Here is a 72089-nt window from a genome sequence, read left to right as displayed (position 1 = left end):
TCAGCAGAAGCTAAAAATCCATCAAGAATAAGACCTACACTTCTCTGATTGATACTGAATATTGGGGTTTTCTTGAGGGAGCAGATTAAACAAATTTTTTGGGGCTTCATTGTGGTAAACTCTAATAAACTCATATTCTTGGTTAATATTTCTATTTGAACACTATATTCTGAAATCTTGAAGAATTTTAGTTAAGCATGTTAAATCTGAATTTTTGGTTTCATTGAGGCATATTATGTTTAATTCAGATTTTCTTGTGGTTCTGTATTAGAAGATTAATTCTGGATTTTATGTGAAATTTTGAGAAAAATTCTGAATATGATTTTTTCATTTACATTGTGATATTTTCTGTTTAAATCAGATTTCTTGGTACTCATTGATTAGAAAATTAATTGTGTAATATCCAAGCTCCTTGGTGCATTAATTTTAGAGATTTTGATACATATGCCATTGATTTAATTTTCTGCATATGGCATAAATTAGTGGAGCTTAGTTTGATATTACTGCGATATATTTGGTGTGATAGGATACTATATTTTTGAGTTATTTCACTTGTTACAGTTCTGAAAAATTCTGTATTGGTTGTTAAAGTGGAGTAGTTGCGTGCTGTAAATCTGTCCTAGGTGTGTGGGTTCAACCGTGTGGGTTGGCGACCTTGTGCTTGGCTTGAGAGTGTGTCTCAAGGCCTGGAGCCTCAAGAATACACTAGGGAGAGTGGAGGTCTTGTGTCAGAGGAGTTGGTGAACTCCGTAGGTTCGGCTTGAGAGTATTCTTAGAGCTTGGAACAGTGTAGGCACTAGGAAGATTTTTGATATCTTGTTTGATTGCATGTGTGACGCGTGTTTGTAAAACAGATACACTTGTGATAAATAAAATATCTGCAACGACTTCAGTGTGGACGTAGCACCCTACTTAGGCATAGTGGGTGTGAACCAGGATATATCGTGTGTCTTTGTCTCTCTGATTTAATTTCTGAATATTTTGTTTAGAGACTGACAGTTACACTGATTCTGGTTTGAAAGTGTTGTAGCATCTTATAGGTTCTGATATAATTGTTGTAGCACTTGAACTGTTTTTTCTGTATTTGAAAATTAATATTTTTCTGTTTTGTTTAAGAAAATTACATTGCTGCGTTTATACTCTATAAATTGCTAAGGTACGCATTCTATTACTACATTGTTCATAGCATTGTGAAAATATATTTTGGGCATATAAGGACTGAAGAAAAATTGTATAATTGTTTACTGAAATCAAAAAGTTTTTGAAAAAGTTTAGAACTCCTATTCACCCCCCTCTAGTTGTTCCGTAAGCGTCATGTGTAAGAAGCCACTTGCCCAACAATTCTCTCTCTTCAAACGCTTCAAGTCGGCATAGAACCCATTTTCACTCTTTGAATTTTTGTTTTGCCTCTTTGTTCAACACTTTCTATTGGATCATCATGTATTAGATTGCACCTCTGAAATTTTCTAGCAGAAAAAAAGAAAAAAAATTTGCTCCTTTTGTGAATTTTGATTCATCTAGGCACCGACAAAATTCGATCTTTTTGTCCGTATCACTTCAAAGTTCTTATAATTTTCACTTTTAACGAGGTGGGTCGATCCGATTTTGGTGTAATATTGGTTGGTTTGATCTGAAAATTAGATATTTTGAATTCAAAGATTTTTGATTTTTTTTCTCTGTGAGTTTTGAAATCGTCTATTTCCATAGCTGAACCTCTTTCTGCAAATCCGTTGACCAAGCTCCTGCCATGGAGAATTCAATTTGTTCTGCAGATTTTGGTTCAAAATCGAGGCAAAGCAATTAGCTTTAGAGGATTCGAAGGACACCCAATTCTTCAAATTCCCTTCAGATTCCACCATGCGATCGATCTCGATTGGCTATTGTTGATGTGATGATATTCATTGTTGTTGTTTGTGCTTGTGGGTTCTTGTTCATCAAAAAGCCAGATTTGTTGTTTCTCTGTGTGGTACAATGTTCATTATCATCTTTGAATCAAAAAGTGACGGTGGAGTTATTTTTGTAAAACAACCCCACATTCTCACTAATATTTTACCAAACACAGACTCAGTAAACTTAACCAAATAATTTTGAAAAAAATTTGGCCTAACATTCTTGGAAAAATTAATTCCCACTATATTCCTTGAAATCATGATTCCCAAATAAAAAAAAATTACACCTCTACCAAACGCCCCCTTAGAGTGTTTTCATATTAGTCCTATAGAATATTCATTGTTTTCAAATATATATCTTGTTAGAAATTTTTCGAAAACATTAATTAATTTTTTATTTTAAAATTATTGGGTTAATAGGGGTATTTTAATTTTAATTATTATGATTAGTCCATTGTGTTTATGATGAGTTGAGCTTTTAGCATTTATAGATATAGAACCTAGTTGGACAACAGTGTAAGTTTTAGGGTGTGCATGACAACCTTTTCGGAATCAATTTTTTTTTTTTAAATTTTGTTCCCGGAAACAGAAATAGATAGAAAACTCGTTTGATAAAATCGATTTATTTTTTTATTCTCGGGAGGAACCGATTTAATTTTTGTGCTGGGGAATAGAAAAAAGAATCAAAATATTTCTGCTTTTTTGTTCTCGGGCACAAAATGAGAAACATTTATCTCTCTTAATTACTCTCCACCACTACCATCATCACCACTGCCACCACCATCCCGACACGATCACTGCCACCATCGTCGTACCACCTCCACGTCACCACCACCACCACCACTGTGACCACCATTATCACTACCACCATCACCACCACCGTCACCAATCACCACCACCACCATCACCGTAGCCACTGCCATCACCACCGCCACCACCATGTCATCGCCATCGTCGCAGCCACTGTTGTCACCACCACCACCATTACCGCCGCCACCACTACCATTATCATATCACCGCCATACCACAACCACACCACCACTACACCACTGCCACCGTTACCACCATGTCATCACCATCACCATCGTCGTAGCCACTGCCGTCACCACCACTGCCGCCGCCACTACCACCACTGCCGCTGTCACCACTACCATTATCTCACAATTGCCACCGCCGCCACCACTACACCATCGCCACTGCCACTATCATGTCATCACCATCACCATCACTACTGCCACCACCATTATTACCACCATCGTTGCAGCCATTACTGTCACCACCACCTCTACGTCACTGCCACCATCACCATCATCACCACCACCATCACTACCATCACCGTCACCATCATTATCACTACCATTTCCGCCACTATCACAACCATCATCGCCGCAACCACTACCACCATTATCACCATCGTCGCCGTTACCATTACCACCACCGTCGCCACCACTACCATGTCGCTACCATGCCATCACCACCACCACTACTGCCACCACCGCCACTATCACCTTCACCACTACCACCACCATGATGCCACCGCCTCCACCACCACAACGTCACTACTACAACCACCACTATAGCGACCAATACCACTGTTGTCGCCGTCGCCACTACCACACCATAGGAAAAGGAAAGTGATTATTCGGAAAGAAAATTATGCTTAATAGGAATAATTTTTTATTCTATTATTTGTTGTGTTATCAAACGCAATTCTCATTCTCAGAATAAAATTAAAACATGTTATCAAACACATTTTTTTTTTTCAGAAACTGTTCCAAGGCACAAAAATAGAAAAGAATTGTTTCTTTTCAGAAACATGAATTGTTTCTTTTCAGAAACATTGCCAGAGAACATAATGATTGTCATGCACACCCTTATTAAAACAAGTTAAGCTTCGTCTTTGTTCCAATTAAGGGACCAATGTCAATAAATTGATAACCACGTGTGCTTTAAGATCTATATTTACCACATACAAGGGTGCAACATATAACATCATTGAATTGATTACATACACCAAAGACTTTCGACTCAAGTGGTTAGTTTTTATAGAGTTCGTAATATGTTCGGTGACATATTATTATATTTTCTGAATCTACCTTAATTAGTTGCCATACATGGGTGCTTATTCTATTCTAAAGAGATTTCATATTTAGAGGGACCACAAGTGAATAGCCATTATTAGGGATCAAAGTAAATCAAACTATATGCTAACACATTTAGTTAAGAAGATAAAAGGATGAAAATGATGACAGTTACTTAATTTGACCATGCTTGAAATTTCATATGTTCCAGTGTTCCACTTTTAATCTTTTTTTTTTTTTTTTGGAGATATCTTTAATATTTGATTTAATTTTAGGTTTTACTAAAATAAAAATAAAAATTGAGGGAAGGTACAAACAAAGAGTTAATTCAGCTACAATTCCAAGACTATATCATAGGTCTAAAAGAATCGATACATGATTAAATCACTTTATAATTAATATAATTGCATTTTTGAAACTTAAGTTCACACTGAAATCTATATAATTTTTTTGATAAATTGAAATTTATAAAATTTATCGTTACCTTACTACCACTAAAGTTCTGTATCGTTTCTCATGAAACTACAACTACAATTTATTTCTTTGGTAACTGAATTCGTGTTTAAAATTATAATTTATAATATGTACAGAAACTGAAATTTAAAATGGGTAGGAAACATTATAAGTGAATTAATTGATGGGCGTTTTTATTAACTTAATTATAAATATCAAATAATATGTTTTTTATTTTCATTAGAGTTATTAACTTATAAATATGGTTTTAGAGTTACACAAAATTGATTAATGCAAACGTCAAGACTATTTTCAAACTATAAATTTAGCTCAATGGATCACTAGCAAGCTACCAACAAAACTTTCTTGTTTATATCAATAATCAAAGATCTTTGACTATCAAGCTATGGCAGCATTCAACGCTTTTTTTCTGTCACTAATATTTATGACCAATTTTTCTTTTTTGGTCAAAACAGGGCTTTCATCTGATGTAACCGAGCCAATAATTCATTCCCCTATTGAAAACAATTATGCACCAAGGCCATTATCATCATATGGAGATTATCTGAGAAACTGTGCATCGAAGATATACCCAAACTGTGGTGAAGAGATTTTCTTTAGTATATTTTTTGATAATCGAACAGTCAGTAATGAATGTTGTTTTAACATCGTCAATGATGTGGGAAAATCCTGTCATGATGACATGACAAAATTTATTTTGACAACACCAAAGTTCAAGACAAACAGAATTCAAATCTTACAGAGAAGTCAGAAAGTATGGAATGTTTGTGTTTCTTCAATTCCAGCAGACACTCCTTCAGCTCAACCGATAGGTGCTTAAGCTTAAGAATTTACACAACACAACTAAAAAATTGTACTCTATATATTATATAGAATGCACTTGAAATAAAAGAGTATTTGAAATATTATTGAATCGTATTTGAATCTGTACATATGGGTCTCTATTTATAGAGACTTCTTGACCTAATTTTGACCTAATGGGCTTGGCCCAATATACAAGTAACGAACTAAATAAATACAAATAAATGACTACATAATTACTAATAAATGACTACATAATTACTATTTACAACACTCCCCCTCAAGCTGAGGAATATATATTTGAAGGAATATATATTTATCATTCTCAGCTTGCTAGCAAGTTCTTGAAATCTATCTGAAGGAAGCCCCTTTGTCAATAGATCAGCTAATTGACGCCCAGTGGGAATGTATGGAGTGGTAATCAACCCGCTATTAAGTTTCTCTTTGATGAAATGGCGGTCGACCTCAATATGTTTAGTCTGATCATGTTGAACTGGATTATTAGCTATACAAATAGCGGACTTATTATCACATAGCAGCTTCATAGGTCCCTCACATTTTATTTTTAGATCATCAAGTACAATTTTCAGCCACAGTAACTCACAAATGCCTTGAGCCATAACTCGAAATTTAGCTTCTGCACTTGATCTGGCGACCACATATTGTTTCTTATTTCTCCACGTCACCAAGTTACCACAAAGAAACATGCAATAACCAGTGGTAGAACGACGGTCAGTCACGGATCCAGCATAATCAGCATCTGTGTAGACTTCTAAAGATAGATTGCCATCACGTCGGAATAACAACCCTTTACCAGGAGTACCTTTCAGATACTGAAGAATTCTCTCTACTGCCTGCATATGTTTCTCCTTTGGATCGTGCATAAACTGACTGACAACACTAACAGCATAAGCTAAGTCTGGTCTAGTATGGGCCAAATATATCAATTTCCCAACTAGCCGTTGATATTGTCCTTTATCAACTGGAGGACTCTCCTCTTCATAGCCCATCTTGTGATTCTGCTCAATAGGAGTATTAGAGGGTTTACACCCGAGCTTTCCTGCTTCTTTGAGAAGATCAAGAACATATTTCCTCTGGCTGATAAAGATTTCTTTGCTCGAATGAGCTACTTCTATCCCTAGGAAATATCTCAGTTTCCCAAGGTCTTTGACTTCAAACTCAGAGGCAAGCCGTGTTTGCAGAATCTGTCTCTCCACAAAATCATCACCTGTGATAATAATATCATTAACATATACAAGGAGCACAGTAAGCTTCCCATTTTGGGAGTGCTTGAAAAAAAGAGTGTGATCTCCTTGACTTTGTTTATATCCTAAGGTCATCATAACCTTAGTAAACTTTCCAAACCAGGCACGAGGTGACTGCTTCAATCCATACAAGGCCTTTTTTAATTTACAAACTTTATTTTCTCCCTTCACAGAATCAAAACCAGGCGGAATTTCCATGTAGACTTCTTCTTCTAACTCACCATTGAGGAAAGCATTCTTCACATCAAATTGGTTTATATCCCAATTGTAATGGGCAGCAAGGGATAACAAAACTCTCACCGTATTCATCTTTGCAACTGGAGCAAATGTTTCTTCATAATCAATGCCATAGGTTTGAGAGTAACCTTTGGCAACTAATCGAGCTTTGTATCTCTCAAGAGTTCCATCAGAATTATATTTCAGGTCATAAACCCATCTGCACCCTACTGCTTTCTTTCCAGTAGGTCTATCAATAACCTCCCATGTTTTATTTTTCTCCAATGCATTCATCTCCTCTTGCATGGCTTGAGCCCAATTCCTATCTTTCAAGGCTTCATGTACTGATTTTGGGATTGCAATAGAGTCTAGTGCTGAAACAAAGCTTTTGTGCTGCACATAAAGATTAGCAGAGGAAACAAACTGGGAGATAGGGTATTGAGTACAAGAGGGACAAGAGGGACAAGATTTCTTGGGACAAGCTCTTTTTCCTTTTCTAAGAGCAATGGGTAAATCATCAGAATCAGTAGTAATGGGTAAGTCATCAGAAGTATTAACATCATGATCAGAAATATGAGATTCAGGACTTACCAGTGGTTCAGACGATTGAGGTTGCTGCTGAGACAATGTGGGTTGTTTCCTTCTTTCAGGTGTCATAATCTTTCGTATCTCTGGTGTACTTGATGTATCAATCACAGGAGAATCAGTCACAGGAGGATTATTCACAAGAGGATCAGACACAGGAGGAACGGACAAAGGAGAAACAGACACAGGAGGAACAGGACCAGGTGGAGGATACACTGACATAGGTAAAGGAGTAGACACTGATGATTCAAACTCAAAGAAGGGAGGTGATGAGATTTATGGTGAAGGATTCTCCCCCTGAAGATGAGGACCTTGGAAAAAGGACTCAGATTCCTGAAATGTAACATCCATAGAAACAAAAAATTTCCTACTACTAGGGTGATAGCACTTGTAGCCCTTCTTATCAGGAACAAAACCAAGAAAAACACATTCAATAGCCATAGGGTCAAACTTACTGCGATGATATTTATGAACATGAACAAAAGCAACACACCCAAACACTCGTGGAGGAAGACTCATCATAGTTGGAATAGAAGGAAAAAAAGAAGTCATAGAGTGAATAGGACTTACATGGTCAAGTACCCGAGTGGGTAAACGGTTGATCAAGAATGCTGCAGTAAGAATAGCATCTCCCCAATAATATTTGGGTACATGTGTCTGAAACATTAATGCACGAGCCACTTCAAGAAGGTGACGATTTTTTCTTTCAGCAACCCCATTCTGTTGGGGGGTGTCAACACAAGTAAGTTCATGAATCATACCGTTATTTCTTATAAATTGGGAAAAGCTATGATTAACATATTCAGTACCATTATCTGTTCTTAGTCTCTTGAGTTTTTTACCAAACTGGGTCTCAATCATTTTATAAAATTGAAAGAACAGTTGTGGTACCTCAGACTTTTCACGCATTAAGTACACCCAAGTTACACGAGTGCAATCATCAATAAAAGAAACAAACCATCTATTTTTAGAACCATGAGGGACTTTAGAGGGACCCCAAACATCAGAATGAATAAGATCAAAAGGTTCAACACTCTTAGTAATACTAGAAGGAAAAGACACACGATGATGCTTAGCAAATTCACAAACATCACAATGAAAAGACTCAACAGATTTAGACAAAAACAATGACGGAAATAAAGATTTGAGTAAACTAAATGGAGGATGACCTAAGCGCTTATGATGAAGCCAAATCAAAGAATCAGCAGTTGATTGACCACGAGACATCAAGATGTGATTTGTTACTTTATTTGCAGGAGATTGTGACACCAGATAGTACAGCCCACCTTGCTCTTTAGCACTACCAATCGTCTTCCCCGTGGCGAGATCCTGAAAAACACAATGGGTAGGATAGAAGGTTACAGTACAATTCAAATCTTTTGTAATTTTATGAATAGAAAGAAGATTCGTGGAGAGTTTAGGAACATGAAGAACATCCTTAAGATGTAAGGACTGCTGTAAGTTTATGTCACCAGATCCCGCAACTGATGTATGAGATCCATCAGCTACGGCTATTGTATGAGTTCCAATGGTAGGATGATAAGAGGTAAAGGAGTCAGCACAACAAGCCATATGATCAGTAGCACCAGAATCAACTACCCAAGAATGTTTAAAATCATTACATGAAGAAAGGAAATAATAAGTTTTGGAGCTCATACCAGCCATAGTCAAAGCACTAGTATCAGATGGCTTACTCATAGAATCAAGAATGGTTCGGAGCCGTTCCAACTCATCTGGACGAAATGCAGGTTGGGTCTTATTAGGTGTAGGAGTTATTTCAGAGGAAGTAAAATGCGCTGACCACGCAACTTTGCCATCTTTTCTAAGACAGATTGCTTTCCATAAAGGCGAAAGCATAAATCCTTGATATGACCTGTTCTTTTACAATAAGAACATCATCGATCATCTCTCTTAGGTCTAGAAGAGGTACCATCATAAAATTTTGAAAAAGAACTCCTTTGAGAAGAGGCCATACTGCACAGAAAATGGTCAAAGAAAAGCTCCAAGAAGCCAAAAAATCACAAATAAATACCAAACGATGTCCGATCAAAGAGAGGAGCACAGATCCTGAAAGAGGATGAAGGGAAGATCAAGATCGCGGTGGTCCGATCTGGAAAAATTATCTCACGCGCCGCCACGCGTCGGTGAGATTGGCTGCGCGTGGGCTTCACTCGCGGTTGAAGGGGCGGCGCGTGTGGGCGCGTGCGGTGGCCGTCCGGTCTGAAATTTCTGGAGCAACGTCGTCCGGTGAGCGCGGTTCTTTCTAGGTCTGTTCGGAGTTGAAAAACCACCGGGAAAGGGTCCAATTGTGATGAACAGATGCTGTCTTGTGATGAAGAATAATGGAGACGATGAACAGTAACAGAGATCCAGTATAACAGAGATCTTCTCGGTCCAAGAGGTCCCCGGAAAAAAAAAAATCTGGTGGCGGCTGATGGCAGCGAGAGACAAAAAGAATAAAAGGTTCTTGTTCTAAAGACAATAGGCGCGGAAGCAGAGCCCTCAGGATCGAGAGCTCTGATACCAACTTGAAATAAAAGGGTATTTGAAATATTATTGAATCGTATTTGAATCTGTACATAGGGGTCTCTATTTATAGAGACTTCTTGACCTAATTTTGACCTAATGGGCTTGACCCAATATACAAGTAACGGACTAAATAAATACAAATAAATGACTACATAATTACTAATAAATGACTACATAATTACTAATAAATGACTACATAATTACTATTTACAACAAATACCATAACTGCATTTCCAATTTATCACCATATATTCTTGAAATAAATCATCTATTTTGTTGGATTGCTAATATTTACAAGTTGTTTGAAATTTCTATTACACTAATCGATTATAACAGTGCTGAGTCACAATTTAAAAAGTCATATTTAACCAAATGATGATAGCTCGGTTGGTGGTAGCAAGGAAGTTAAGTAAGTGGAAAGAAAAGCGTGTTGGTTCGATCCCCACATGTGACTTTTGAGGGGAGTTTAAATATCTTCATCTCTGATCCGTCCCACATTCTAGATTAATTTCATAACCGGCTCAAAAAGTTGAAGCTTGTGGGAAGTTTAAGGGAGCCAACTCGCCTCAAGAAGATAATAAGAGTTAGATTAACTTAAAAAAAGCCGCATTTAAACATACTTCAAATATAATAATTTGCAACAAATTTGAAAATTCTTGCGACAACGAATAAAAAAAAAGTGATTATTAAAATAAATATTTTGGAAATAAAAAGGATATTATATTATTACATTAACAAAATGTTGAATTAGGAACTTATTTGTGCATTTTCCATATAAAAAGATATCTACAATCTTCATCTTTCTCTTTAAGAACTAAATGATATTTCATATAGATGATGGCATTGTAAGGTACAAAAGGACTCCTAAATTATAAGAAAGAGTTTTTATTTTATTTTTATTTCACTAATCTTTCTTTTTTGGATTAAACTTTCACAAGTAAATATTAATCATCTTTTTCACCTCTCGGCATATAGGATCGTCTAAATGTTTTTATACATGTAGCTAACACACTTAATTATCTTAGAATTGTTGTCTAGATCAGGCTATAAGGTCATTCGACGTTTAATTTTGCATTATGAGAATTTCAATGTTTTTAGTTTTTTACTACTAAATAATATATGAAACGACATATTCTTGTTGCACAAATTCATGAAATCTCATTATTCCAAAAATCTCATCGTCTAACTATATTATGATAATGTAATTATGCTGTGAAACTCTAGTAAGCATTTTTGGGTAAATCTCATGCCTTCAATAATATTTTCATACAAATTTTGACGCAGAGTATAACTTTTAGCACTTTTGGGATCAAAACAATTCCCCTAATTTATGGATCCAAAATATAATTATTTCAAATTTATTTATTTATTCTATATTAAAATATAAGAAAATTTTTATATATGTCATTACAGTAAAATATCACTCAGCAATTTACAATTTTAACTAATATTTTCGTTTATGTAAAATTGAAGACATTACATATGGCACTTCACAACATTTATAGCATCTTACAATTGCAAATAGTGCTTTGCATGGTTTCTAAAGGGTTTAGGGTTTTTGACCCATGTTTGTGTATCCATCACCTAGTATTCTTATGGTGGTCACCTTTAGGTACATTAACATATTTTGGCTTAAATTAGCCATTCGGCCTTGTTCATTTTTGTAACACCCCGTATATATCCGGTAATGTTATCATACTATCGTATTAAGTTGCGCTTAATTAAAAATGCGGAATATCTTTTTCTTTTCAATTATGAAGTCATTATCATTACCAACTTGTTTATTAATCAATTAATAAAACATCTCCTGTATGCAATTGCAATAAAACAGCTAACTGAAAATACCTCATTAATTAAAATAACATAATGTATGCCTCTAGTCACGGAACTACAACACGTAGACCGGACCAACTAGCAGTTTATACAACTCGACTCAAAAGTACTAACAACAAAGTGGCATGAACAAATCCCATGCTCACCCAAATAAGGCAACAATGCCCAACATAAGTCTTAACTCAAAACATAAAGAGCAGGAAACATAAACATCATCCAATCCAGTCATGACAGCAATACAACATAAATATCATAATCAGCTAAGCTCTGGCCTCCTGCCGCCAGAGGCATCAGTCACCATACTACCTGAACCTGAAATAAGCATTCCCCAAACGTACTGGGGTGAGATCTCTAAACAAGAAATCTCAGTAAGGCAAGGGGTCCTCAAGGATCTTCCACCCCAAGCTCACTTACATGTGCAATATAAGTTTAAAAGCAGTTCATCAATATCATTTCTAAAACAGTGCAATGCAGCAGATAACCATGTCATGTGTGTCAATACTATTCTACTGATCAGAGAAATGCAGGAATACATCTATTACCCACACAATATACAAGACTCTACTTGCACCCACCCACGGACTCACCATCTTGTATGACGCCACATACTCAGGCTTACCGACTAAGTGAAAACAACACATACATATTATAAGCCATTGTACATATCAGCTCAAAAGCATTTCAAAAATATTCAAAGCATGTAACACAACATGCATATAACCATACCCCATGGGACATGGTGGAACCATAACATGGCTAAACCGAGGACATGAAAGCTTACCTTGCAAGCTAACACCCAAAGTCAAGAGTCCACAACTCAAAGTCCAAACACAGCAGATTCACAATCTGTTATGGACCAACAATACATCAACAATTATACTCTACAAGTATACAACATAAAGACAACGCCTCATCATTACGTTTAACGTCTTAAGGCTTCTCACCAAGCCATAAGCCCTTAATCATATGATTCTGATTTACATTAATTAATTACAGAAGTTCAACTTCCTCAAACTAGGGTCCACAAACTCCTAGATCAGTTCTGGATGAACAGTACGCTACTGTTCCTCGCAAACCCAGAATATCCGGATATTCCACGGGGACATATCCAGATATGCAATATCCAGATATCTCACAGGCAATATCCGGATATCCAATATCCGGATATCACTCTGGCAATATCCAGATATCCACATTCCCATATCCGGATATCAATATCCGGATATTCCACGAGAAATATCCGGATATTTCGCGACAGAATGCAGTTTCTGCATTTCGCGAAGATATCCTTTCAAGGTTCCATTTTTAACATGTTGTAAATAGTAATTATATAGTCATTTATTAGTAATTATGTAGTCATTTATTTGTATTTATTTAGTCTGTTACTTGTATATTGGGCCAAGCCCATTAGGTCAAAATTAGGTCAAGAAGTCTCTATAAATAGAGACCCCTATGTACAGATTCAAATACGATTCAATAATATTTCAAATACCCTTTTATTTCAAGTTGGTATCAGAGCTCTCGATCCTGAGGGCTCTGCTTCCGCGCCTATTGTCTTTAGAACAAGAACCTTTTATTCTTTTTGTCTCTCGCTGCCATCAGCCGCCATCGGATTTTTTTCCGGGGACCTCTTGGACCGAGAAGATCTCTGTTATACCGGATCTCTGTTACTGTTCATCGTCTCCATTATTCTTCATCACAAGACAGCATCTTGTAGACTTCTAAAGATAGATTGCCATCACGTCGGAATAACAACCCTTTACCAGGAGTACCTTTCAGATACTGAAGAATTCTCTCTACTGCCTGCATTTGTTTCTCCTTTGGATCGTGCATAAACTGACTGACAACACTAACAGCATAAGCTAAGTCTGGTATAGTATGGGCTAAATATATCAATTTCCCAACTAGCCGTTGATATTGTCCTTTATCAACTGGAGGACTCTCCTCTTCATAGCCCATCTTGTGATTCTGCTCAATAGGAGTATTAGAGGGTTTACACCCGAGCTTTCCTGCTTCTTTGAGAAGATCAAGAACATATTTTCTCTGGCTGATAAAGATTCCTTTGCTCGAATGAGCTACTTCTATCCCTAGGAAATATCTCAGTTTCCCAACGTCTTTGACTTCAAACTCAGAGGCAAGCTGTGTTTGCAGAATCTGTCTCTCCACAAAATCATCACCTGTGACAATAATATCATCAACATATACAAGGAGCACAGTAAGCTTCCCATTTTGGGAGTGCTTGAAAAAAAGAGTGTGATCTCCTTGACTTTGTTTATATCCTAAGGTCATCATAACCTTAGTAAACTTTCCAAACCAGGCACGAGGTGACTGCTTCAATCCATACAAGGCTTTTTTCAATTTACAAACTTTATTTTCTCCCTTCACAGAATCAAAACCAGACGGAATTTTCATGTAGACTTCTTCTTCTAACTCACCATTGAGGAAAGCATTCTTCACATCAAATTGGTTTATATCCCAATTGTAATGGGCAGCAAGGGATAACAAAACTCTCACCGTATTCATCTTTGCAACTGGAGCAAATGTTTCTTCATAATCAATGCTATAGGTTTGAGAGTAACCTTTGGCAACTAATCGAGCTTTGTATCTCTCAAGAGTTCTATCAGAATTATATTTCAGGGCATAAACCCATCTGCACCCTACTGCTTTCTTTCCAGTAGGTCTATCAATAACCTCCCATGTTTTATTTTCTCCAATGCATTCATCTCCTCTTGCATGGCTTGAGCCCAATTCCTATCTTTCAAGGCTTTATGTACTGATTTTGGTATTGCAATAGAGTCTAGTGCTGAAACAAAGCTTTTGTGCTACACAGAAAGATTAGCAGAGGAAACAAACTGGGAGATAGGGTATTGAGTACAAGAGGGACAAGAGGGACAAGATTTCTTGGGACAAGCTCTTTTTCATTTTCTAAGAGCAATGGGTAAATCATCAGAATCAGTAGTAATGGGTAAGTCATCAGAAGTATTAACATCATGATCAGAAATATGAGATTCAGGACTTACCAGTGGTTCAGACGATTGAGGTTGCTGCTGAGACAATGTGGGCTGTTTCCTTCTTTCAGGTGTCATAATCTTTCGTATCTCTGGTGTACTTGATGTATCAATCACAGGAGAATCAGTCACAGGAGGATTACTCACAAGAGGATCAGGCACAGGAGGAACAGACAAAGGAGAAATAGACACAGGAGGAACAGGACCAGGTGGAGGATACACTGACATAGGTAAAGGAGTAGACACTGATGATTCAAACTCAAAGAAGGGAGGTGATGAGATTTCTGGTGAAGGATTCTCCCCCTGAAGATGAGGACCTTGGAAAAAGGACTCAGATTCCTGAAATGTAACATCCATAGAAGCAAAAAACTTCCTACTACTAAGGTGATAGCACTTGTAGCCCTTCTTATCAGGAACATAACCAAGAGAAACACATTTAATATCCCTAGGGTCCAACTTACTGCGATGATGTTTATGAACATGAACAAAAGCAACACACCCAAACACTCGTGGAGGAAGACTCATCATAGTTGGAATAGAAGGGAAAAAAGAAGTCATAGAGTGAATAGGACTTACATGGTCAAGTACCCGAGTGGGTAAACGGTTGATCAAGAATGCTACAGTAAGAATAGTATCTCCCCAATAATATTTGGGTACATGTGTCTGAAACATTAATGCACGAGCCACTTCAAGAAGGTGACGATTTTTTCTTTCAGCAACCCCATTCTGTTGGGGGTGTCAACACAAGTAAGTTCATGAATCATACCGTTATTTCTTATAAATTGGGAAAAGCTATGATTAACATATTCAGTACCATTATCTGTTCTTAGTCTCTTGAGTTTTTTACCAAACTGGGTCTCAATCATTTTATAAAATTGAAAGAACAGTTGTGGTACCTCAGACTTTTCACGCATTAAGTACACCCAAGTTACACGAATGCAATCATCAATAAAAGAAACAAACCATCTATTTCCAGAACCATGAGGGAGTTTAGAGGGACCCCAAACATCAGAATGAATAAGATCAAAAGGTTCAACACTCTTAGTAATACTAGAAGGAAAAGACACACGATGATGCTTAGCAAATTCACAAACATCACAATGAAAAGACTCAACAGATTTAGACAAAAACAATGACGGAAATAAAGATTTGAGTAAACTAAATGGAGGATGACCTAAGCGCTTATGATGAAGCCAAATCAAAGAATCAGCAGTTGATTGACCACGAGACATCAAGATGTGATTTGTTACTTTATTTGTAGGATATTGTGACACCTGATAGTACAGCCCACCTTGTTCTTTAGCACTACCAATCGTCTTCCCCGTGGCGAGATCCTGAAAAACACAATGGGTAGATAGAAGGTTACATTACAATTCAAATCTTTTGTAATTTTATGAATAGAAAGAAGATTCGTGGAGAGTTTAGGAACATGAAGAACATTCTTAAGATGTAAGGACTGTTGTAGGTTTATGTCACCAGATCCCGCAACTGATGTATGAGAGCCATCAGCTACGGCTATTGTATGAGTTCCAATGGTAGGATGATAAGAGGTAAAGGAGTCAGCACAACAAGCCATATGATCAGTAGCACCAGAATCAAGAATGGTTCGGAGCCGTTCCAATTCATCTGGACGAAATGCAGGTTGGGTCTTATTAGGTGTAGGAGTTATTTCAGAGGAAGTAAAATGCGCTTGAACACGCAACTTTTCCATCTTTTCTAAGACAGATTGCTTTCCATAAAGGCGAAAGCATAAATCCTTGATATGACCTGTTCTTTTACAATAAGAACACCATCGATCATCTCTCTTAGGTCTAGAAGAGGTACCATCATAAAATTTTGAAAAAGAACTCCTTTGAGAAGAGGCCATACTGCACAGAAAATGGTCAAAGAAAAGCTCCAAGAAGCCAAAAAATCACAAATAAATAAATGACTACATAATTACTAATAAATGACTATATAATTACTATTTACAACACTCCCCCTCAAGCTGAGGAATAGATATTTATCATTCCCAGCTTGCTAGCAAGTTCTTGAAATCTATCTGAAGGAAGCCCATTTGTCAATAGATCAGCTAATTGACGCCCAGTGGGAATGTATGGAGTGGTAATCAACCCGCTATCAAGTTTCTCTTTGATGAAATGGCGGTCGACCTCAATATGTTTAGTCCGATCATGTTGAACTGGATTATGAGCTATACAAATAGCGGACTTATTATCACATAGCAGCTTCATAGGTCCCTCACATTTTATTTTTAGATCATCGAGTACAATTTTCAGTCACAGTAACTCACAAATTCCTTGAGCCATAGCTCGAAATTCACTTCCAGAAGCTTAAACATGCATATTAAGGTTCATTGAGGTTCATATGACAGTTGGTTACTTGTTTAATCCATTAAACATACCAAAACTTCATCTTTAAGCAACAAAACTCAAGGCCAAGGTTGGTACAACTTACCACAGTTAAAACTCAGCAAAATGGGTGCTCTTAGAGCTCATACAACAGCTCCAAGGTTCTGACTTCAAGGGTGCACGAAAATACCACCCAAGCAAGGATCTCTCTTCACAAAGAAGGCTTCTTGCACCTCAAAATACCAAGACCAAGGCTCCCAAAACCCACCAAGTAAGTCAGCCCCCTTTCAACAACCCAAACAGTGGCTGAACAACAAGAACACAGCCCCCTCCCACTCTCACAAGGATCCTTCTCACAAGCACCAAGTGTTTAGTGAAGAGAAAAGGAAGGAAAGGGCTCACAAGGCTCACAAAATGGTGAAGAAGCCAAGGAATAGAGCAAGGAGAAACTGGTCAGCCTCCAAGTCACGTAACAAATGAGTGGCACCTAGGGTTGAGTGCCAGCTAAGGCTTATATAGTCACTTAACCAATTAACACACAATATTAACTTTAATTGCTACGCTTAGCATTTTAATCCCAAACTTTGGATTCTTAACCTACTCAATTTTACAAGAATTATCATATTTTTCTTTAATTTTCGGAGCACCTTTCCGGTATGCGCTTTTCATAGCCAGTACCAGTTCTCATTATTTTGACTTGAAACTCGTTTTACAAGTCCTACATATTATTCTAATAATTATCATGCACTTATTATAATTTTCCAGGATACTTTTTCGGTACGCACTTATACCGACTAGCAGAACCGGTATCTGCACTTTTCTTCCGAAAAGCGACTTTCAGCATTCTTACTCACTTACTATAATTATTAGAGCCTCATAATAATTATTAGGGTCAATTATGGAATTATTTCCTAATTTCACATAATTAATTAATTAACTTCTTTAATTAACGGTGCGGATTCTTACAATTTTTGTCTCCTTTTCTTTGGGTTAAAATTCAATTTCTGTTGGAATATGTTAATATTTTCATGCTTGACAAGTTTATAAGACTTATTACATACTATAAAAAACCATATTAGTAGACTCTTTTTTTACTTTTTAAAAAATCTTAGTATTTGATAGTTTTTATAATTAAACAGAGAATTATTAAGTAGTTCGTGGTGCTAACCGAAGCTTATAAGTGGACTGCTTCCTTCTAATTGATCTAGGTCCAAATTTCGTTCTAAATATTATGTCACATTTGTTTTACTACCAATATGATATTTGATAATGTGAATTAACATTTATATATGATTTTGAACTTTATCAAATGTTAAAATTGTTGGATGAAATGTAATAATCAAAAAATAGTTATTGTCTAACCTACTTTAAAAGAGATAGAGTTTGTTCCCTATATTCTAATTAAGGAACCAAAGTCAAGAAATTTATTCCCACATGTCCTTAAAAATCTATATTTACCACACACAAGGGTGCCACATATTATTACACTACAAAAAATACGGTGATTCGACACGACAATTTACCCACCGTAAAAGTAATCATGGCAAAAATTTTAAAAAAGCTCAAATTTGCTACCCAAATTGGGTATCGTTGCAAAGTTTAGGGGCTGTTTCGTCTTTTTCTCTTTGTTGCAATAGCCCTAAATATTTCTAATTCTTCAAAACCTATATTACATGTACTTGGGAAAAATCGCTTCAATTTTCCAACCTTACCACGAGGAGCAGCAGAGAACATTTTCCCTGATCTTGGGGAAAGTTTTTCGCTGGCCAAAGGCATGGTGGTGCTGGCAGAGTTCATCAGCGTTACCAGCAACACAGGAACCTTGGATCGCCACATACTCGAGAAGCTTCTAGCAACACAGTCTTACAGGTCTTTATATATATATATATATATATATATATATATATATATATATATAAGGTATGTTTGTTTTCCTCATTACCATAATGTGATTAGGTTTTGTTTATAGATTTAGCTTAGTTTTCTGATTTTGATTACGTTTGCATTTCAAATTTTTGATATGTTGACAATTTCTATTTATCTCTGTCAATAAGTGTCGATCAGATCTGGTCTTGCTAAACAAAAATTCATTTAATCATGTTGCTGATTTGGTGATTTATTTGTTGTTCGTACATTTTCCCCAAATTTTTTGTTGGGGCTTGCGATTTCATTTCTATAGTGTGTTTTTCTTCTTGGGACTCATAACTAGAGTTGCCACTAATAAATTGTGTTGCTCGTGCTCGAATAAAAGTAATGTTGGATTGGGTTATGCGTGAGACTTTTCTTTCTTTTGTGTTTTGCTAAATGCAGGATTATTTTTATGCTCCTTACTTGAAGAATTTTCTCAAGAAACTTATCACTCCAGTTGAGCTCAATCATGGATATGTGTTGTGACCTCCAATAGTTTTCTACATGCAAAAGCAAAGAAGCAAAGCATCTTCTCTTTCCGTAGATCTTGTTCGCCAACATGCAACCACTTGGGGTTATATTTTTTAAATAATATTTCAGTTACACTTTCTGTAGATCATTGGTTGAACTACAAGGGTAGTTTTTTCTCCGAAATCTTCAAACATAAAAGTTATAACTCTTTATTTTAATGTTTACCCATTGTGAAGAATTTCAATCTTAGATCTAAGGAATGAGATTAGCTTTATGTAATAATCTCTGGTCTAAAATGCCATTGTGGTTTATTTTTTCTAAAAAAAAAAAATCAAAACCTCCAATCAATTATTCGATACTTAAAATAAGGGTGCGTGTACATCTCGTGAGTTGGCGCAAATGCTCTGGATTGCAATGCAAGCTCTAGGCAAAAGAGTATGAAAAATATATAACACTCCTTTATAATTTTTCTTCTTTCAGACATGGAAAGCAGCTTTCACAGAGTTAGTGACAACTGCCCTTCTATTGTTCACATTGACTACTTCCATAATTGCATGCTTGGACTCACATGAGACCGATCCTAAGCTTCTTCTTCCCTTTGCAGTATTCATCATACTCTTCTTGTTCCTAATTGTGACAGTTCCTCTATCTGGGGGTCATACGGGCCCTGTTATCACATGCATAGCTGCTCTAAAGGGTGTTGTGACTCTTACTCGTGCTCTAATGTACATGTTAGCACAGTGCATCGACTCAATAATTGGTTTCTTTTTACTTAAGTGTGTTTCTGGATCAAAGATTAGTAGATACATATTCCTTGGGAGGTTGTGCCATTGGAGGAATAAATTCTGGTATACCACAGCAAGAAGCATTGTTATTGGAATTCACTTGATCATTTGTGCTACTCTTTGTGCGTATCAAATTGGGATTTGACAAGAAAAGGTCAAAGGAATTGGGCTTGCCAGAGGAATTTAGACCAGAAAGATGGCTTGATCACAATGGCATTTTTCATCCTGAGAGCCCTTTCAAGTTTAAAGCTTTTCAGGTTAGTACAGTTTTCCTTAGAACATTTGATATTTTTTTTTCTTCTAGTTGATAAATCTTAGGTCGGGTTAGATCCCATTATTCTATTAGGATCAAGGTAGACCCCAACCTCTTTAAAGATTTTGAGAGGAAGATCATCTAGCCTGATTCGAATTCAACTTAGTTGTTTATTATTAGGTGTTGTTAATGTTTGCCTTAAATCATATGTTAAGGAATTATAAAGAAAAAAATATAAGCATTTAATATCTTGAAAATTTTGAAACTTTTAATATTTTTTCCTTAAATGATTAATAAGGAGTAATAAATGTTATTTTTCATTTTGTAACATATGCACCTTTATTCAGTAATCTTAAATAAATTTCAATAAATCTGCGGGCAGGTCCTCGAATTATTAACTGTTTGAAAGAATTTCAAGATTAACTTATGCTATTTAATTACTTTTATGCATAACCATTTATGTAAGTTACAGAATAGCCTGGAGTACTTTTAAGAAGTATATGGTTTGCACGTAATGTTTTTATGGCTGAATGGGTATTAGGCTTATATGATATGCCTTTTGATGAGTATACATGATATAAGGCTCCTACATATGTTGTGAAAATCATGATTTATTTGTCTTTGGCAGATTTGATTCATATAGAAAATGCTATATCCAAGTGGAGAATAAGTAAAGAAATAGCATACAGTCGAATACTTGTACCTTTCATAATTAATATCTATTTTGGAAATGTGCTACACTGCAACTAAGTCCCATTTGTGACTAATTCACTAGTCTACTTTTTTGGTGATGTTTTGTCTTGTCACAGCCTAAAAAGTATCACACCTAAAAAGTTGGATCCCTCAGCCTTCAAGATATGTGCCCAGACTGCTAAGAACAAATGGGTGGAAATGGGAAAACAACTTATCTAGAAAGGTATGTGATTGTTCAGTTTTGGTATTAATCTAACCCCAACAAGTGGATGTTATATGTTAATTCCAGTTTTTTACCTGTTTCTTATCGAGGAATCCAGGGGTTATAAGTTTTTTTATAAATAAAATAATTTTTTTTTGTTAATATATATGTTATAACTACCTATTAATTCTATAATATTTTACTCCTTAGGAGATTGAAGCCAAGATAAAGGAGCTTACTATGCTGGAAAGCATCAAGAGTAACCTGTCGGAAGGTAATTTAATTTATCGTGATGCTAAAATTTATTGTTAAAAAGCATAAATAATTACAAAAAAAATAAAAAAAATCCAATTAGCTATAGGACTGGCTTCCTTGCTAAATATTTAAATATTTGAGAACCGTAATTCATATATTTTTTATTTATATTCTAATTTTCTTGAGCCATAACACATTAATACACAATATTAACGTTATACTACACCGAGCTAGTATTAGATTTAGATTTGAATTTGATACAACCTGAAATATCTCATGGCAATCAGAACTGTACCTTTGCTAGATCATCTATTAGGAAGGGGCATCCTTATTAATCTAATCGTTTTATTTTTCATATGGAGATAGCTGGGGGTCTCTTTCTAATATAAGGTCCGGGCTTTAAAAGGGTGAAACCATCCTATGTGCATCCTAGACTTCAAATTGTTATTAACCAGGACGTTATATGTTAATACTTTGTTAGTGCATAGGCATTATAATAATATTGATTATCTTTACACATTGGATTCAATAATTCTGCTTTTGGTATAATGTTATTTTTCTCTCAAACATTTTTAATTGAATGGATGATACTGTCTTCAATTTGTCAAAATTGTGTATAATTGAATTTAATTATACAAAGGCATCTTTGTCTGGTGTAGAGCCAGTGATGTAAAAAATAGACTGAGATTGGCACAGTTGATGCTGGGCTTCTAGCTGTTGTTCTCCAACAAGTCTTCATCCTTTTCTCCTCTTCAATTCATATAGCATGATTTGTTCCATAATTTCATCTCTTTGGTGTCTCTGCTTATGTAATTTCAGAGTAATTTAGAAACTAAGGCAAACGATGATCTTGGTGCTGCCACAGAGTAATTTAGAAATTTAGTTGCTGTCAGTAGTTTGTAATTTGTTTCCTTTATCTTTGAATACATTGGTACTTAATATGCTCATCATCTTATGCTGCATTCTTAAGCTGTATTTGTAACAATGCTATTTTTTGAGGAAATTATCCTCCTATGTCAATGAAAAAATAATAAATTCAACAATAAACATGTCATTCTGAGCTAAAAGATGAAAGTTCTAGGTGGACAGATATGTTGTTATTTTATCTCATTTTTTCTATTAACTTTAGGTGACTATCTAATAAAAGTTGCTCTTGCATTATAATGGAGAGCTTGAAAGTAAACTAGATTGATCATATTGTAGTTTTAAGTTCTCGAATGAACTTAAAACTAATCTCATACAAACCACCTCCTTGCATTGTATAGGATAAGACTGCATACAAGAATTCCTCACTCTTACCCTCTCAAGTCGAGGTTTCATGGGGGAGTGATTTTTGAGAATACATATTTTGACCTATTCTTGATTGATCCCATATCTGATCCTATTTATTAGGGGGTTTTTATTTGACAAATTGTATTCCTTATATCTTCTTTATGGGTGTGACTTTATCTTTATTTTATTGCATGCTGTATGTATACTTCCTTCAGGCTTTAACTGTTAATCTTCCATAGGTGTTGTCCCCGTCCTCCAGTAGAACTTACGGGGAAAGCTTTGCAGCAATCACTTTCTGATTCTTCAAAGCACTATCCAATAGAAGAACAGAAGCCTTCTAAGAGGTCCTAAAGTGGCAGTAACACTTCACCGACATTGTGGTCATACTAAAAATATTTGCTCGATACGACTCTATTTATTGTGTTCCAGGGGAAATCTATCCATGACATTGTTACAAGATATATAAGTGGAATACTGATATCATTATTTTATTTTTTTTATTTTTTTTCAGATGTGCATCGGTAACAAACATTATAAAGGGCTAGGATGCATACAGAAGCAACTTTTAGAAGGCAAATTTTTAAAAAAAAAATTTGTGCTGTCATATTTTATTTAGAACTATGAAATTAATCTTTTGTATGGATATCTCGTTGCAATGACAAAACGTCTGGTTTACTTTTATTTAGCCATTATTTCTCTTATGAATTGTAAAAATGATGGCTTTTGATAAATTGTATGAAAAACTTGATTAGCTTATATGAATTGAAAAAAAGGCTTTTGAGAAATTATATACTAGACTGTGCTCTTTAATTACCTCATGATTGTTGAATATGAAGGAATTGTGTACTAGCAATTCTCATTATCTGCATTTCATATGATCCAGAGAATTTAAAATATTCTTTAATTTTAAAAAATGAATTATGTATTGTTAGCCACAGTTATTATCATGGAAAAATATAGCTTTTGTTCTGTGGCGAACTAAGTCATTTAGCCATGAAATTAACGTACCTAATTTAAGAAAAGCTGTGGGTAAGTAAATGTTGCCACGCTCTTTCCAACAGTGGCCAACTGCAAAAATTGCCGTGGTTAAAAAAATGCAACGCCACTTTTAGCCACGGTTTTCTAAACTGTGGAAAGTGATTTCAGCCACGTCTTTTATCACCTTTTACCACGGTTTTGGTCGTGGCTAAATGGAGTATTTTTTGTAGTGTTACAGCTATAGTGAACAGATATAGTGAGCAGCTTGAAGTTTTGTCACGTGTTAATTATTTATATATGCAGATAGCTTTACATATGGCGTCATTCAATTGATTCTATACACCTTTGGACTTGAAGTGGTTAGGGTTTATAGAGTTGATAATATGCTCTTATGACATATTTTTTTATGTCATCTGAATCACCCTCAGTTAGTAGTCAAACTTGGGTGCTCATTCTACCCTAAAGAGATCCGTTCTTCATAGGATCACAAGTGAATAATCGCTATAAGTGATTAAAGTAAGTTATACCATATCTCATAGCATCGTTCTTTATGAAAATAAAAGGATGAAAGTGTTGATTAGTTAATTAAATTGGCTTAATTTGCTTGAAGTTTCATCTGTTCAACTCATTATAGCGTTTAACACTTTAACTTAATTTTGGGTTTTAATAAATTATTTCCTTTAAAGAAAGATTAAGTCATAACAAATCCAAACTAATTCATTGGGTCTAAAAGAACCATTTTTTTAACTAAAAAAAAAAAAAACCATTTCTATTAAAGGATTAAATCATTTTATAATTAATATAATTTCACTTTATAAACTTAGATTCACAATGTGATATTTGATAATGTTATTCGAAATTCAAAATTTCAAGTTTTATCAAATGTTGAAATTGTTGAGTGGGATGTAATAATCAAGAAATATTTAGTGTGAGACTGATTTTCATGATCGGTGGATACAAACTCCTTTTTAGGTATTTGATTAGCTAGGTCTTTTTTCTAGCTTATTTATATTAAGCTTAAGCCCTACGAGTCATTATGCTCTTATTACAAGAATACTGTCATTTTTTGAATAGGTCGTAAAGATAAATATCCTAACGCATCAAATTGCTTCATTCCTCCAACTTTGTGACGCAACAAGTTATGTACAACCAAAACTTTAATTTTATTATTGTTTAGGTATTTTGTAAGTTGTAACCATACACATCATTTAGAAATTAAGTTTTATCCTATCTTTCTTTTTCTTCTTTTTTTGGAAATATTCCAATCGGTTCATTGCTTCGCAACTAATCCGATTTGGGGCGAGTCCAGGATTAAGGCTTTAAACCCCTCCCAAATATGATACTGGGAGATTCGAACATATGCTCTCATCCCCACCTGCTTAGCTCCCATGCGCCAACTGACCTACCACCATTTGGTATCATATCTTTCTTAATATCATTGCTCTAGCTTCTTTTTCTAAGGTTGGTAGCAGGTTTGCACTGCACCCGTCACAGCTCGCAGTGCAATTCCCAAACACACTATGAAGCCTAGATCTTGATGTAGGCTTTTTGAGCACTTCAAAGAAAATTAGAAGGTAAATGATAAGATAATTAGACAAAATAAACCAAAAGGGGCATGATCTATTGATACTGCCTTCACTTTTCAGTACCCAGGTCCAATATAAATTTTTGAACATGTGTTAGAAAACAAATTGAGCAATTAACTCAAATTCCTCCAAATTTGGCTTATATATATATAAAATCAATAGGCGTCAATTTGGTAAATTAAATTGAATTCTTAGACAAAAGAAAGCTTGACAGTGGTCAATTACAATAAAATCACACCATATACCTAGCTAAGATTTAATGACAAATTACACTAGCAATACTGTAGTCAATTAACAGAAATTAAGAAAGAAAATGAGCTGAAAATGCTGGTAATTAAATGACTATTCCCCATGTTCTCTATTATTAGTACTACAGATACTTACGTAAGTACAACAGAGTACGCAAGAGATAAAAAGGGTAGGGTTGTGCACTAATGTCTGGTCTGGAGTCTGAACAGTAATGATCCATCTTTAGCAGAATGTTTGCTGAATTTGTTGAGCGAGTTCTTCGGCACTGAGTTGGCATTCAATTCCAATCTATATATATAGGAGAGATTTATAAGAAACCATAATTATTAATGGACCAAAATTGAACACGTAAATAGCATACATACTCAATCATTAGCCTCCATCAATTTTAATAATTTCTGAAAACGATAGGGTTATATATATATATATAAAAGTACTGCTTTTAATATATATTTTGTTTTTTTTTTTTCACCAAATGAAGACAATGCTTGCGAGATGCCATGATGTACATCCCTGGCGTCTCAGACATATGCAGTAAAAAAGTATACTGGGTGTAATGCATGCCATTGATTACTATATATCGCAGTAAAAATGTACTTCACCGTAGATTACTGGCCAAAAAAATTTACAATTATTATTACTTCATTCAATATTCATTATCATCACGTACGGTCATTGTTTTAGATACACCTAATGCGTGTAGCTTAGCTGATAATATAGTTTGAGTAAGTGGAGAATGAATTTGGATTCAATTTCCATCAAATATATCTTTAGGAAATGATGAAATATTTTAAGCTGTAACTAAATTTGACTCGAGATTAATAGTCAGCTCAAAAAATTTAAACTTTTGAAAATAGTCGGGTTGGACTCGAAGGAAATAAATAAATAAAGTTATAGGATACTTCATAAGGCAAAATTTATTGCGGTAGAATAGTAACTAGTAAGAACTTGAAATCAAAACGGTCTTCATCAGGAGGAGGGTTTAAGTAACGAAAACAATTACATCACCGTGACACTGAAATCCAAACCTATCCTCAATATTAATGAAAAGGACTTAAGAAAGAGACAGGATTATTATACAAAGATATTGAGGCAATTATAAAGAACCAATTCAACCCAAAAGCTTAAGTTGTTAGATGAAGCTATATTAATGATTTTGTATATCTCAACATGTCCCCTCACACAATAATTCACTGGGTTTGAAAGGTGGATAATGCACAGGCCCACCTACCTGTGCGAAGAAAGAAATTTCACTAGAAAGAAAATAGGAGACGGTGAGGATCGAACCTGGTACACCGATCTGATACCATGTGAAGATCTAATTCAACACAAAAACTTCAACTGTTGGATGAGACTATATTAATAATTTTATATATCTCAACACCAATAATCTGACAAAAAAAAAAAAGAGTTGCCTCTAGCTGCTATAAAGATAGCTACGAAAAAAAAAAGGAAATACTTCATGCATGTGATAAAGACTGACAGAAAGTTGGTATCAATCTTTTCACTTCTTCATTTTTCAAAAAATACTTAATCATCAATATGTGGTGCTTTACGCCTTTACCATATATATAAAATTCTTATTAGTGCAAGGATTAGTAATATATTAACTGATCGAAACGCATTAATAAAAGTGTAAGATTAGTCATATGTATAGGCACACAGAAACACACCAAGAGTGTATTATATATACCTTAATAGTGAATGAGTTTAGCATGGTTTCATCAGCAGTGCTAATGCTCACATGGAGGATTTCGAGTGCTAGGTCTTCAAGGGCTGATACTATTCTCAAAGCTTGCCCGGGAATCCGTGGTGATACAGTTTTCAAAAGAACGTGTGGACCTGAAAACTTGACCTCAACATCGGCGATAGCAGACTTGGAATTAGCAACAAGCTCGTTGATATTATCGTTGATGGAAGAAGCAGAAGAAGAAGAATTAGAAGGAGGAGATGGGTCTCGAGAGTTGGATATAGTAGGGGAAAGGTAACCTTGTTGCAACTTGGGCTTGTAAGGGCTACCTGGTTGTGGAGTCCTTGGACTAATAGGCAAGTTTATTCTAGGACTCAAGGGTGGTTTTCGAGGACTTAGTGGTGAAGGCCTTGGACTTGAAACTAGCCTAGGGCTTAGTACATCACTGTAAACTTTTCTCTGTTTCTTGGCCTCAAGGCATTGTAGCACTTGTTGCAACTCGTTGATGTAATTAACCACACCTCCAATTATTGATGCTTGATCTCCCTAAGCCATATATAGGAGGAATAAGTTAGCATGAAGTAACATTGTATATAAAATAAGTTCAAAATTTGATATGCAAAAGACCTACTTATTCTAGCAAAAAACTTATTGTTACTTAGATATCCAATGACCAATAGAAAACTCTTTTAGAAACTTTCTTAATACAAACACACATCCTCCTATATAATCCGTTGAGAGTGTAATTAACATGATATAATAAGTGGCGGAGCTAGGGAGAAGATCCAAACAATGCCAAAAGATTCAAGTAGTAAAATTTAGCTAGTACTAATGTTGTATTATTTTTAAAAATCTAACCAATATTAAGGCTATAGCATAATTTTAAAAAAAAATATATGTAGCATTTTTGAAAATTAGTCGGTGTCAAGGCACCACTTAAGAGCCAAATGGCTCCGCCACGCCACCGGATATAATCACGTGAGATGATCCTCTTTATTCATAGTCAAATCAACTATGATGATTTTATCATATCTCGTTACCATTTATATATTAAATAAAATATGAGAGAATATATTTCGATTTGGAGATAATTAAATTTACATAATTAGTTAGGGTAAATAAAATCCTCACACGTCAAGAAGTTTTGGGTAAAGATATATAAGAGATAATTAAGACTTACTCGTTTGACATAAAAGCAAGGCATAAGTGACCTCAAGACAGACAAGTGCTCATTCATTTGCTTTCTTCGGTTGCGTTCAACAGTAATATGAGATATCCTTTGTTGTCCATCAGGGTTTGGTTCCTCTGGCGAAGTGGGGGCAAGTTTCTGTCTCTTGCTTTTGGGTTCAGTTTCGGGTTCCGTTTCATAATCTTGTGGAGCACTTGAAGAAGTTGACTTCTGAGAAACCAATCTTGAGTTTTGCTCATTTTCTTTCAAAGTTGGAGTAATTATAACAGCTTCATCGATGGGAGGAAAATTGTTGAAGCCTTCTAGGCTCTCCAAAATGGAAAAGAGATCCTCTCCACCAAAGTTGGTGTCCCCAAACTCTGTCTCTTGGAAAATATCAGATAAGCTCTCATCCATTATAAGCTTCTGGGTTTCCAAGAAAAAAAAAGAAAAAAAAGAGAGGTTAGTAACTGTTGAGTGAGGACCAAAAAGGTGTAAAATGAGGAGTGATATATTGTTATGTGATAGAGACTACCGCTCACCATGAAGGCATCAACTTGTACTAATAGTGTTGTTGAAAAGATGGTTTTGTAAACGGTAAGATACGGGTCTCGAGGGGAATCAGAGACAGTGCTGCACTGAATCCCAAGAACGCAGAATGCAGGCCAGAAGAGAAGCAGTATCAGACCACAACAGTTATCTAACTTTATAATTACAAGAAATATTGAGAGCCGTTGGAAGGGGAGAGAGAGAGAGAGAGAGAGAGAGAGGGAGAGAGGGAAGGAGAAGAGGAGGTAGAATGGAGAAAGATATAAGGGTTTTTATATATGATAGTAATGCTAGAAAAGATGGAGTGTGGAGAATTAATATTGATGCTGCTATTTGGTAATGCAACTATTTATATTTTTGATGAGTTAGTTATTTTACCACTTACAAGTGCTGCAAATGGAGGATATATAATAAGGGCATGGATCACCAATGAGTGTATTGTTTTGTAATTTGCAACAGAGGGGAGAGAGAGAGAGAGAGGGGGTCGAGAATCATCCACATTAAAATTGCCTTTCATAATACCTATGCTATCCTTCATTAATGCTTGAGTGAAATATTTAAACTTATTTGAAATGTTATGTTATTAAATGTCTAAACTCAGAGCACCTTAAATGGATACCTCTTATTTTGAAATTCAAGACCTTTTGGCCCATAATCATAAATACCTCAATTTAATTTGTTTGGTTTAGTCTTTTTTGTTGTTGTTATAAGTAGTAATCGAATAATAATCTAAACACAACCTACCCAAATTACTCGCTACTAGACCAATCCTAATAACTTGTTTGGTTTAGGCTTATTATATTCGAATCGATCATCCACTTAGGGTATCGGGTTTATTGGTTCAACTAATAAATGAATTGAATATATATATATATATATATATATATATATATGGAAAAATTAAAAATTCAGTTCTGGCCCGTCCAGTGCACTAAGTTCTCCCGCGAGAACTTAGTAAAATAAATATTACAATGGTGTTCTTCAGGTGTTCTCCTGGGAGAACATAATTATAATTTTACTATAACTGTGTTCTCGCGGGAGAACATAGTGCACTGGACCAATTTTTACATCCAGTAACTGTACACTCACTAAACCCTATATATATATATATACATATATATATATATATATATATATATATATATATATATATATGGGTCAGGATCATTTTACACCAGTGTAAGTTACACTCTCAATCTTGACCATTGATCTCACTTATATCTAAGAACTCTAATTTTTTAGTAATGTGAGCCGTTGGATATAAGTGAATCAATGCTCAAGATTGAGTGTAAGACTTCTAACTCTTACACTGGTGTAAGGTGTACCCATATATATATATATATATATATATATATATATATATAGAGAGAGAGAGAGGGGCAGGATCCTTTGACACCAGTGTCAATTTTCAAATTTGACACCTCATCTGATGGCCGTTAGATCAAAAAAGATCAACGACTCTGATTTGTAAATATGTGACACCATTGATCTTTTTTTATCTAACGGCCATCAGATGAGGTGTCAAATTTAAAATTTGACACTGGTGTCAAAGAATCCTCTATATATATATATATATATATATATATATATATATATAAAATAACAAAAATACTAAACAGACATATAAATCTGGCTTAGTGATTAATGTTATATGTATTCTTCAATAAGTCATAAGTTTGAACCCTATGTATTGTCTTGGAAAATTTTATACAAAATTCAAAAAAACGATTCAATCAGAAAATTGGTACCGATCGATTTAATACTAATTAAATCCTGTTTAAAGTTGATTTACCGGTTGAAGAAAAGTTTGACTTCTTAACTACTTAATCGACTGGACTGAATTGGACTGGTTAGTAGTCTGATTTTAAGATGAATCGGTTACATCAACCGAACCGATTTTAATAATATGAGTTTGGTTTATAAATAATAAAATTAATATTTATTATTCATAACACTTATTTTATGTTTTTAATTTTTTAGACTGTATGCCCTAAAGACATACATTTCACACAATCCAGATTTAATAAAGGGTAATAAAAATTACATTAAAATTTAAATTATAATTTTAGTTTCCCACGCTCATCTTATCTGATAAATTTCTTTAAATTGATTCTCATATTTAAAACCATTTTCAATTCAGTCTCAACTATAATTGTGATAATAGTGTGATGTACTCTTCCTTATATTTTATAACTTGCTATAAACTATGTTAGAGAATAATATAAATAATTTAAAAGGCTTTCATCGAATAGTTTAAGTTTTTGGGTTGAAATGATTCTTTACATGCATCAGAGCCTAGGTGTCACGGGTTCGATCTTTACTGTCCCTCTTTAATTAATAATTAATTATTTCTTGTTGAGTTTCTTTTTTTTGGAGTTACCCAACCCTAATTACCTCTTTGAGGCGAGTTGGCTTCCTCCGGTATCCCCACGAGCTTCGACTCTTTAATTAATAATTAATTATTTCTTGTTGAGTTTCTTAGAAGAGCATGTGCATTATCCACCTTTCAAATTCAGTGGGCTTGGAGAACATATTAGAAAATAGTATAAAAATCATTAAAAAAGATCTGACCCAACAATTTAAACTTTTGGGTTAAAATGGCTCTTTACAAGCTATTTGTCTCTTCTATAATTTAATGATTTAGGAATTTAGCTTTACCATTATTGTCTAGATTTTTTTGGGGGGGGGGGGGGGGGGGGAGTATGTCGAATATTAAGATATATAAATGTCAATTTTTTTCTTACGAAATAATTAAATTTGCTTTACCTTGTTTTTCTAATTATTGAGCTGCTTGTTCAAATCAATATTTTCCCGAGCCTTTTCATTTTCGTATAATTCTGAATACGACTAATTTTTAAAAAAAATTCATGCAAGGACGAAATTAAAAATCAACATTACATATAGAGATTAAATTGAAAATGAGTATGTATAGAGACAAAATTATAATTTAACTATACAAGTTATTAGCATATCATTTATCCATTATACACGTACAAGAATATATCACGCCGTTATCATGTCAATAGATAATAGGGAATGAATTGAGAAAATTTTCACATATGAAGTCCGATTTGAAATTTTTTTAATATAGCGACTAAATTTAAAATAAACATTAAATATAGAGACTAAAATTATAATTCAATCTACATTTACTCATTTTAAATATTCAATGTTAGCTGCTTCATGCATATGCTTAAATGTAATGTAAGAAATACCCTATACATGACCCCAAAAAAATTCGTGCAAAGGTTGTAAGAATATATGAACTACTTATAGCAAAAAAAATATTGGCGTTTCCAAGAAACTTAGTTTATTGTGTAAGAGAACTAAGGTACATACCATACCATACTAATCTTACGTTCATTCAGTCATATATATTCTGTCATATGTAGTTTGGTTATATTCTTGAAAACACAATTACAGTATATATAGAATAGAACATTGATTTATTTAATGTAATGTGAGGGAGTTAAAACATTAGGTATAAAAATATTCTGTAAATTTCCTGCATACCTTTCTCTCTTAATTGCTTGTTCTCTTTATAACCCATTTTAATTTAAAACTTAAGCAAACTAGTTTTATAGGCATGTGTCCTCATTCGCACCTTTGATTATAAATATATTAGTTAAAGATGGTAATTGAGTAAATTAAAAATCAGTGAAACATAAATTTGAAACTGAGTAATATTTAATTGCAGTAATTACATATCATAAATAGTCCTAGGTTACCTACTTTATGGGGAAAAAGAACAAAAGACAGTAGCATGCAGGAAAGCCAAATTAAAAGTAGAGAATGTTCTGCTTGAAATCTCACTATACAATTACCGGCCAGTGACGGCACTGCAACATATAAATTCTGGATTCTGTCGTTTATGTGTTGGCCACTAGTTTCGTTTGTTTTCTAACTGAAAATTCTGTACAGGAAAACATTCTTAAAATAACAAAACATCGTGCAAATCCAGCCCCTATCTTTTTCCTTTGTCAACTCCAAACATTCAATTATTTGTATCAAAATGTTATGAAACTGACGCATACATATAGTTATTATTAATAAACCAATTTTTCCAAAAGTGTAAATATGTAACTATAATTTGTAATTATGTAATTATTATGTCACGAGGTAATCTATAAGTTGAGCTTCTTGTAGCTAATAAAATCATGCATGATATGAGAGGAGAAAGTGGGGTATACGAATTATCCGCTCCAACGATCAAATCAATAACCCATAATAGAATGGAAAAAGATGCATACATATATGATATGCAGTAGGATACCTATTTATAAAAGTGGTGAACGGGCACTTCATGAAGAAGCTTTTTGTGCCCGAATTATAAATAATCTAATTAGTAATAAAAATTCTAATATCATGTTAATAATAAATTATCTTAAAATTTTCAATTATTAAATAAAATACATTGAATGATTTTATTATATTTCTATCTGTAACATGTTAAAACTGGTGTTCATGCTAATTGGCTATAGTAAGTAGCTCTCCCCTGGTTAGTCAACTATAGTGCAAGTCCAGTATATAAGGAAAATTTTAAAGTACTGTGAGGGTATAATTTCAACTGTTGAGATTTGATTTAAATTTCATTATATAAATTTTAAAATTTAACCCAATATTCACATATATAATTATGCTCAAGGGCAGAAATATAACAAGATTCTGAGTGGGGATACAATAATAAAAATTAAATTTCCTTTTTTTGGAGCCAAATTATTTCTCAAAATACATAAAATTTACTCCCCACCAGCGATGGTAGGAAGAGAGTAATTTTTGTGCTTACCCTTATATAATTGCAAAGATGCTATTTTTCGGATTCGAATTCGAATTCAAACTCGCGACTCTTCAGTCATAAAAAAAACAACTTTATTAATGTTCAAGGCTCACCCTTTTTAAATTATCTCTTAAAAAAAATACATACAAATGAACTTCCATGTGTTGGTTTTAATTAAATTATTATGCTAAGTCATTGGAAGAACTTCCATAGAAATCGAATCTTCCAGTTATGGTACTATTCCAACATATTTCAGCAAAAAATAATAATAATAATAATAATATAAAATTGATGATAACAGCAACATACTTACTATCAGTTTATCACGTATTAATAATGAGAAAGGATAACACCGACTTATTATCACGTAATGATAGTTTTCTTTTTTATAAATTTAATAAGCAGGGTTATATTTACAAAGTCTTACAAACTACACTACGTACTACGTGGATAGTACATACTACTTGAACATGTACTATCTGTGATACTACTTTAAGTAATAAGATGACTTGTATAGCTAAGATTCATGGTTTAAAATTGCGCTCCCGAACCGCAATATTGTAATTTAAAACCATGGTTGAGACTACTGCATGCAAAGAAAATGACAAGTGAACAAGTACGATATATATTAGACAACAATTATCAAGAAGAACACGTATATATGTACTTAAATGATGTCACAGGAAGAAATGCTAAAAGAGTACAAAGAGTAGCGAAATATGTGTGTGTTTATGGAATTGAGAGAGAGAAATAAATGAGAGGGATGGAAGATGGACAAAAGTTGCAGGCTGTAGTGATGACGATTAGTAATGAGGCAGAACTCTGCAACTTGTATCGTTATTTTGGATTTTCATATTCGTGTAGTTATTATTATGAAGGTAGGCGCTTTCAATGTAAAGGCACGGTATCTCCGTGTCTTCGATGATCAACTTTGCAATTTGAAGCATCTCTCTCTCTCACTATGTGTGTGTGTGTGTGTGTTTTTTTTGTGTCGTGTGTGACGAAGTGAGAGTGTGGGGGTCACTGGGCAGGGTGGCTGGTACCAATAGGTCTGAAGTAATTGCAAGTTTCAGCATAGGAGTGCGTTCATCATTAAAATATAATTCATCACTCTACAACTTTTTGTTTTATCACATTTACTTCCCTCCAAATGCGTCCAATTTTTTGTGTCATAAATCAATTTTCACATTTACCACCCTCAACAACCAACCCTCTCTCTCTCTCTTCGGATGATGCTAAACCAACTTGGGTTTCAATTTAAAACTTGTTTCAGATTCTCCTACGTGAACATGAGGTGTGGGGAACAGTGTATTATACTTGTAGCCGCGGCGCTCCCCTGTTTAGTTCTTACCCTCATTGTTGTCCTGCATTTGATTTTTAAATCTTTGAAGCCTTGTGATAGTATAAAACTCATTTTGTGCAGTCACCTAAAAGTTTAAAACTTAGAAGTTTTAAGTGTTAAGGTGAAACCTTTACCTTAGTTGTTGTTAAGGTAAAACTTTCGCCTTATTAGTTTAAATTTTTAGAAGAGTAGGTTTTTGACAAATTATAATATAGGTAATGTTAAATATTGCTAAAGAGATAAGTAATAATCTTAGTAATTACGTTTAAAAAATAAAAGACTAAAATAAAAATTTAAAAAAACTCGTAAACATTGCAGATGTTATTTTTATCATTTCTTCCCTTCTTTTATATTTATTTATATATATATATATATATATATAGAGGAGAGATATTTTAACTATCAAAATTTTCTACTACCAACTTACTACATATCTAATCACCATTAGATTAACATTTTCTCTCTTCAAAAACTTTTTAACATTCTCTCTCTTTGATTCAATGGTGATGTGATGGGTAGTAAGTTAGTACTGAGAGTTTTTTTTTTTTTTTTGTAAATAGTACTGAGAGTTTTTGGTAGTTAGAATATCCTTACTTATATATGTATGGGGTAAACATTTCTACAGTCACTTTAGATAAGGTTATCTACAGCTACTATTTATAATTATGTTCTCCCGGGAGAAAATAGTTATAACATTAAAGTTGTTTTTTTCTCTCTTCACGTCAGCAAACAAGTTCTGAAAAGTAACTGAGGAGAGAGAAAAAAACAATTTTAATGTTATAACTATGTTCTTCCGGGAGAACATAGTTATAAATAGTAGCTGTAGATAACCTTATCTAAAGTGTCTGTAAAAATATTTTTTCATATATATATATATATATATATATAAGTAGGATCCTTTGACACCGGTGTCAAATTTAAAGTTTGACACCTCATCTGAGAGCCGTTAGATCAAAAAAGATTAATGGTGTCACATGCTTACAAATCAGAGTCGTTGATCTTTTTTGATCTAACGGCTCTCAGATAAGGTGTCAAACTTTAAATTTGACACCGGTGTCAAAGGATCTGCCTCTATATATATATATACGTGTATGTGTTGTTGGGCCAACTTGGTTTTAAACGGGTTCTGTAACGTAAAACTGTTAAATGATATATAAAATTGTTTTATCTCTACCTAATAACTTAAATTTTTGAATTATTTAATCTTTGAGATGAAAGTAGCTTTCATGACCAACTCTTACCAACTCAATTTTTCAAAAATTAAAAAATTATGCACAAAGTACAATAGGTCTACATTGTCTGTTCTTCAAAACAAATATCTTTTATATCACAGAGCTTGTTTAAAGCATTAAATCTTTCCTAAACCTTATCTTAAGATTTTTTATTTTTTATTTTTTTGTGAGACTAAAATCCATCTCTATGAGCTTGCGGATAAACTATGAGTGAAGTTAATTATGTTTAGCTGATATACTATCAATATTGCAGTATTGGACAGCCTTCTGTCAGCTAGCAAAGCAAAATAAAGAAACTAGCTCTGTGAAGTTATATATATGCTATCCTGGCACACTCCAGAAACAGGCCAACACAATTTAGGGCAAATTGGGCTATCCTTTTCAAGTTCTGTATTAAGCAAATCCATGTCTCTCAGGATGCATACAATTTAAGATGAAGTTTAGTTTCTTTTCTCTGAAATTCGAAATTACATGTACAAGTTAGTAGTTTCCTATAAAGAAAGGCAAAGTTCCAAGCTTGAATACCAAAAAGCAATAATGACATAGATCAATATAACATGTAGCAACTGCTGCCAAGCAACATTTGGAAATCTTGTTATTTTTTTGTTTAAAAAATATTTCCCTTGTTAGAAGGTTGAAGGCTTACACAGATCTAGATATGCTACTGAGCATCTTTGTACATAACTATGTTTTTTTGGTAGATCGTACATAACTATTTAAATTCAAGCATATAACTATATCATTTATGGCACCCTATATACACAATATATATAAATGGGGTAAGTGGGACAAAATTAAAAAACAAAGATGCAATATAAAAATGAAAAGAAGTTAATAAGGTGGGTCCTCCTTGAGAAAACTTGATTCATTTATGAATCTGAAAACACATTGATTACCACCCACGAAATGTATGAGAAACACATTACTACTCTTTAGGCCTAAACCTTAATTTCATCCCTCTCTCTCTCTCTTTCTCTCTCTCTCTTTTTCTAACTATATTTGGCCTTCGCCTCTCACGCTGACGAGAAAAGAGATATTTGGGGCTTTTTGGTGATTGCATGCGCATTCACTCTTGAGAAGGATGTTGGAGGCCAAAGTGAGTCCCACAGGCTTGATTCTCTATTAGATTTCTATGCCCCATTTTACATGTCATGTCCTTATCCCATTTCCTTTGAACGTTGGAGGCTATATTCGGTGCATCTCTCTTTCACTCATGATTTAATTACCTACGTATGTTTGTCGGGTGATGTAACTGATGTTAACATATTACACTAACAATAATAATAATAATAATAATAAATATTTGTAGTGGTGATCTCGGTTATTGATTTTTTTTTTTTGAAACTTATCCTAATTATTTTTTTAAGGGAATCAGAACCCCTCGGTATCCCCACGGGTTCGACTCTTTGAGCCGTCTATGAGACTAATCCAGAGTTCGCCTTCTATGAGACTAATCCAGAATTCGAATGCGAGTCCAAGAATTACGGTACTTATGCCCCTCCCCAGATGGTGTTGACGGAATTCCATCGGTTATTGATTTCAATAATTCACTTAAATATTACACTTTATTAAATGAGTCGAGTTATATTTATAAATTTTTATAAATTACAATATATATTATATGGAGTATAACTATTTAAGTGTGTATTTTTCAAAATACATAGTATAGTTTATAAACAAAAAATTTATAAATATAACATACTTCTTATTAAATTATACTAATTAATTAATTATTAAATTCTAAATAAATTATAGTCGTTAGATAGACAAAAATTAATAATTTCAATGAAAAGTAAAACGAGTTTTACACTGAAATTAAAAGATCACGCCTCATATTTGTATATCAATATCAATTTCCTTGTATCATTGTATTTTTGAATGATAAAATAATAAAATAAAATAAAACATACATTTCAATGTTGGAATATTATGATGTGTAAATTTCATTGCCCAGTACAAAATCCCTTTGACGAAAAAACCAATATGCTGTCACACACAAGTTCATTATTTTTTAAAATTAATACACTACTCAAAATGCAAGGATTAACTCTTTAGACGATAATCTAATAGCTCTGCAATATATATGGGAAAATTGTTTATCCTTTTAAATGACACAACTTATATCATTTCACTCTTACAAAGAGATGAGACCCACACCTTTATTTTTTTTGTCCACTCTCTTCCTTTATTTATCTCTTTCTCTCACTTAAAATGATACAACTTTACATCCTTTAAATGGACACATATTTTTTCACACACACATATATATATATATATATATATATATATATATATGAGATTATATTTTCTTATGTAACAAGAGATATGTTATCTCATGTTGCATTCACAATTTTATGTGGGTCTCATTGCACGGAAAAAGAAAAGAAAAATTAAAGTGGAACTCATACCTTTTTGAGTGGGTAGGAGAGACTTATTGTCTCGTGTGACATGAGGTTAATATTTTCTTATTGTCTCATGTGACATGAGGTTAATATTTTCCTATATATATATATATATATATATATATATATATATATATAGACACACACACAAACACACTAAAGTTTCGTGTTTTAAATTTCAAAAAGTATGTATGATTTGGTTTATCGAAGGAGGATATATTACTATTTTATTTTACACGTTTATAATTCTATGTTCAACACAATAAAATGCATGGTTCACTAGAAGGGCGTGCATGCCTGTGTTCTTGTGTAGAAACTATAATTGAGTTTATAGTTGAGTACTATCCAGTATAGAGATTGGTAAATCAGAGAAACCATCAACCTACAAGGATAAGATACAAGGATATAATTTTTGTAAATGGTGGAAATAACTTAGAAATATAGGATCCTCTTTGATCCTTATAAAAAATATTGGACACAAAGCAAACAATTTTTTGAATCATTTTAATAGCAACAACAATACTGAACGTTGGCCGTGCTAGTTTATGGCTCGTCAGCAATAATGAAACTACCAATGGTAGTTGAGAAAATGCAGTCTGACATAATTCACAATAAAGTGAGCTAAGGAACACCCTAGAACCCAGAGAAAATGATGCATCCATTTGTTTTATATTGTCTTATATATATGGTTGCTATTATTCAGTAGATTTTTCATCCTTTTTTATTGAACCAATAATCATTGTATTAGAGTAGCATTAATTTGTTAGGATCCTGATTGTAACTATCACGGTTTGTTACCTTGTATATTAAAATAGATTAGCTTGATTTATGCTTTCTGTTCCTTAGTTTTAGCTGATTTCCTGATGTAAATAGATTAGCTTGATTTATGCTTTCTGTTCCTTAAGTTTAGCTGATTTCCTGATGTAACCAATTGTAAATCTTGGTCTATATAATAGACCCAATTTGATATATCATCAAGCTGCGAATGACAGCAACTTCTGTTATGGTATCAGAGCCTGGTTATTTTGTTACTCTTGGACATTCTCCTATTTCTTGGAAAACCAAGAAGCAAAACACAATATCCCGCTCCTCTGCTGAAGCTGAATACCGTGCCATGGCAGCTGCGACTTCTGAGCTTATTTGGTTAAAGTCTTTTCTCAGCTCTCTTGATATTCCTCATGCAGCCCCTATGCAACTGTTTTGTGACAGTCAGTCTGCTATTCATATTGCTTCTAATCCAGTGTTCCATGAGCGTACCAAGCATATCGAGTTAGATTGCCATTTTGTTCGGGACTATCTTCTCAGCAAGACTATTTCTACTCAACATATCCCCACTAGTTCTCAACCCGCAGATATTATGACCAAAGCACTTGGATCCAAACAATTCGATTTTTTGACTTCCAAGTTGGGCATCTCCTCCCTCCATGCTCCACCTTGAGGGGGAGTATTAGAGTAGCATTAATTTGTTAGGATCCTGATTGTAACTATCACGGTTTGTTACCTTGTATATTAAAATAGATTAGCTTGATTTATGCTTTCTGTTCCTTAGTTTTAGCTGATTTCCTGATGTAAATAGATTAGCTTGATTTATGCTTTCTGTTCCTTAAGTTTAGCTGATTTCCTGATGTAACCAATTGTAAATCTTGGTCTATATAATAGACCCAATTTGATATATCATCAAGCTGCGAATGACAGCAACTTCTGTTACATTGATTCAACGAACTTATTTTACTTAATCAGAGTTCTCCAATTCAAGTCATAGGAATGAAAAAATGATTTTAGAAGAGTCATTCCTAATAATGAGTCCGATAATAATACCGGATTACTTGGGTAAATAAATTAATTGGCGAATATATATAAAAATAAAAATAAAATGCCTGTCATTTCATGTGCAACCATAATCCTCATTTCACGGACTATTTTTCATAATACTTTGGTGTTAAAAAAAAATGGAACAGTGTGGGTGTGGACCTCTTTTTTTCCAAAATTGGTAGCATGTTTCTTACTTCAAAACCATCCTGCAAAGATGGCATAAATGTGGCCTTCTTAGGTGCAAAAAAACAAAGGTGTACGTTACAGCATAATAATCTCCTTGAATGCTATTGCTGGCACATCATTGCCCGGTCCTTCATACAAAGCCAAAAAGTTGAATTACCTGTCTCTTTTCATGATAGTGATTAGTGACTACTAGCACGATGTATTGCAGTGAGTGTTTGCCGTTTTGTGCTTTTAAATTTGCCCCACATGTATCCATGGGATCGAATGATTCAAACATATGGCAACTTGCACTATTCCCATCTCTTCCTTTGTTTCCTCGATACACTTTTTTACGGAGGAATGGATTATCTCTTCTGTTAAAATTTTATATGCTCTGTGAAATTTTTATGTCCCTCTCTTTTTTTATTAATGATAATTATATCTTAATTATTTAATGCATGTGTAGAAAAAAAATATAAAAGATTTTCATAACCAAATTATGTGAAATTTTAACGCGAAAGAATTTATTCTCTTCATACACCTTTCTCTTTTTCGGATAATTAAGGTGTACATGACAACTATTCTGTTTCCTGACACTGTTTCTGAAAAGAAACAATTTTTTTCTATTTCTATGCCTTGGAACAGTTTCTAAGAAAAAAAAATGTTTGATAACATATTTTATTTTTATTTCGAGAAAGAGAATTGTGTTTGATAACACAATAAATAATAGATAAAAAATCATTCTTATTAAGCATAAAAAAAATTTGGATCATCACTTTCCTTTTCATATGGAGTGGTGGTGGTGGTGGCGGCAATGGTAATGGTGATGGTTGTAGTAGTGGCGTTGTGGTGGTGATGGTGGTGGCCGTAGTAGTGGTGGCAATGGTGATGGCATGATAGCGGCGACGGTGATAGTGGTGACGGCGGCGGTGGTGGTGACGGTAGTGACTATGACAATGGTGGTGGTGATGGTGGCGGTGGTGGTGGTGATGATGGTGATGGTGATGGTGGCGGTGGTGATAGCAATGGTCGCAGCGATAGCGGCGACAGCGATGGCGGTAGTCGTGGTAGTGGTGGCAGTGGCTACGATGAAGGTGGTGGTGGTGGTGGTACGACAATGGTGGCGGTGGTCTTGTCAGGATGGTGTAGCGATGGTGATGATGGTAGTGGTGGAGAGTAATTGAGAGAGATAAGTGTTTCTCATTTTGTGCCCGAGAGCAGAAAAGCAAAAAAAAAAATTATTCTTTTTTCTGTTGCCCAGCACAAAAATTAAACCGGTTCATCCTGGGAACAAAAAAATAAATTGATTTTACCAAATGAGTTTTCTATCCATTTCTGTTCCCGGGAGCAGAAATTAAAAAAAAAAAAATTGATTCCGAAAAGGTTGTCCTGCCACCCTTAATGTCTCAGGTTTACCCCCAACCTCCCTTGTTTCTATCATTTTTTCTTTTTTCTTTTGCTGCGAAAGAATGCATAAGTACACAATCTTTAACATGATCTTATGAAAAATGGGGTAATGATAACATGATTTTAAAAAGAGTTTTATTAATTTCATGCAATAGGAAAGAAGCATTTTTATGTTATAGACACAATCATATGTAAAATTCACCCATTTATAAAATAAAATAAAAAAACATGAAAATTAATATATGTGTAAAAGAGAAAAATACTCTTTAACAACACATGAGAGTATATTTTTTTAAAAATAAACCTGAACGGGAAAATATACTCTCATGTTGTTGAAGGGTTTTTTTTCTCCTACACATACATTGATTTCCGTGTTGCTTTTTTTTTTTTTTTTAGTGGATAGGTTTCACATATAATTATTTTTATAGCACGAGATTAATAAAACCTATTGTTGAATTTGTTCAACCTATAAAACTAGAGGAGCTATGGACAGGTGAAAAACCACCTCTTTCTCAGTCTAAGCAAGGTAAGAAATGGCTTGTTCCTTTCGAAGTTTTTTTTTTTTTTGGTACATACCTTTCATAGCTTATATATATGGGATAGGATCCGTTTACAAACTTTTTTTGCAAATTATATTAAGTACGACCGGTCGTACACTGCATAATTAAAGTATGACCGGTCGTACTTAGTGTAGTTTGTAAACAAAAAAGTTTATAAATATAACCTGCCTATATATATATATATATATATATATATATATATTAAGACTTGTATGTATAATATTGGCTTTATGCCTATAGTATACTTGAATATTTTTATTTATTGTCTAATGTAAAACTTCAGAACACTGATAATTCTTTTTTTACTTTAATGCATGTAACATTTGTTAGGTAGTTTTTATTTAGCCTTCATATTGTTTTTCTTTTATCTTTCGGGACATATAATTAATATGATCCTTTTATGCTAATTTAAAATTTCTCCTAACTTGAAATCTAATAAATTTATGTTAAGTTTTTACTTAGAATATCATAATATTATCAATATATTTCTATTTATCACCGGTTCAATTACAATTCAACAACTACCAGAACAATGAACTGTGATGCAGTGCCTTCATCCGCTCAATGACCTGATTTTAAAAACATTAATTTAAGCTGATTAAGCTCCAAGAGAAGCCTCGGATAAGACCATAAAATATTCATTCTAGACTTAATACATTGCTGTTGAATGTTGATCATTTATGTAACAGCGTCCAAAATTCCAGTCCTAGAAAACTGTTGCACAGTGATTATAACTTATTCAATGAAGCCTAGAAACAGTGCTGTGGAATGCAGATATAAAGCCATTCAGGATTCTACTTGGCCTTCGCTTTTTAGTTTGTAATTGCTGAGAAATTCGGTTTGAGTAGCTTCATAATAAAAAGTCATTAACCATCGAGAGAAGCTAAGACTGAGGATATAATATGCAGAGATCCAGTGATGACAATAATACCCTTGTCATTCCCTCTTCTGATGAGAATATTATTAGCAGTTCTCAAACAACTCTTCAAAGACGACTCAGTAGCCAGTATGGTCTTACCATCACCCAAATTGCTTGCAGAGCTTACTGGCTGATCCTTTAATAATTCACTGTATTCTGCCATTCCATCGTGAATAATCCCAACACCAAGCTCTTCAGAAGCTTTAATCCAAGAATCTCTCAACAAAGAAGCTGGAGTTGTTCGAGTTACACCTCCAGCAATAGCAGCTTCAGTCAAAAGAACAGTCTCCACATGCAGCCCTTAACAAATGCAGTAGCATATTTAATTTAGACCCGTCATTACACACTACTTTAATAGGCTTAACTAGATATTGCATTTTAGAATATTATGTAAGAACCAAGATAAACAACTTGAAACAGCATCGATAACCAGCAATCAATTGGAAATGACATGCCAAAAAACCTCTAGGTTATTGGGTAAATCATTTTACCAATAATGGCATTATAAGCATGCACAAGAATTTAGAGGTCTGAAGGAATCAAACCAATTTGATATCTTATGCCCTTGTCCAATTAATAAACCTCAAGAGTCACATGGCGACAACACTGACCATTGTGCCAAGGCTCCCCTTCTATTTTAACATGATATTTTGATTAAATTATTATATCAAAATAGCAGACTATACCTGACAGAATCTCTCTAGCAAAACCCACATGGTCTTTGTCACTTGCCATTGCAACAACAAAAGTCAATCGAGCCTTGGGAAATGCCATCATTATTGTATTCATCAGTGCTTTGGCAGATTCTTTGGTGTGGGCTACAGCATACATCCACACAACTAATCAAAACTTTTGTTCTGATGTATTTGTGGCACCAAGCCAGAAAATTCTTAGCTCTTCCCTCAATACCGTTAAAAATTAGAGTCGAGCAAGACTACATGAAAAATTAAGGATGTGTCCAGTCTGGAATAGAAAATTATATAAATTTCGAGTCTTTTTTTCTCCAAAAAGTTCATGTGGTTTTTCTAGAAATTTTCCAGAACCAATTAAGCCCAACTTTTTTTAAAAATTCAAGTCACCAGTTAATCACATGGTAATAAAAAGAAAAGTCAAAATAGTCAACCTCCATCCAGTAATATTGTTGCTCCAGTAAGTCCTAATACCTCAGCTTCTTCAGATGTTAGAAATTGACTCCTTCCAAGGAGATATGTATGCTCTAAACCAGACCTAATAGATTCATCAGAAATTCTCCATCCTAATTATCCAATAAACAAGGAGAAAATGAAGGGGAAGTCACATCACCAAAAAGAAAAAAAATAAAGTTAATATAAATCAATGCAAAGTCTTTGATTTGATTTGTCATGGTCGTAATGAGAAAGAGAATGGACCAAAGGGAAAAACTATAAAACAACTACATTAGAGCAGTAAAAAAAAAAAATTGATGTTATGTCTGCGCAAACTCGCAAGATGCAATATACCACATAACCCACTCAAGTATTCATTCGAAGGTTTGGCAGCGATGAAGGACGTTTAACTTTCACAGAAACCTTTACTAGAAGTAATCCACAAATCTGAACCTCAAGTAACTTCTGAACTTGAATAGGAATTCAATTCAACTAAGTATAGAAAAGGCACACATTTAGAGTAAGGCCAGGCAAAAGGTAGAAAAGTAGTACCTAAATTACGAAGACAGAGTGCCAAACAAGTAGCAGTTGCTGCATTTTGAAGTTGGTGACCACCAGGCATTTGCAGCTTCACATCAAGTAACTTACAGGACTACATGAATAGCTATAATCATAAGTTGCTCATAAAACTTTTCCATGATCAACAATGAAAACGTAGTAGACAGAAAACCTGTTAAAGTAGCATACCAAGGTGGTAGAGAAATGGGGTGCACAAATTCTTTAAACATTCAGAAGTTGTAATACAACATAAGACATATGATACCATGACACACAAAGCAACATTGCAAACAAATAGGGGCAAAACAATTAGGACCTCACACAGAGCAGAAATATGAGAATGTACAATACTACAATTAAGAGTTCAAAATCAAGAGTTTTTTTACTAGGCTATACTTTTAGACTCCCTACTTTTGTAATACATAATCATATTCTGGTCACAATAAAAGCTGTTATGCTAAACCAATATCAACACGTTATCTTTAGCAACATTGTAATCAAATGGGAGCAAAAGAATCAGGTCCTCGCACAGAGAAAAATGATGAGAATGTACGATACTACAATCAGAGTTCAAAAGTGTGTTATTTACTAGGTTATACTACTATACTCCCTACTTTTGTAATACATAATCATATTCTTGTCAACTATTACTCACAATAAAACTAGTGCTAAACCATTATCAACGCACGTTATCTAAAGCAACATTGCAAACAAATGGGAGCAAAATAATTAGGGTCTCACACAGGAAAAAGATGAGAACGTACAATACTACACTTAGATATGACTCACAATTCAAAACTTAGCTTTATAATTGTGACATTAAATCTTACGATTCAATACAATTCACGATTTAAAAATTAGCTTGGCGATTCATGATTTGAATTGCGATTTGATAACCTTATTATTCACAACAAAATTTGTTATGCTAAATCATTACCAACACATATGGTGCTTGATTGTGTCAGGTTTAAAGAATGTTAACTGCAAAATTGCAAACCATGTCTATAAGATGCATCCTAAGCAATCAGAGCCCACAGGTAATCAAAAGCAGCCAGCTCCAACATATGTCCCCAGACACTGCATTATCTAAACAAACACTGAAAGCTAAAGAATACAAGTTCATACCAGTTTCAAATCTTCCACAACTTGTATCACAATATCACAAATTTGACAAGGCCTGCCATTGCGTATGCTGAAACTTTTTACAGTACATTTATTCCCTGTATCACATGCTGACACTACAGGTGAATCCATGGTTACTGCTTTATCTCGAATGATGTGCTCAATATGAGGGAGAAATGGCCCACCCAACACCAACTGAAATGAATTTTTTTAGTCAGCAAAAATTAAAGGAAAAAATGGAGTCACTATTGGAGTAATAACATTTTAAAGAACAGAGTTATGTACCAAAAGTCCCAAACCCAACCAAAAATAAATAATTCATTTTTACTTTTTTTTCCCTAATTTGATGATGAAACTTCACAATATGTTTATACATTAACAAGGATAAATCAATATAAGAAATGACCACCTTCATCCCGAAAAGAACAAAGTTTTATAGATGTCATAGCACGACATGCATGTTTTCACACTTAGCTAACATTTTAGAATATCTTTGTCTAAGAAAAGGTTACTTGACTCTAGATTAACAGCAAACAAAAAGAATATCTCACATCAACCATAATTTGGCTGGCCTGTTTTAAATTAGAAAATGCTAGAATAACACAAGCAAAACATATGATAGTTCTTGAAAATAGAGGTCACATCCTCTCTTGCTAGTTTGAATACAATATGATTTTTCTGATTAAACATTGAGTAATGGCTTTAAGACTAGATAATACCGGTGCAGCTAATACTGTATCTTGTCATGTATATAAGAATTGGATCAACGTTTGTCAATTTACTCAAAAAATTTGTAGTTATAAAATGTACTAATGTCCGTGAGAAATGGACTATACCTTGTCCATTTCAGTAAAGCACATTAATATGCAAATGAGATCAACAGAGAGAAACACCTAACTGGGCGGCCTTGTTTTATGATTCCTGCCTTTGCCATTGCAATAGTTTCCAAAGAACCCCCAAGAGCTGCCAAATGTTCTTCACCTACAGTGGTTATGACTGATGCAGCAAGTCCAGAGCTGGAGATAATATTTGTTGCATCTCGTGCGCCCCCTAACCCAGCCTATAGAATTTAATAAAAATAAAGATAATATAGTTTAGGCCATCTTGCAATTTTTGGATTTAAATGTGAATAAGAAAAGGCCAAATATTAACAACAACAACCACCAAGCCCCGACCACTAGGCGAGGCTGGTAAAAGTTAATATCAACTTAAGGTTCTTTTGGGGGAGGTAAAGAATCATCATATATCAAATTTGGATAAAGCAGTTGTTGGATGGAGTGAAATAGATGATTAACCTCAATAACAGCAATGTCAATGTTCTCATCAGCAAATAGGATGAATGCCATCGTAGTGAAAACCTGGAATGTTTCCACAAGTGATTGAAGTTACCAAATACAAAAGTTTGTGAATTGCACAATTTCTGATACATGAAATAGCCATATAACAAGAAAGTAAACAAATAAAAAATATCCACCCGGATTTTAATAGAATATTAGAATGCTATGAAAGTGTAAGCAGAAATATCTAAATAATGAAACATTAACTTCATTAATTTTTATTGTAATAATGCTGACCAATAACAAGAAAGAAATGGAACAGTACCCAAAAGAACAATCAGGGGAGCTAAGGCAATCAGTTAAACTGAATACGCAAAGTCCCAAACTCTCAATTGATTATGTTAGAATATACGAAAATATCTCATAATATCTTGATAGAGGGCGAGCCTTGGAGAGCGATAAGGTTACACCTTATGATTGGAAGGTCACGGATTCAAGTCTCGGAAATAATTTCTTTGCAAAAATGCAAGGGTAAGATTGCATACAATCGACCTTCACCCCTACTTTCGCAAGTCAAGGAGTCTTGTGCACTGGGATTTGTCCTTTTTAATGTCTTGATTGTATCTTAGAGTAATTTAGAGTATCTTAGATTATCTCTTAGGATTGGTTTCCATATATTTATAAGTATTTCATTATTTGTTTCTTTGTTTAATTAGGATCAAGAGTCTTCTATACTATTAGTATAAACTTTCTAATCAGAGCTTAATCTTTTAATTTTTGTATTGCATCATAACACATCATTACACACCATATACAAATATTATATTCAACTATTCATAGTTTGTTCTCTCTCTTTTTTCATTTTCTACCTAAATCTCTATAATTTCAATTGATCCATGGACTCTAACCAAAACAACTCCTTATGATAGCACAACAATTTCTTGACAAAATTCAGACGTTGATGAGATTCAATATTCAATACCTCAAAATGGCTTATGCAACCATTTTCCTCTTTCATTGCTTGGTCAAGATCCTGCTTGATCCTATGAAAAAGATTGTTCAACAATTTCGCCGAGACAGGATCCCCAAATCTTCCTAGTAAAATGCGTTCCCTGATAGTCCGGATATGTGGACTGCTTGAGAAAAATAAAGCCTGTCATCAATGATGTACAAATTGTAAAGAAGCTATTGTAGCAAACGAAATAGCAAGTAGCAACAGTTACACAAAAGCAAAACCTAGTTCAATGATGAAGAAACTTTACCTAGTATAACAACCAACAGAATAACCTTCTGCCCTCAGAATATTAGATATAAAAGCTGCTGTTGATCCCTTTCCCTTTGTCCCAGCAATATGAACAGCCTACAATTGGAGTAAGCCAGAATTTAAACAACTATTATTGCTTACTTCAACTGCATAAGAGTGAGTGAAAGTACTACAAAAATACAAAATGCCCTTGTGACCCAGAACATGCTCATTTTAACTTCAAGGGTTAAAATCGTATGAAAAAATTGTTAGAGAGAGAAATCACAAACCTTGAATTTGGAGTGAGGATTACCAAAACGCTCCATCAGGCGTTTCATTCTACCAAGATCGAACCCCTCTTGAGAATCGGTGCCTGCCCCTCTGGGCACTCCTGATTTCTCATAATTTTTGAGGGAATCAATGTAGTTCAGTAAGTCTTTCATTTCTGGGTCCTCATGGTGCGAACAGAGGGTTCGTGTGGAACCCATTTGCCTTGTGATTCCTCTATGTATCGAGGAAATTAATGTTCTGCTATGGAGAAGCACGAGGTTTCCACTGGGAAGCGCCAGCATAGTTCACCTAGCTGTTAAAATTCTTAATTTCAGTCACAAAATAAAATAAGAGATTCCTTGCTCTGTTATTTGGACTGCTTGGTATTTACCCAAGGTACTGATGCAGATTTTCTTTTTAAGATTGATTTTTGTCTTTCTTAATTACAGATTTTGTATTAAGTTCAAAAATAAAATGTCAAAAATTAATTCATTTGGATTTAAAAAAATAAATTGAACTATGACAACTTATATGATATAAAATTTTCATATGATTCTATACTAAATATGAAAGAGTTTTTTCTTTATTAATCTCGTACTAAAAAATTCAAAATAAGAAAATAAGAAAAACAATAGAATAAATAATAAAAGATAATTATAAAGATTATTAAAAGTTTATCACGACCCAAATTCAAGTCATGACTTGCCCACATATTATTATTAAATGAAAACAGATCCACTTACCACTAGAAAAGTTTACCATTATTACAATCAATTTTATTATTGTTGATTTTCGCCAATTTAACAGCGATTAAATTGATTGTAAAAATGATAAATGTTTTTGGTGATAAGTGAATTCGTCCCTTAAATGGGAACGATTTCACTTACCATCGGAAATAGCTTGACAAGTCTAACTATCACAGTGATATATTTAGCAATAATAAACCAAATCAAAATATATATAAGGTTTATCAAGTTATAACGCTTGTTTGTAGAAATAATGGAACAACTCTAGAATATAATAAACGTTCAAATTACATAATAATAATTGGATTTAATGTTTCCTCTATTGAATGAGATAAATTTATCTCCTATATCTACATAAAAGTGTGTGAGATTTATATTTTCTTTTTCTCTCTTCTCCTCGCAGTGGTCCTACGTAGAATTTATCCCTTACAATAAGAGAAATATTAAATACATAATAATTTATTATTTAAGTTTTTGTCCACACAAACAAAATGTCACACTCACCACTAGAAAATAATAAGATTTTCTCAATCGAATCGAGTGAGTGAACTCAAAAGTTATCTCATTGTTTTATCTATAAATAGATAACCACAATTTGGGTGAGTTGCAATGCGACCTAGTGAGCAAATAAAAAAAACTATAACAAGTAGAACTTGGCAACATATAAAAATATATTTAATCAAAAGTGTAAAGATAAAAAGTAAACTTCCATATCCGAATCAGTTTATATAAACAAATCAAAAACTAATACTTTATTAAAATTACATATATTTAAATAGGGGTATACTTAGACAGAACTGTAATATATTAATCCCAGGCTTCCCACTTGTAATTATAATGTGATCACAATATTAGGTTCCTCACTTTAAAATATAATCATAATAATGGAAGGCTCCCCGCTTTAATAATTCAACAATAGGCTCGTCTTTACACAAGTCATAGTGCATCAAGGTTGAAGGCATTTGGTACTAGAGAAATTCTTTTGGATCCTGAAATCACGATTACTTGAAATATGATTAGAATAAAAAGTGTCTGGTATTTTACGAAAAAAGTGTTTAGTAGGACAAAATATTACTGAGAATATTAGTTAACTTTTCTGAAGGGATGTTTGGTTGAAAAATAAAATATTACTGGGAATATGATGAAATTTGACAAAAGTACCTTTGTTAAGAATAACTTTTATTGAAGACGATTGGGCACAGTAAATTTCAACCATTTGAGAACCTTGGAGTTTAGAAGATTAAAGAATATGGCAGAACAGAAACAGAACCTGCGAACAATGCTCTATTCCATGTCAACATGAACCAAAAATAAAAAATAAAAAATCCATCAAAGCCATCATCAAGAAATTACAAGAAAGAAAACAAGTAGAACAATTTAAAAAACCAAGAAAACAATGAATTTAAAAACAAAGGGTCATAATATGGTATATACCTGGGTGGTGGTACCCAGAGAGACCAATGCAATATGTTGCTGTGTTCTCTCTAGTGAAGAGAAGCAGAACAAGTATTACAAAAATGTTCTCTTGAGGGTAATTTAGTCTAAGAAATGGCACGTGAAGAAACCAAGACCTGGGAACTAACAATTACCATGTTTTAAATGATAATTGGAATCCACAATCGGTAGTGTAAAATGGTTGCCAGGGAATAAATTATACCCAGTCAAGTTTTATGTTTTTCTTCTACCAAATGTGGAAATAAATCATTCTCACTTCCACTTTTCAGGACATCCAAGAAATTACTCCATACCAAACAGCCCCTTAGTGTTGTTAGCCGACAGTGTTCTGTTGAAGACATTCCCCCAAAATATAATATATGCATTTCATAAAGCAAAATCAACCATAGACATAACTATTGTAAATCAATTCATTAATATTGCAATGTTTCTTAAATATTCAAATACAAAATTACAAACAAATTTTAATGTTTATCATGTTGTAGGAGATAAATTTATCTTCTATACACACATAAAAATGTGTGGGACCTAGGGGTGATAAACGAGTCAGGGGCCTTTGGCTCGGTTCGTGAAGGCCTGAGCTTACATACTTGATATTGGTTGTTGGAACCAGGTTTGGACTTGTATAAAAGCTAATTTAGTAAAAAGACCTCGTGCTTCAATTCCAAAGCTCGGCCTTGGAGCCTCTCAGGCTGGCCTAGTATACTAATTTTTATTTTTATTTATATTTTTTATACTATTTGTAATAGCCCTCTCTCCCCTCTCAATCTATTTCACCCCTATTTTATTAGTTAAACAGACTTTTTGAATGATTTTGTTATATATTATGCTCTTTGGATATAAATTGAATTTATAAATATTTATGGAATTACTAGTGTTGTTGATTGTATATTCTGTTTGGATAAATTTTTGTCTTATTTTTTTTAACAGACTAACAGGCTAAATCAGGCTTTTATTTTTTGTAAATAAGACAGGCCACAGGCCGATAATTATATTCGTAACAGGTAACATGCTTGATAAGACCGACACATTTAAACACATGCTTAGCCTTTTAAGACCAAAGCTCGGCTCGGTTCGACCCGTTAACACCCCTGGTGGGACCCATATGAGGAGAAGAAAAAGAATGATAAAATATGGATCCCACATACTTTTATATATATGTAGGAAATAAAATTATATCCTCCAACATTTTATTCCAAAACCTATTAGCATTACAAAATTTTGGAGTAAAACTCCGGAAGGTCGTAACTCTTGACTCGGGTGTCCGAATCATGTGCTTTTTTTTATTCCATAAAACTTTTCGAGAGTTACGCGTTGAGAAATTTCTGTAGAATCTTTTCTACACATGTACTCGAGTATATAGCGTGGAACAACAAATACTCAACTAGTTGGGTCATATATTCAATTATAAATTCATAACACTTGATTTACTCGAGTATAAGATTCTGTACTCGAATATGTTGTGCGGTCAACGATCAAATAGGGACAAATAGATGAAATATATATTATTATTTTTGGTACAAAAGAGGGGCTAGGCCCCAAACTCAAGAAAAAAAACAAAAGAAACAATAAAGGAAAAACATAGAAAGCTTAAGGAAATAGAACATAAAAATAAGGAGAAAAGGTTCTTAAGATCTGGCTAAGGAGATGAAAAAAGAAGATAGGCCATAGTTGTTGTTGAATGCCTCTTTGGCTTGCCAATCCGCACATTATTACAAGCTCTAGGCACATGAGATATAGAAACATTCCAAATCTCTATCAAGTAAAACTCGAATCTTAGTTACTAATGGAAACTTTTGAGTATCATTACTAGGTAAGAGAATTAATCACTAAGGCTGCGCATGACAACCATTCTGATTCCTGGCATTTTTTCTGAAAAGAAATGATTCTTTTCTATTTGTGTGTCTTGGAACAATTCTGAGAATCAGAATTACGTTTGTTAACATATTTTATTTTTATTCCGAAAATCAGAATTACGTTTGATAACACATTTTATTTTTATTCTGAGAATCAGAATTATGTTTGATAACACAATAAAAATCTATTTCTTTACTTTTGTTTATAGATTTCATCAACTGTATAAAATAGCAAATGATAATAGATTGTAACTGAAATGCCAAATTTTATATTTAAAAAAATTATCTAAAAATTTATAATATTTTATTATATAGTTTTTTTTTTACGACAAATGCTAATATATAGTTTTAACTATTATTTTTCAATCATCTTCACAACTCATATTTTTTTTGTTTCTCATTCCCTTGACCATTATATTTTTTAATATCATATTATTACCTTAATATTAATGATACCTTAAAAGTTACCTTAATGTGGACGTCCCATAAAGATGCATCCTCGGTTGTAGCAGTTTTCAAAACAGTGTTCCAACCAAAACCAGATATGCTTAGTAATTTCTTGAAACTTGAATATTTTTGTCTAAGTTTATTCATCTTGTTTTTCAGTTGATTTAGTGTGTAATCAAGCGTTGTTTGTTTTGTAAATTCATCTTTAATGCTTTTCCATGTTTTTTTTTTTTTTTTTTTGATAACATTTTCCATGCTTTCTTACTTAAGGTAGAGGTTGTTCTATTCCCTTTTTTTACTTCCTCTACCAGCAAATTAACAAAAAGATGTGTGTTTTTATTAGTCCATTTTGCTACGAACCCTTCGGATGCCATACTCCTTGCTGATAACATGTCAGAAAATAAATCATAACACCAAAAATTAGAAATGCACATATCCATCCTGGTGAATAATGTAACCAGTCAGAAAGGCAAAGATTGTTGTCACTATTCTGCTGTTGGCAAGTTATGTTAAGAACCTGAACATTTGTACACAAACAATCCACTAGAGTTTTCAAAGGGCTAAAGAAATACAAAGTTCAACATTTTTATGATTTGTATGCCTAATATCACAGATACTTGAATTATGGTTGCATCTGTAATTCCTCTATCAAAATAATATGATTGAGGTCCCACTATGTGACAGTAAGATAAACCGAAGGCTTCAAAAGTGGCATGGAAAAGAAGCATAACCATAACAAGTTTGATTGTTGGTGGAAAACAGAGCAAGCATAAGTGATTGAAAAGTACTCATCAATGTTATGACCAAAGAAAATGGATATTCATTACCACAAAAAAAAAGTATTTATAATATCATGCTTTCTCACTAATCTTGCATACGATTACATGGTTGTAGGCCCACGCTGCAAAAAAAAGGAAGTCAACAACTCAAACCAAACAATAAGAGTTTTGTCATGCATTTCTTTCATGGAGATCCTTTGACAACATTGTGATGTTGCCCCATGGTGTCAAACTAAAAATAAAATACTCACGAAAGAAAAATGTGCATCTTGGTATGTGTCTGAAATTAAGGGGTTAGTGCATACTTATCCTGATTAATTTTATCTTAAAGAACTATTGGAACCTAAAACTGATACAGGTACGTGATGCCATAGACCCATAGACTGATACGCATATACAAAAATAAATGCAATTAGGAAAAAAAAAAAAAATCCTCTTTCAACGCTAACACTTGAAAATTTCCAGAACAGAGTCCATACACCAAACATGCTTAAGCCCTTTATCCACTGCAATGAAAACAGCCACGGAGGAGGTTATGCGTGTGGCTCACATCAAATTGCATATTTCGAATACTTAATAACTTATTCTTCTTATTGTTATACTTTCTACCCAATTGAATTGATACTAACAGAGTTAGATGCATTGCAACTTAATTTTTTATTATCTATTGCAATCTTCTTTTTTTATTATAAAAATTCTTAGTGGATAGAGTTCAGAAATCTACAGCAATGAATACAAACGGTTGCTGTAATCGAAAATTCTTAGTGTATGTGCGCTTTATCCAATACAACCTCAAAGCGAACATTTGGAATTAAAAAACAAAAAAAACGAGATAAACCCTAAAAATTGGTCAGAATACCCGAATAGAGGTGAGTAATTCAACAAATATAATCAGCAAGAACAGCTAGACCATCAAATAAATGGGAGAATAAAAAGGAATCAGAATCAACATTCACAGGAGACCATGAAAGTAGAATAACGTACCGAATCGCACGATAATATGATGGCCCAGACTACCAGCTAAAGCGACCTCACTCTGAATATTCGAATCGTATATGGTTGAAAGCAGTGATGGGGTGTGAGCGGGTACCGAGTGGTGAGAGTCTCAGACAAAACTGATTCTCTTTTTGTGCTTGAAACAGAAGCAGAAAATTTTTGATTTTTTTTTGTTTTCTCGCATAAAAAAATTGATTTATTCCGAAAACAAAAAAATAAATCGATTTTATCAAATGCAATTCTCATCTATTTTTGTTACCGAAAAGAAAAATTAAAAAAAGAAAAATTATTCTGGAAAGATTGTATACCTTAAAAAGGAATCATTTTCTAGTACAATCTTCCTCCAACCTTTGTTCCTGGCAAAAGGTAAACCATGAAATATTTTGATATTAGGGTAAAGTGATATTTCTTTATGTAATTATGGGCACAATAGTCAAATAACAGAGAATTTAAAACAAAGTTTAGAGTTGGCATAATTCACGTTATTTGCTCACCTAAGTATTGATGAGAGAAGATAAAAGTCAAGATTATCAATTAAGAGGATGGTTTTATTGTCAAACTATTTTTTTTAATATATTTACAAATTACATCATGTCTTATAAATAAGATTTCATTCAAGAGTATTTTACCAGTAAAATATAATGTAATTTGTAAGAGTTTATAAATAAAAATTATAAATATAATTTCCTAGCAATTAATATAAAAATTTTGAACTTGCTAACAATTTCTTGCCAATAATAATAGTTTAAGTCCTAACTCTTCTTATGCATATATGATCTATATGAAGTATGTGCTCGTCAACGTTTTTTTTCTTAGATCGGAGTGAACAATCTAACCTATTCTTCAATTTTCTTAGGGTATGTTTATGCACAGTATAGGATAAGGCAAACACTTTTCTTGAATATGCGAATCTGTTGGGAGTGACACGTGGCGAAAATACACCGACATAGGAAATACTTTCCCACACACTCGTAATTTTTATTTTTTGTTTTTGAAAACCCAGATTTTCTTTTCTTTTTTATTTGTCTTTTATAAAATGAACGTTGCTAGTAGAGTAGCTATAACCTAAAATTAGAATTTACCTTTACTCAATTCACACGCCAATGCTTCTGTTATGGAATGCTTTTACTCTACAGAATCTCCAAACACCCACGCATTACAGAGACAGCGCCTTTCAAATTTGCGATCTTTTCTGCTCTTTCTCTCCATTCTAACGTAAGTTCACGGCAGTTTTTGTTTTGTTGCATTTTGTTTATGTGATTCTCTTTTCCGTTTCTCCTGTCTGGTAAGCGAGAAAATTGAACCCATGTGGCAAAGTTGATAAATCATTATAACTATTATTTTTGGTTAATGTAGCTTAAATTCGTGTAATTTACAAGCATAGGTGAAGAAAACAGTGACATTAGTTTGAAAAGAGTAGAGTTGGAACTCAGAACGTTATTTTCTTTGTTTGTCTCTATGTTTTACTGATGTGCACCATTTTCTAATTACAACTTCAGAAGAAGAAAAAGAATAAGGGAGAAAGTAAATTGAACCCCAAAATTAGGGGAAAAGAGAGAAAGGGGTTTAAGTAGAAAGGAGGAAGTTTAGGACTGAGAAAATGAATTTGGCTAAATTAAGTGTAAATAAACAGTGTGATTTGCTGTTAATTGCACGTGTTCTTTGTAGATTGTTAAATTTTGCATCTTTTTGTTCCTTCCACCCCTTTAACACTTCTTCTTTATCCAGCAGAAATTTTCATTAGCTTTCTTTCTCTATTTTTTTTTTTCACAATTTTTCAATTTTTTAAATTGCTGTTCTTTCTAATTTTTGTTAAATTTTAAATGCAGAGTTTATGCGACAGGAATTTAATGTGAGGTTCTCTGAGGTGAAAATAAATTGTGTGGCATTAAACTCTTGGGTTTGATGGAGATAAATATAGCAAAAGAAGTGAAAGAAGAGAAAGAAATGTTAAACCTTAATGCTGTTAGCAATTATGTGTCAGAAAATTGTCGGTGTAATGAATTGGAAGAGAGAAGCAAGAAAGCTGAAGTGTGGTGTGCAGAGTTAGAATTTGAGCTTCAAAAGAAAAAGGATCACTGTGAAGCACTTGAGGCTAAAGTTAAGGCACTGGAGAGAGAAAAGTTTGCAATTGAAGATGAGCTGAAAGTTTTGAGGATGTCGAGTGAAGGACTTAAAAGGCATGAAGAAGTTAGTAGTGGAAAAGAGAGAGCGATAAAAACAATTGTTGATTTGACAGAGAATAATGAGGCTGTTCAGCTAATGATTGAGAACAAAGTTTTGGAATGTGAGAAGAAAAGGGCTGAGAGTGAGACAGAGATCTGGAAAGACAAGTACAAGAAATTGGAATCATGGGCCTTACAATTGGGGATGGGAAGGGGTAGTCATTATCATGAAGAAAATGGAAATAAGCAAGAAAATAAGCGGATAAGAACTGAAGGAAATTTGCATCTTCATACAAGCTTTGACTTCCAGCAGAATCAAGAGAAAGTAGGAGATTTAGGGAATGTAGTTTCTTCTCGTATTTCTCCCTTTAAAGAAGCTGGATATATGCAATCAGCAGGTAATACCTTGGCTATATGATGGAGCTAGAGCTTTTATTTATTTAATTAATTTTTTTTTTGTAAATTGCTTTGAATTTCTGTAATCAAATGTTTTACATAAATACAATCCTTATTTAAAGAGGTGGGTGGGATTTACCAATATTTTATGATCTACTTATTTATTTTCTGCATTCTAGAACATACAATTAAATCAATTCTCCTTGTGTCAGGATTAGCTTATTATGTTTTGTTAAATTTTAATTATCAGAGTGTTAAATTATGTGTCTCCACCTGGTAATTTGATATATGTAAAAATAAAAGTATATTTATCTTGATGTTATCCAAGCCAACTCTTCTGTTAGCTATTTCTTCAATGTGACTGTCTTGTCGAAACTCAACAGTGTGTGATCCACCTTATTCCTAAAGTGAAAATGATATGAATAAGGAGACAACACCTAGTGATCCATTGCAATTGCCAAATGGGCCAATCACAAGATCAAGGGCCAAGAAGTTTAAAGAAGCTCTTAGTGGGTTGATCATGCAAATATGGGCTAATCATGAAGAAATCAAGTCCAAATTTATTCATAATCTGAATTTAGTTAATGTCATCAATGCAAGGGAGGTTGAGTGGAATGAGTAGCAATTTTCAATGTCATTAATGCTTAGTGGGGCTGATAGTATTTTCAATGTTATTAATGCTTAGTGGGTTTGATTCACATTTCCAATGTCATTAATGTTTAGTGGGCTGATTAGAGTCTTTTCCTTTTTCCAAGTTGTCAATTTTAAATTAGTGTCTTTTTATTTGTTAGTCTTTTCTTATTCTTGGAGGGATGTTCCAAGTATAAATACGGATGATACAACTCTTGTGATCAGACTTTGAAGTTATAATATAGTAGAGAGGTTTCTTCTCTTTGGTTCTTATCTAGAACTCTGAACTTATCAAGAAACTTGTTCTTGTGGCGTTCAAACCAGACTTATCACTCACCTTCTTCTTTCTCGAGTGTGGCGTCTTTATCCTTCTTATACCTTTGGTTCTTATCTTCCATAGATAACGGGTCAAGGTTCTTTATTTTTTGTTTAAAATTTCTGATTGTAAAAACGATCTTAACTAAATTGGTCTTGGGTCTCACTATTCTTGGTGAGGTTCATATCAGAAAATGCTTCTTTGTCTTCCTTTGTAGTTCTTGTTATAATGGTATATTTTTTGTGCTTTTTGCATCATGGTAACATTTGTCAGGAATAAGAAAAATAGGTTCATGTTTGGCCAACTTATCACTTGGTTGAAAATTTTATGTGGTCTCTAACATTGTCTCTTCATATATCCATATCTGTGGGGCTGTAGCAGGCACACCTTCTAATGGCATATTTCAAAGAAGTCCCATCTTACATTCTACAGTGCAACCTGGCAGGAAAGTTATAAAACAGTTGAAATTCGAAACTGAAGAGAGTCCCAGCAAAAAGATGGCTCCATCTACACCCTTTGGTGCAAAATCTGCTTCAGTCCATGTAATTGATATCATTGATAGTGACGATGAACCTAATATTACTCAGAACCCAGTACCAGATAGTCTGGGTGGTGGAAGCATTTCTGTTTCAACATGTTTTGCAGCAGAACAAGGAAAAAAGTCAAAGAACTCTGACAGCAGTTGTGCCCAAAAGAAGGAAATTTTGGATTTTAGCGAAGATATCTTATTTGTTGCAACTCCTAAAAGGAAACGAACTTGTAATGTTGTTACAAGTGAGTCTGAAAGTGATGATGATGATAATATGCCAATTTGTAAACTTAAAAGGATGCATATTCAGGGAGTAAGTGCTGACCAAGTCAGACCTGACTTGAATAGTTCACTGACTGCTAATATTTCAGAGGATGACAAGGTCACTCACACTGTAAAAACTAGGCGCCGTCTACTGCCTCTGAGAAAATGTGTAAGCAAAAGTCAGGATGATAAAACATCTTCATGTAGGCCTCATAAGGCCAAGCATCAACAAAGTATTCCAACAAATGATGATGCTGATAATGATGAATCAGAAAAGGATTTATCATACAGTGAGGGAGAAAACATGAGTGATTTTATTGTTGATGATTCTGATGTATCTAATTGTGAAGACACGTCTAGCAAGTCACAAGATGTAGCTAATGGTGATGCGAACTCTGACTCTAGTAACTCACAGGATGTACAAGATAGTGACATGGATTCAGATTCACAGGATGTATCAGATGGGGACATGGACTTTGGTAAGATATTATCGAAAATTAAGAGGAGCAAAACCAACAAAATGAAGTGGGAATTTGAGGCTGACATGCTTGCAGCTTTTGGAAAGGATCTGGAATTGTGTATGAAGGCTGTGTGTGCTCTTTATCAACAGCAAACTTCTGAGGAACAGACCAGCAGGGGAACATTGTACAACAACCAGCGTGGATTCAGCAAGTTTGATGCTAAGAGGTAGGAACAAAAGAGAATAATGTATACAACAGGGTTCTTGCACTGTGTTAATTACCCGAGTTTACTTCAACAGTGACCTTGACGTAAGGAGTTCAGTTTGAATTCGTTACTTATTGTTGTCTCTCTTTTAGTCTTTTTATTTAGCTGTATCGCTTTATGCTCTCTGCGTACGAAAGGAAGCTTTAAAAATTCTTACTTTTCTTTATAAATGGGTTGCACCCCTTTTGGTTTATTAAGTAAATGTTCTTTAGAAAATGTGTTATGGCTTCTCAATATGTGGTTAACAGTTTTTTTATTTGCAAAATTTGCTTCTGAACTGAGTGGAGCTTCTGGCGATTATGTGTTTTGAACTTGGATAGGATGAATTATTTGCATTCTGATATTTATTTTTTCCTTGCCATCTTTGATGCAAAGCCTGAAAGCGTGTAGCCATCACATGCCATCGATTTAACACTATTTTAGATAGATTTTCCGCGCTGGTTAAGCAAGTTGATTATGAATTGTGACGCCTGTTCAATATACCATTTTTTTGCTCTGGATACTACACAATTTTATGAATTCTAGGCACGTCCATGCTATTCCTTTGATTGCATCTTTGTGTCTTCTGTCAGTTTCATATGTTTTCTAACTGAAATTTCAATTTTACAGAGGCAGTACTTTGGCCGAGTTCCTCACTGATGGAGATCCTCGTGGTGGTTTAAAGAAGTCTGTCAAGGAGTTGCAAGCATATGACCCCAAAGCAGTTGAACTGTGCAGATCACTAGCCATTCACTACTCAAAGCAACTATTTGAGATTTACAAGAACAAAGAGGATCCTTCTTTTCCTTGACCAGAGCAGCAACAGGATCCTTCTCAAAAGTGTGAAGAAATGGAAGTATGTGTATCAATTTGAACAAAACGTTAGCAGCTCTTTTCTTCTTTTCTTTTTGTTAGTTTCAGAATATGTATATGTACTACTGTGCTTACATGTGCTATCATTATGATGCCTAATTTCTTACAAGAAGAAATTGTTGTCACGGCTTGTATTTAGGATAGGCGTGTACTATATATATGATAATTGATAACACATTATTAATTAGAAGTTAAAAAACTCATATTGTGTGTCAAAATTAAATTCATTTACTTATTCTACATTTCTACCATTTTAAACAATTTATAAACATGTAAATCGGTCGGAGATACTGTCACTTCTATTAAGGATTAATTCGGAAAATTAAAATAACAAAAATTTTGGTACCAGATTGATTATTCACCAACACCTCAAAAATATAATGACTCTTGTGGGATTTGTAATTTCCTGATTCTTTTTCACCAATAAGCCTGGCAATGGAGTATATGTACTTGTCATACCCAATCAATTGGGATAAATACTATGATGGGTTTGATTACTCTAATACAATTTGTATGTGCCCTTCCCATAAAGTATGTCTCATTCATCATGAAATCAAACGTGGAGAATGGGTATATTAAGAATTATCTGCGCTTCATTTAAAGTAAACAAATCTTGAATCACCTCTTCATATTTTTAGGTTTAGTTGAGAGATTGTTTCATTTTGTGAATTTATGACCATAAAAATGCTAAAGCTTATTGGAGAAAAATATGCTAATAATTTCAGCAAAATACATAACCTTAACTTTTAATTCGTATTCCCTTTCAAAGCGTTAGCAGCTCTTTTTTTTTTTGTTTTCTTAGTTTCAGAATATATACACACACACTACGGTACTTATATGTGCTATCATTAGGCAAATTGACCGTATTATAAACATTGGTGAAAAGATTCTCGTGTTCAAAGTTGATTTGGAATGTTTTTCTATAGTACAGCAGTCAAATCCGTCAACCGTATTGACAGGTATGGTCTCGTCAACCTAGTTGATAGAACTCCTCTACACACGGCGTGACTACGTTGAGTCCCGTCAGGTTTGTTGACAAGATCAGTCCAGTCAAATTTTTTGACATGTTTAATCCTGTCAACTGTTGTGACATGTCTCGGCTCTATAACTGAAACTCACCCCTCCCTCCATGTGCGCACCAATTTTATCACTTCTCTTTCTAAACTTCTCCCAATCTCTCACTTTCATTTTTCTCCTTCTTCTCTCTAAATCCCTTTCTCCTTTTTTCTCCCAAGTTGTGCTAAGAGGAACGCCCTAGCAGAGGAGATGATGCAACCTAGGAGAAAAAAGAAGGAAGGAATTTAGAGAGAAGGAGGCAAGAGAAGATGAGGCAGCTTGGGAGCAAAGAAGGAGAAAGGGATTTAGAGAGAAGGAGGAGAAAAACAAAAATGAGAGATATTGGGAGAAGTTTAGAGAGAGAAGTGATACAATTGATGCGCATAAGAGGGAGGGAGGGGGGAGTTTCGATTATGGAGCAGAGACATGTCACAAAAGTTGACGTGTCAAAAAATCTTACTGGTATGGTCTTGTCATCAAACTTGACGGAACTCAACGCAATCACGCCACTGATATAGATGAGAGTCTTGTCAACTATGTTGACGGGACTATATCTGACAATATAATTAACGGATTTGACTGATCTACTCTAAAAAATATTCCAAATCAGGTTTGAACAGGAAAATCTTTTCACCAATATTTATAGTACGGTTAGGGGTGTTAACGGGCCGAGCCGAGCCGAGCTTTGATCTTAACGGGCCGAGCCGAGCCGAGCTTTGATCTTAAACGTGTCAGACTGGCCTTAGCCTGTTAGCTGTTACGAATATAATATTAACTTGTGGCCTGGTTCGTTTACAAAAAATAAAAGCATGTCTCAAGCCTGTGGCTTGTTTATTTATTAAAAATAAAAATCTTACCTTCCAATTTGTAGCAGTATTTAGCCCATTAATCATGCACTGATATGTATTTTTTTGTAAGAAAATAATAGTTGTTTCTTTTATAATAAAAAAATATTAATATTAAAAAAATCAAAATAACAACGGCACCTTTATTTTATTTTACGTTGTTTTTCCTTAATTTTCTTCCACATTCTAGATTTTTTACATTAAATTTTCTTCCACATTTCTTAATATTCTAAATTTTTTACACTAGATTTGAACCCCACTAATAAATTTTCTTCCACGGTCGCCGCCATAAACATCATTATAAGTCGTGGAATCCGCATGACTTATAAAAATAAATGATGAACATGACTTCATTTCCCTGTTGGTGGGACGATGACTTAGATCGGGGAGAAGAGATAGAGCAGAGACAACAAAATGAGAAAAGGATGTTGAAATAATTAATATAAAAATATAAAAAATAAATAAATTTAATGTATACGGGCCAGCCTCCAAGGCTTCAAGACCGGGCTTGGCTATGGAAACCTGAGGCCTTTTAAATAAAAAGGCTTATGAGTATAAGTCTAGACTTAATAATAAAAAAAGACGAGACGAGCCGAGCCGAGGCGAAACTGGCCAGGGGTCCTGGCCTTATTATCACCCCTAAGTACGATCAATTTGCTGCTATCATTATGATGTCAATTTTCTTACGAGAAGAAATTGTTGTCACGGAGTGTATTTAGGATAGGCGTGTACTATATATATGAGAATTGATAACACATTATTAATTAAAAGTTAAAAAAATAAAATTGTGTATCAAAATTAAATACATTCACTTATTCTACCTATAGACAAATTTTAAAGATAGAAATTCATTTTTATTGTGGACATTCTCTTATTGAAAGGCGCGAAAATGGAGGAGAATTCATGGCAATAATTAGAAATATATACAATCTGTCTGTCCTAAATACAGCTCGAAATCGATGATATATTACAAGGATACAGACTACAAAGCATATTACCAACTAAGCAAAATTCTAGAGAATGGAAAAATATTTTTAGTAAAAAAGAAAAAAAAAAAAAAAAAGAAAGGAAAAGAAAGCTCATATTGATAAATGGATCCCGCTGAACGTGCGGGTGGGCCTCTCATTCTACATCTCAACATGGCTGGCTCTCCTCTGAAGATTTCCAATGCCCTTATAAAAAGGAACTCAATTGCCTCTTTCATATTCACCACCCGCAGTTTTGTTATTTGGATTTCTCTCTCCTTTCTTTCTCTTATGAGTTTGAACAATTAAGAGAGAGAAAGACAAGGAGAGAGAAACAGAAATGGCTGTTTGCAGTGCTTCATTCAGGGTGGTTGCTTTCCTTGGTCTCATTCTTGCAGCCCTTATGTCAGTGGCTTCTTCACAATCCACTGCTCCGGCTCCTGCTCCCACAAGCGATGGTAATTTTCTCTTTCACATTTTATTGTTTACATCACAATGACATTTTGCACTTCTAAATTTTTTTATTATTATTATTAATGGCGAGGTTATAGTTAGTACCTCTTCTTTCTTACTGCTTCTTATTACTAAATCTTAACCGTTGATTTTTGTCAATCTAACGGTTGTAATTTATTGGGTCATATTTATTAATTAATTATTAATTTTTAATAAATTATAACTGTTATATTGACAAAAATCAACGATTGAGATTTGATAGTAATAGGTAAAAATAAAAAGAGACCCTAAATATAACCTCTTCATATTATTAGTATTATTTTTTAAACAATTTTTTCATTTACAAATTATATATCAATTTATTAATTTTTATCAAAGTTTTATCAACACTTGCTCAAATAAATAAGTTATTTATTCGAGTAAATTGTATAAGTTGATATTGATGTTGATTAAAATTTGGTCAAATAAGAATAAATTGATATATAATTTAAAAAAAAATGACAAATTGACATATAATTTGTTAATGAAATAAAATGATAAATTATTTTTAAAAGGGTCAAAACTCAAAAGGATCGATCAACCCATGATGCCTGCTTCATAGACCACAATCCAGATTGTTTTATTTGTTTAAGAGTGCCTTGATTCTTTGTTTGGCTTAGCTAAAAATTTTGTTATTGTTTGACATAATGTGTTACTAATAAATTGTTCTTTGGAATTTGCAGGCACAACAATTGACCAAGCGATAGCATATGTCCTTATGCTGTTGGCCTTGGTGCTGACTTACATCATTCACTAAGGCACCAACAATGGACACTTTCTAAATTAATTTGAGGGTTACTGAGACTTTTCAAGGACAAGTCACAATTACTGAGAAGGAAGGAAGATATTTGAATTGGACTAGTGCATTTTGTATAACTTCTCTTTTTCCAAGGATATTCTTTTCTGATTTTTCAGTTGTCTATATAGTGTGCTTGTTATTCTAATTAGTTAGTTGTTGATAAGGAATCAAGGCAACATAAATAAATAAAAATGGAAAGAATGAAAAAGCCATTCGGTACTTCTTTATACATATATGATCATGAAGTTGCATTTTCGTAACCTCCAAGCGCCCTTGGTTTTTGGGGTCAGTACGCTCTTTCAAATTTCAATAAAAGCATATAATGATTCTATAAATTAGGTTTTTTTTTTTTTTTTTTTAAGAAGAAGCCCCAATAGTAATTTCACTTAATAAGCTTGACATTACGACGGGGATTGGTGATTCATGGAGATAAAAATGTCTGAATATGAAGTTTAAAACATGCTACAAGAATGTGCATCTTGAAATCATGTTATATATTGTCTCTATCTTCATCTCCTTCCTCCCCCTCCATTCACGGGCTTTAAGACCGTTATGGTTAAAAAATTTAAATTTATACCCATTATGGTAACATGGATAACATATTTATTGTTCCGGTGCAATAGAAATACGCAAAAGCCTAAGCGTGTCTCTTTTGTAACGTGACAGCACCTGATAGACACGCATATTTGAAATTCACATATACAATAGTGTACTTTAAAATTAAATTTGATTGACCATTAATTCACTCTATAATAATAGAGACATTTGACTATTTGAGAATCATATTTTCTCATTAAATTACATTTTTTTAATAGGTATGTTTATTACCATTGTCATCAAAATCCAATCGCATTAAATTACTTATGATTCATATAAAAGTATTTCTTGAATAGCATTACGGGAATTTTTAATCAAGTGAATTAATGATAATGAGATCTGATCTGGATAATATATAAGCCCATAAGGTTTGGAGCCCAAAAAAGGCCCAAGAATGCGCAATGATTGCGCCAAATACATACACCAAGCATTGTGTGGATTATCATAATAAGCCGCCTTGGATAACTTAAAGACTAAGGAAAGTCCTAGAAACGAGCTGAGTTCCACTGCGCGTAAATGCCAATCCAAGGAAGACAGCTTCATCTTGCCACCACTTTAAGAAGACAGGCTATTATATAGACTTGTTTACCAAGGAAATGGCCAGAAAGACACCAACTAAGACAGGAAGGCAGCAGTCCGCAACAACCAATAAGAAGATATCCTGCCTACAAAAGGCGGCACAAAGCTTGCTATAATATGAAGGGTACAAATCCAGGCATGATCATTTGATTCCAATTCAATATAACATAGACCTAGCATTAATACTGACTTGAGCGTCAAAGTGTCTTTGCAGGTACCCCCAGTCTTCTTCATTTTGCTGGAATCATTCAACAGCCCTTACACATACATGAATCACCTCAAGCCCATTAATTATGACATATAGCCCAAAATCTTCAATCTTCAACCGTGTATGTTTTAGCTCAATCCTTCTTGAATTGGTCTGATCAAGATCTAATTTTAATAAATTTGTAAGGGGTGTTTGGTAGCAGCATTTCATAAACAATTTAGGGTCTAATGTGTTTAACACATGCTAGACCACAACGAAAATTAGCGTATTTTTTTACTCCAGAACAATAAATAAGTTGGCCAGGTCACAACAGATATAAATTCAAAATTATTAATTATAATTGTCACCAGAGGAAGGATTAACTGCTCTTGATGGTATGGAACTAGCCCATATCATAGAAGTCCAAAGCCCGTTTTGAGCGATCCAAGCGCATGTTCAAATACTAAAGCAAGCCGGAGTTGGAGCCCAACTTTATGGTCCAGCAGCATCTCAGAACCTAACCCAGGCCCAGATTCTGACTGAAGTAACCCTTAGGGAGCGTTTGACAGAGGAGAACTTTTTTTGTTTTTGGGAATCATTATTCCCAGGAATATGTTGCGAAAGTGAAGTTCCCAGAAATGTTACCAAAAGCTGTTTAGCAGACCAAAATATTTCCATGAATGTAGCCTCGAGTTTCCTGATTCTATATTTGGTTGATTGTCAAATATTACTAAGAATGTGAGTGATTTTATAAAAATAACCCCACCTTCCAATCTTTTCTTCAATCGATTTGATAGGTCTCTGCCCTATGATTTGTGCTAGATCATTCATTGTTGCTTCCAAACCTTTTTGTATTTTGTGCAGCATCTCCAACACCGCAGTTAACCACAATCTTTTCAATTTTAGGTACATGAAACAAAGAAAAATAAAAACCTAACATTGCAAAGATTGAAGAAAAACCAACTTATCAAGCCTCCATATCATCTTCCATATTGTATAATACCAAAATTGAAAAACCCCATCAACCCCAAACCAAGAAAAAATTGGATTTTCACAATGATATTTCATGAACCAAATAAACTTATCATACCCCCATCTTATTTTCCTTGTATAAGATAACAAATTTAAAGAAAAAATCGCGCTAACCAACACCAGAAAAAAAAAATGAAATTTTCACTGTGAAAACCCCATAAAACCAAAGCAACTTATGATCTATGTAGCACAGATACGACACGCGACACGTGACACGACACGACACGACACGACACTCCGATACGTCAATCCTAAAAAATTATGGATTTCGACACGCTGGGACACGTTTTAATATTAAATAATATTTTTAATTTATATAGTGTATATTTCATTTAATATTTAATAATTTAACAAAAAAATGAAACTAAATTAATAATACCCATCAACACGTTATAAAGATGGAAGCTTTAATAAAAAAATAAGAACTGGAATGAGAGAGAGATATAATATCAGATAGAGAGATCAAATCATATTAGAGAGATCAGATCATATTAGAGAGATCAGAGAGAAGAAGATACAGCAAGAGCGTGATAGGAATTGACAACAATGATGCTGAGATGATCTCTTATCTACTTAAGGGGAAAAAAGACAAAAAGATAAAATTGATATGATCAGGTGGAAGCTTTATTAATATATTTTAACTTTTTGAAGAAAAAGAAAATTTAAAATTTTTTTTTAAAAAAAAAAATTTTAAAAAATTACGAAAATGCCATTTGACCGTGTTGGACACGGTCAAATTCGCGTGTCGGAATGGTCAACGTGTCGGAAAAAGTCAACTGCGTGTCCGACATCGTGTCGGAGCGTCCGAGCGTGTCGGACCCGACTCTTCCTGTTTTTCAAAGTGTTCGTGCTTCCTTGCTTATGATGCCTCCGTTACATTTTCCCAACCATAGAACCAAAGCAACTTATGATGCAACATTGAGAGAGAGAGAGAGAGAGAGAGAGAGAGAGAGAGAGAAAGAGAAAGAAAGGGTTTTTGATTGTAGACAGAAAAGGTTGAAATGGTTGGTCAATGATTTTGTTCAAAGATTTTGATTGTTGAATTGAATGTGGACTTTGTATTTTGGTAAAATGAGAAGAACAAATAATGAAGAAGAAAAAAAGGTTAATTTCGTCATAAAAATCATGCCAAACTTTCCCACCGGATGGGAATCCGAAAATACCAACCATTGGGTATTGGGTGGTATTTTTTCATGGAATTTTGCTTCACAAATTACAATACTGAGAATCTGATTTTTTCGGGAAAAAAAATTACAATCCTTATATCAAACGTCAGTAAATAGAATTCCCAATGTTAGTTTCCCGGTATTCTAAAATTTATTCCTCTACCAAACATCCTCTTAGTGTTTTTTAATTATGTGTTGACACGAAACAACCACACAAACATAATCACAAATCAAAAAGAGGGAAAGAAAAGAAAATCATAGACACAAATTTATCGTGGTTCACCCAATATGGGCTATATCTTGCAATATGCACTATATTCTCCTCATCGCACTCATTACAAAACACTTGGTTTACAATACAAATATATAAATAAGCTTCGAAATTCTAAACTACAGTAGTTATTTATAAGCTCAAGTCTAAACTACTAAATAAAATAAAATACAAAATAAACCCGAGGCCCATAATATTACTAGGCCTTTACGATCCTGGGGGCGGCCCTCACACCTTTGTCGGGACGGCCATTACCTTTCTCTACATCCCAGGGAGTCATCATCTGAATGTGAAATATGAGTCATACTCAGCATTTTGTCGAGTGAGATGACTAGTGCCATGATGTGCCTTCGATATATAGATATTTAAGAGTAAAAGAACAAGGATTTGACAGTAATTCAGTAATAAAAGTTATTATTTTTGAAGAATTATTGATAATCTATCTTCAGGCACACTCGCACTTTGATTCTATGTTTATATAGGAAGAAAGCATGCAAAAAGGTACTATTACAGACAATCATCTCGCGCGAACAGCGCAAAAATGATGCGGATCGCGCCATGATCACGGCCTTTCCACGCTAACCGCGCCACATTGACGCTGATCGCGCTAAGAATGAGGATGAAAAGGCCAACACCACTGTCTTTTCACGCAAATAGTGTGTTATCTACGCTGATCGCGCCAATTGCGGCTGTTGTCCACTGCCTGCCTACGCGGATCGCGGGACATTGGCGCTGATCGCGCGGGCGTCGCGACTACAATTTTTGATTTAGTGGAGTTTGCTAAAACAGAAATTAAATCAAATCTCTCAGAAGATTATGACCTAATTGGGCAGTAGAATATAAAAAGGGAGTCAAAAACCCTAAAGGAGGATCTTTACGAGGAAGGAAATTACAAAAACAAAAATTGAGAGAAAGCTCTGGGATTGAAAGGCTGAAGATTAATACTCGGAGGAGTTGAAGATTCAAGATTTCATTTTCTTTATCTTCTTCTATCTCCGATTTTATTCTTTCATGAATTCTTTTTCATTCATTAATTTGTCAGACATGAATATGTCTGGTTAGTCTTTTATTATTGTGGTAAGGGTCACAACTCTTAATGTGAATCCCTTGTAGTTTGGTTAAATTTATATTTATTTATTCCAATTGCATTTATTTTGCTTGTTCTTCATCTTATAATTCTTCTAGAATTGATCAATCTATTAGGATTGCGAGGGTTAGGATTTTCAATAGGGATATTGAGATTTTAATTCCTGACAAAAGGTAAGATAACTGTTCATGTATGCACTAGGGATAGGCTATATGAACTGCAAACGTGAAAGATTCACTGATTCTAAGGCTTAACTTAAAAAGGGATTTCTAAGGGATTAAGATTGTAATAGAGTTAATAACGTTAAAATTATTAAGGAATTAAGGCTTAACCAATTAATTAAAAGATGGTGAATTGTTTGATCAATTGCATAGTTAAAGATAAACGTTAATTCAGGTTACAAGGTGGGGAGCATTAAGGTGTTTGTTTCTCTTTAACGCAATATTTTATCAAATATTTTCTCAACCATTAATATGTGTTATTGAGTTTAAAAAGAATCTTGGAAACTATTTCTATCTTCTTGATTTGTTCTTGTTTTTCACAAATTACAACTGTCTGTAAACTAATTTTATTAATTCGACAAGAAAGGAATAGTTATAATAAATTCGGTGCTTCAATCCTCGTGAAGACGATACTCTACTCATCATTTTATTACTTGAACGATCGGTATACTTGTTGATTTCGCAACATGCCGTTACCAATAGACTAAGTTACACCAATCATAGTAAGTAAATCTGACACCATGTGTGTCAACCTAAAACCTAAAGGCATTGGGTTAATAAATCCTCCTATTTATATGAACTTCTTTTAATCAATTAGAAACTAATATGGGATTCCATCACAATTAATATCCCAAGATTTTGGAACACAAATCTGAATTAAACGTTCTACAGCCAACTTTCCTGTCGTTGTCAAACAAAGTCTCTTCTTTAAGTTTGTTCTTTCAATTGTAAAGTGCAATTCTTTAATATATATAGTTGTACGTGTAACGTTCACCAAGCAATACGATTGAAGTCATATTACTTACGTTGAGTTTCTATATTTTCCTCAAGGATCTTGGTTGCGTCCGGGAGGAGAGTTCTTATGGAGCATAATTAAGATTTATTTGCTGAAAAAATAAGAAGAATATAAGTTAGGAAGAGAGAGAAGAAAGCAAAACTTAAGAAATGTTCTTACGAATTATTGTATTATTATTCCTCAATAAATATATAATAACGTACGGAATTTTACAAGATGCAATATGTAAAATTGAGGAACATATATTTTGTTCAAAATATATTGTAAAACTTTAGCTTTACAGTAAACACCCATCTACATCCAATGGTTCTTTTGCCATCTAGTAAGGGCATGAGTTCACAAGTAGAGTTCTTTTGCAAGGCCTCCATTTCATCATTCATTGCCTTCTTCAAATTCGGATCCTCCAATGCATCCTGCACATTACTAGGTACAGATATACAGGACAATTGATCAACAGTAAGAGCATATGACTCAGACAACCTGTGATTAGACACATAGTTACTAATAGGATATTTAGCTTTAGCATTGGGGTCAGGTTCAT

At 33.9% G+C, this 72089-nt stretch overlaps 3 protein-coding genes and 1 pseudogene across 3 annotated transcripts; 2 read left to right on the top strand and 2 right to left on the bottom strand.

Annotated features, from left to right (window-relative positions):
- The first annotated feature begins 19336 nt into the window (after nucleotides 1–19336).
- LOC133317425 (aquaporin PIP2-7-like) lies at nucleotides 19337–23532 on the top strand (annotated as a pseudogene).
- A 2371-nt stretch (nucleotides 23533–25903) lies between these two features.
- LOC133317426 (transcription factor SPEECHLESS) lies at nucleotides 25904–28956 on the bottom strand. Its single transcript, XM_061519288.1, has 3 exons — nucleotides 28552–28956; nucleotides 27375–27917; nucleotides 25904–25969 (listed from the first exon to the last, which is right to left on the bottom strand). The coding sequence occupies exons 1-3, from the start codon at nucleotides 28954–28956 to the stop codon at nucleotides 25904–25906; spliced, it is 1014 nt and encodes a 337-aa protein (XP_061375272.1).
- Nucleotides 28957–43287: 14331 nt separating this feature from the next.
- On the bottom strand, nucleotides 43288–55859 carry LOC133317422 (dihydrofolate synthetase-like). The gene is made up of 12 exons (XM_061519285.1): nucleotides 55566–55859; nucleotides 51206–51314; nucleotides 49319–49611; nucleotides 49048–49145; nucleotides 48768–48918; nucleotides 47804–47866; nucleotides 47407–47568; nucleotides 46512–46703; nucleotides 45381–45480; nucleotides 44828–44959; nucleotides 44391–44522; nucleotides 43288–44004 (listed from the first exon to the last, which is right to left on the bottom strand). The coding sequence occupies exons 3-12, from the start codon at nucleotides 49598–49600 to the stop codon at nucleotides 43652–43654; spliced, it is 1665 nt and encodes a 554-aa protein (XP_061375269.1). The 5' UTR covers nucleotides 49601–49611; nucleotides 51206–51314; nucleotides 55566–55859; the 3' UTR covers nucleotides 43288–43651.
- A 793-nt stretch (nucleotides 55860–56652) lies between these two features.
- On the top strand, nucleotides 56653–61598 carry LOC133317424 (uncharacterized). The gene is made up of 4 exons (XM_061519287.1): nucleotides 56653–56792; nucleotides 57407–58140; nucleotides 59466–60564; nucleotides 61213–61598. Exons 2-4 carry the CDS (start codon nucleotides 57483–57485, stop codon nucleotides 61391–61393), a joined length of 1938 nt encoding a protein of 645 aa, XP_061375271.1. The 5' UTR covers nucleotides 56653–56792; nucleotides 57407–57482; the 3' UTR covers nucleotides 61394–61598.
- The last annotated feature ends 10491 nt before the right edge of the window (nucleotides 61599–72089 follow it).

The sequence above is a fragment of the Gastrolobium bilobum genome, unplaced genomic scaffold (genome assembly GCF_033153095.1).
Source record: "Gastrolobium bilobum isolate Gb01-03AN ecotype WA unplaced genomic scaffold, APGP_CSIRO_Gbil_v1 utg68678, whole genome shotgun sequence".
Classification (NCBI taxonomy): Eukaryota; Viridiplantae; Streptophyta; class Magnoliopsida; order Fabales; family Fabaceae; genus Gastrolobium; species Gastrolobium bilobum.
This window is presented reverse-complemented; position numbering and strand designations above follow the sequence as displayed.

Bases quoted from the DNA above. Each gene is read 5' to 3' on its own strand.
- LOC133317426 (XM_061519288.1), bottom strand. From the start codon at position 28,956: ATGGATGAGAGCTTATCTGATATTTTCCAAGAGACAGAGTTTGGGGAC. The intron at 27,918-28,551 runs GTAAGTCTTAAT...TATATGGCTTAG, and splicing joins CTTGCTTTTATGTCAAACGA to GGAGATCAAGCATCAATAAT. The intron at 25,970-27,374 runs GTATATATAATA...CTATATATATAG, and splicing joins TAAACTCATTCACTATTAAG to ATTGGAATTGAATGCCAACT.
- LOC133317422 (XM_061519285.1), bottom strand. From the start codon at position 49,600: ATGCTGGCGCTTCCCAGTGGAAACCTCGTGCTTCTCCATAGCAGAACA. The intron at 47,867-48,767 runs GTATTGAATATT...GAAACATTCCAG, and splicing joins GTTGCATAAGCCATTTTGAG to GTTTTCACTACGATGGCATT. The intron at 47,569-47,803 runs GTTAATCATCTA...TAAATTCTATAG, and splicing joins TTGACATTGCTGTTATTGAG to GCTGGGTTAGGGGGCGCACG.
- LOC133317424 (XM_061519287.1), top strand. From the start codon at position 57,483: ATGGAGATAAATATAGCAAAAGAAGTGAAAGAAGAGAAAGAAATGTTA. The intron at 58,141-59,465 runs GTAATACCTTGG...GGGCTGTAGCAG, and splicing joins TGGATATATGCAATCAGCAG to GCACACCTTCTAATGGCATA. The intron at 60,565-61,212 runs GTAGGAACAAAA...TCAATTTTACAG, and splicing joins AGCAAGTTTGATGCTAAGAG to AGGCAGTACTTTGGCCGAGT.